The sequence below is a fragment of the Megalobrama amblycephala genome, linkage group LG7, assembly GCF_018812025.1.
Source record: "Megalobrama amblycephala isolate DHTTF-2021 linkage group LG7, ASM1881202v1, whole genome shotgun sequence".
NCBI lineage: Eukaryota > Metazoa > Chordata > Actinopteri > Cypriniformes > Xenocyprididae > Megalobrama > Megalobrama amblycephala.
The window spans coordinates 10,870,697-10,942,497 of record NC_063050.1 but is presented as its reverse complement, the minus strand read 5'-3'; the positions used below and the strand labels follow the sequence as shown (position 1 = coordinate 10,942,497).

At 39.2% G+C, this 71,801-nt stretch overlaps 6 protein-coding genes and 3 long non-coding RNA genes across 11 annotated transcripts in view; all 9 read left to right on the top strand.

The window, feature by feature from the left end:
- LOC125273110 (B-cell receptor CD22-like) overlaps positions 1-3,290 on the top strand; it is a 4,507-nt gene extending 1,217 nt beyond the window's left edge. The window contains exons 3-6 of the mRNA XM_048198378.1: positions 451-798; positions 2,192-2,449; positions 2,574-2,828; positions 2,951-3,290. Coding sequence (XP_048054335.1) covers positions 451-798; positions 2,192-2,449; positions 2,574-2,828; positions 2,951-3,231 — 1,142 coding nt within the window. The 3' untranslated portion in view covers positions 3,232-3,290. The remainder of the gene's footprint in view (positions 1-450; positions 799-2,191; positions 2,450-2,573; positions 2,829-2,950) is intronic.
- LOC125273109 (B-cell receptor CD22-like) lies at positions 3,291-11,230 on the top strand (the record flags this gene model as incomplete). The annotated part of the gene is made up of 7 exons (XM_048198377.1): positions 3,291-3,537; positions 3,621-3,717; positions 3,907-3,952; positions 6,603-6,680; positions 9,256-9,333; positions 9,992-10,069; positions 10,269-11,230. Coding segments are annotated over 7 exons (648 nt in total), but the record flags the coding sequence as incomplete, so codon positions are not given.
- A 9,914-nt stretch (positions 11,231-21,144) lies between these two features.
- On the top strand, positions 21,145-43,729 carry LOC125271300 (sialic acid-binding Ig-like lectin 7). Its single transcript, XM_048195387.1, has 4 exons — positions 21,145-21,166; positions 21,999-22,067; positions 42,957-43,645; positions 43,713-43,729. Exons 1-3 carry the CDS (start codon positions 21,145-21,147, stop codon positions 43,340-43,342), a joined length of 477 nt encoding a protein of 158 aa, XP_048051344.1. The 3' UTR covers positions 43,343-43,645; positions 43,713-43,729.
- LOC125271278 lies at positions 27,143-29,760 on the top strand. The gene is made up of 2 exons (XM_048195355.1): positions 27,143-27,526; positions 27,627-29,760. Exons 1-2 carry the CDS (start codon positions 27,220-27,222, stop codon positions 28,145-28,147), a joined length of 828 nt encoding a protein of 275 aa, XP_048051312.1. The 5' UTR covers positions 27,143-27,219; the 3' UTR covers positions 28,148-29,760.
- Positions 43,730-44,141: 412 nt separating the features above from the next.
- Positions 44,142-47,937, top strand: LOC125271302 (B-cell receptor CD22-like). The gene is made up of 5 exons (XM_048195390.1): positions 44,142-44,316; positions 44,400-44,657; positions 44,771-44,870; positions 47,026-47,068; positions 47,278-47,937. The coding sequence occupies exons 1-5, from the start codon at positions 44,313-44,315 to the stop codon at positions 47,311-47,313; spliced, it is 441 nt and encodes a 146-aa protein (XP_048051347.1). The 5' UTR covers positions 44,142-44,312; the 3' UTR covers positions 47,314-47,937.
- Positions 47,938-52,757: 4,820 nt separating this feature from the next.
- LOC125271321 lies at positions 52,758-54,302 on the top strand. Of its 2 annotated transcripts, XR_007185559.1 has the most exons (4): positions 52,758-53,202; positions 53,279-53,353; positions 53,434-53,529; positions 53,607-54,302. It is a non-coding gene; the product is annotated as an uncharacterized LOC125271321 (long non-coding RNA). The 2 variants fall into 2 exon arrangements; XR_007185560.1 differs by having other exon boundaries at positions 53,434-54,302.
- Positions 54,303-54,941: 639 nt separating this feature from the next.
- Positions 54,942-56,180, top strand: LOC125271316. The gene is made up of 2 exons (XR_007185552.1): positions 54,942-55,518; positions 55,770-56,180. It is a non-coding gene; the product is annotated as an uncharacterized LOC125271316 (long non-coding RNA).
- A 1,611-nt stretch (positions 56,181-57,791) lies between these two features.
- Positions 57,792-63,702, top strand: LOC125271315. 2 transcript variants are annotated; one of them, XR_007185551.1, is made up of 4 exons: positions 57,792-57,853; positions 60,527-60,604; positions 60,677-60,754; positions 60,901-63,702. It is a non-coding gene; the product is annotated as an uncharacterized LOC125271315 (long non-coding RNA). The 2 variants fall into 2 exon arrangements; XR_007185550.1 differs by lacking the exon at positions 57,792-57,853 and adding an exon at positions 58,566-59,225 and having other exon boundaries at positions 59,890-60,604.
- A 5,571-nt stretch (positions 63,703-69,273) lies between these two features.
- Positions 69,274-71,503, top strand: LOC125273108 (B-cell receptor CD22-like). The gene is made up of 5 exons (XM_048198376.1): positions 69,274-69,303; positions 69,553-69,622; positions 70,399-70,740; positions 70,839-71,197; positions 71,306-71,503. Exons 1-5 carry the CDS (start codon positions 69,289-69,291, stop codon positions 71,501-71,503), a joined length of 984 nt encoding a protein of 327 aa, XP_048054333.1. The 5' UTR covers positions 69,274-69,288.
- Positions 71,504-71,801: the final 298 nt, after the last annotated feature.

The following is a 71,801-nucleotide window of genomic DNA, read 5'->3' as shown; positions in this document are numbered from 1 at the left end:
GGGTCGTCTGTCTTGTCAAGCTAACATAAAGCAAGTACTTGACATTACGGCGTAATTGGGATTGCGTTCCCAATGCGTCATGACGCAGCGTCGACAGTTCCCACGAAAGGGAACGTCTCAGGTTACAGATGTAACCCTGGTTCCCTGAGTAGGGAACGAGACGCTGCGTCGCCTTGCCGTACCCCCAGCATACTTGCGAGCGCTTACTTCAGACTTATTTCAGAAGCTAGCGTTCTCTGAATCCCGGTATGCTTTATAGTTTCCTGGTCTGTGACGTCACCCGCCTCTGACGTCTCGCTACACGATTGGTTAGATACAAGAGTGCTTCAACGACGTAATCACGCAGAAGGTTCCCAATGCGTCATGACGCAGCGTCTCGTTCCCTACTCAGGGAACCAGGGTTACATCTGTAACCTGAGACGTTTCATCTTGATGAATTCTGTGTTTCAGGGGTTTCTAGTGCTGATTGGGGTGTGAGTTACAGTCCTTCACACATCTGTGCACTAAAGAACTCATCAGTGATAATGAAGTGCACTTATACATACCCTACTGGATACTGGATCATGAATGTGTTCTGGACAAAAACAATGGAAAAATATAATGGAGAGTTTCTAGATCTGTCTAAGGACCCTGAATACAGTCAGAGGCTTCAGTATCTGGGAGATAAACGGCAGAACTGCACCATCAGACTGAGTCATGTGACACTGAAGGATTCACGCAAGTACTATTTCAGATTCACCACTGATAAACCTGCTGGAAGATATACTGGTGTTCCAGGAGTGACTCTTACTGTCACAGGTGACTTTCATGAGGTTTCTCTCTTCTTCTGTGCATTATGTTGAATAATAATCAGTGTATGACAACAGCACTAGATATAATGTGTGTGTTGTGTTCAGATCTTCAGGTGGAGTCTCCTGAGAGAGTGACAGAGGGAGATTCAGTCCGTCTGACATGTAAAAGCAGCTGCACTCTGACTGACAGAGCAACATTCATCTGGTACAGAAACTCACAGCCATTAACTGAGAGAAGAGACAGAAACAATGAACTCCTGCTGCAGTCAGTCAGAAGAGAGGATGCAGGCAGATATAGCTGTGCTGTACACGGACACAATCACATCTCTCCTGCTGTTCAGCTCAATGTCACGTGTGAGTATATGTTGCCTAATTTTCTTTGATGAAATCTAAAACATTTCTGATCTCCAAAGAAAAAATCATAATTACCGCATAAAAGTTGTTAAAATAGTAAACGCGACTATGCGACTTGGTTCAACCATAATGTTATGAAGCAATGGGAATACTTTTTGTGTGCATAAACAAAACTACTGACCAAAAAAAAAAAAAATTTATTTATGCTGCAATGCATCCTGGGAGCCATGAATGTGTTTTGTATGCTGGCATGATGTCACCATTGCTGTGTTTAATATGCCGAATGTTGATGTCTGTGAGTGTATAAATGACATAAAACATGTTCTAAATAGAAAATTAACAATGAAAGTGTTATTTATACACTCACATCAACATTCAGCATCTGAAACACAACTTTGTTACAAATTATGTTTTTCACATTGGTTGAGGTTTATTATTTTCAGTAATGCTTGATTTTCTGACGTTTGATGTTTTAAGTGATTTCAAAAGTATTTTAAACCAATTTAACAGGAATGGGAAGGAATAAAGATCTCAGCGACTTTGACAAGGGCTGAATTGTTATGGAAAGGATACATTTAGGGGTCTTACAGAGTCATTGCCTCTGCTGTTGAGTGGATAAATGAATAAATACTGAATTAATAAATACTACCATATGGAACCTGGTCATATTTATTTAAAATATTAAAATATTTCTCCTGTAGATCCTCCAGTGAATCCTGCGATTTCCATCAGTCCATCTGGTGAAATAGTGGAGGGGGACTCAGTGACTCTGATCTGCAGCAGTGATTCAAACCCTCCTGCAGAAATCAGCTGGTTTAAAGGAGGAATGATTTTGCAGTCTGGCGACACCTACAGCATCACTAATATTATGTCTGAGGCCAGCGGAAACTATTATTGCACTGCTAGAAATAAACATGGATCTCGAGCCTCTTCTGTAAATGTGAATATATTATGTAAGTCTACCTTTATTTGTAATAAATTCTGGAAGATTATTTGGGCAATAATTAGTCTCACTGCATGTCATTTTACAATTTTTTTCTTTACAGATCCCCCAAAGAGTGTCTCAGTGTCCATCAGTCCATCTGGTGAAATAGTGTCAGGAGATTCAGTGACTCTGATCTGCAGCAGTGATTCAAACCCTCCTGCTCTGAACTTCAGCTGGTTTAAAGGAGGAACGTTTCTAGGATCTGGAAGAATCTACAGCATCTCAAAGATCAGCTCTGATGACAGCAAAAAATATAAGTGCAAGTCTATCAATGAACTTGGAGAGAAATACTCTGATGCTGTGACTTTAAACGTCATGTGTGAGTTTATTGTAAAGCAGAAGATATAGAATATTTCAGCATGTCTATTATGATTTTCCTCAAAAATTATTAGCACAGAAATGTCTTATGATCTTATCACAATAAGTTTGGTGATTGTTATTAGATCCTCCCAGGAGCATCTCAGTGTCCATCAGTCCATCTGGTGAAATAGTGTCAGGAGATTCAGTGACTCTGATCTGCAGCAGTGATTCAAACCCTCCTGCAGAAATCAGCTGGTTTAAAGGAGGAACGTTTGTAGGATCTGGAAGAATCTACAGCATCTCAAAGATCAGCTCTGATGACAGTGGAGAATACAAGTGCAGATCCAAAAATCAACATGGAGAGAAATACTCTGATGCTGTGATTTTAAACGTCATGTGTGAGTTTATTATAAAATCTAAGATGCTGTAGAACAGTCCATCATGTTTATTTCCATCAATAATTAGTTGCACAAAAATATTTTATATTCCTTGTAACAATAAGTTTGGTGATTGTTATTAGACCCTCCCAGGAGCATCTCAGTGTCCATCAGTCCATCTGGTGAAATAGTGTCAGGAGATTCAGTGACTCTGATCTGCAGCAGTGATTCAAACCCTCCTGCTCTGAACTTCAGCTGGTTTAAAGAAGAAATGTTTGTAGGATCTGGAAGAATCTACAGCATCTCAAAGATCAGCTCTGATGACAGTAAAAAATACAAATGCATATCCATCAATGAACATGGAGAGAAATACTCTGAACCTGTGACTTTAAACATCATGTGTGAGTTAAAAATGGTTCAGTAACTGTAGTAACCATCAAATTAATAGATTAACAATCGCAAAACATTAATTTACATTTTGTTTTAGACCCACCCAGGAATGTCTCAGTGTCCATCATTCAGTCTGGTCAGATTTGGGCAGGAGATTCAGTGACTCTGATCTGCAGCAGTGATTCAAACCCTCCTGCTCTGAACTTCAGCTGGTTTAAGGAGAATGAAAGCTCAGCTGTTGGGTCTGGACAGAGTTTCAGTGCACTACAGAGTGGACGCTTCTACTGTCAGGCTCACAATCAACATGGATCTCAGAGATCAGACGCTGTAACTGTCACAGGTGAAGCTTTTATTAACACACTCCTGTATCTTCACATCATTCATCAGTTTGGAGAGTTAATCATGATGATCTTCCTCTTTCAGTTCATCATGGTGCTGGAAGGAATGTGATTGTGATCGCAGCGACATCTGGAGGATTATTCTTCATCATCATCATCATCATCATCATCCTCTTTATAATGTGAGCACAATAATAAATTGCATTGATTGCATAAATTCACTTTTGCAGTGAATAAATTAACTTTTAGTCTAATGTAAGAAATGTCTTGGTTGTGTTTTTAATTATTAGTAATCTTAAAAAACAGTATTTATATATTCAATTATTTTAATAGACTCATGCATATGCTGGTAATGTCTGTCATTATAATAGAAAGAAGCGAAGGAGTGTTAAATCTGAAGAACTCACACTGGAAGAGGTAAATCATCCAGACACAACGCAACTTTACAGAAGCAGAAAATCAATCGATCAGCTGTTATCTGTGTTTCAGACTGTATATCTCAGATAACAATTGTTTGTTCTAAAAATGTTTTCCAAACATTCTCATTTGGTAATGGAAATGTTAAAATGTCCAATTCCCTTTGAAGGGAACTCGCGCTGCATCAATGATGCTTTGGGAACGCCTCTGCGTGATTGCGTCAGTAGCACTTGTGCACTTGAAGCACTTCCTTAATTTTGAGGAATTAAATGATAAATACTTATCTGACTTTCAGTAGTTAGATTCATGTATTAGTTCAGCCTTTCATCCAGCCCGTGTTAACTTAAATGCTTGATCTTTTGCTGCATTTAATTTTGAGAAATTAAATGGTACGCGTGAATCTTTTGGCCTGCTCTACAGGAGACCCTTGGTGGCTCAAGGCCAAGGGTCTTTGCAGCTTGATAATATGAAGGAAGCATTGGTTCTTGTCCCAAGGTCCTGTGTAAGGAGCCCATTGTCATCGATTCATGGTCATGACAGATGCTTCCCTCACAGGCTGGGGAGCGGTTATGGAATGCCACTCAGCTCATGGTCTGTGGATGATGGCTGTCTTCACAGCATTGAAGCATTTCCTCCCAAAGCTGAGAGGCCACCATGTGCTTGTTCGCACAGACAACAAATCAGTGGTCTCTTAAATAAAGCATCAAGGGATCTGTGTCTATGCCAACTATGCAAGCTGGCACACCAGATCCTCCTGTTGTCCCAAGGAAAACAACTCTCCCTGAAAGCAGTATACATTCCAGGGTACCAATATTTAGGAGCAGACATCCAGCCGAGGTAGGGGCTAAGGCCCGGGGAATAGAAACTTCACCACAAGGTGGTGAAGCTTATATGGAAGGCTTTTCAGCCCAGTAGTAGTGGATCTGTCTGCATCTCAGGATACAACGCACTGTCCACTTTGGTTCTCCCTCACACATCCAGTTCCCTTGGGGCTGGGCGTTATGGTACAGACATGGCCAAGGCTACGTCTGTACACTTTTCCCCCAATTGCTCTCCTCCCAGGAGTTCTGGAGATGGTCTGCCGGCAGCGCCGTACTGGCTGTGCCGACTATGTTTCTCGGACCTGGTGTCCCTCCTCGACGGCTCTCCCTTGGAGATTCCAGTCAGGAGGGTTCTTCTGTCTCAAGTAGGAGGCATAAATCTTCACCCCCGCCCAGAGATATGGAACTCATGGGTTCCACACTGAAGGTGTACATGGCGGCCTTTGCCACCTACCATGTCCCTTTGGGTGTGTATCTCTGGGGAGAAACCCATTGGTGACACGTTTCCTCTGTCATGCTTTTAGGCTAGGACAGAAGTATGATGACTTAGAAAGCCTTAATATATAAGGAGGTATCCCTATAGGATGTAGTATGCGGCAGGCTGGTCCTCTCCACTCACATTTGTAAGGTTTAACAACCTCAACCTGGGTGCTGCCCCAAGTTCACAGGTGCTTATGTCTTAGTTGTGCTCTCGGTATTCACATGGACAGACACTTGTAAGCATGGCATTTGGGCATTATTGTTCCCAAAGTGCCATCAACGCAGTGCGAGTTCCCTCGAAAAGGAACATCGCTGCAACGAGTCGTTGTGTCACCCTGCCATACTTCCTTCATCCCTGTGATCACTTGCTTTGGCTAAATCAAGCTAATGCTGGTCATTCTGGATGTGCTTTTAATGCTTTCCTTTTGATTTAACACCAGGGAATGTACGCTGTATGCTTAGATTAATGCTGCATTTACACTAAAGGGCTTGATGCCCAATTCCGATTTGTTGACTTTATCTATCTACCTATCTATCTATCTATCTATCTATCTATCTATCTATTTATTTATTTATTTATTTATTTATCTTTTATGACCGGCATACTTCATCTTTTAAAAAATGTACCCATATCCTATATCTGCTTTTACACTGTACACTTAGTGAAGCAACTCCAGGTAGACATACTGACCCAGAAAAGTTAAGCTGAAAAGGAAGTAAAAACTGCAATTTGCAATGGACACAGACAAAATGATAATACAAGCTTTCAAGGTCAGCAAAATATTAGTCTCTAAAGACTTAAGTGGTTTGAGCCTTTGTCCTCCATTGCGGCATTGAAAAGAATCATGCAAATGGTGTTTGGAGTCCACCTGAGTTGACGTCTTTCACAACCATCACTTTTTGAATGACGTACGCCTTACATTGACAGGGGAATATTCAATCTGTCCGCTTTCATAGCAGACCCAAATGCACATATCCAATTCATAACAGATTTATTTCCTCATATGAATAAAGCCTGAAACCGATCTGAGAATATCGGAATCCATGTGCTTTTTTCCTGCTTACACGTTCATGGGTCATATCCGATCTGTGCCACATGGGAGGAAAAATCTGAATTGGGTCACTTGAACTATGCAATGTAAAAGTAGCCTAAGAGAAAGCAATGTGAGCCAAGAAAATGCCAAGAAAAGAGCATACAGTATGACGTGAAAAAGCCATTTACTTTGAACATTGCCAGGGAACTTTCTTTCCAGTACTTTTTTCTAATCATTGCCAATTTTTTAAATATTATATATTTAGTATTGTGATTGTGTTTCTTTGTTATGTATGTCCTTCTGTCTCTTCTGTAGCTCTTTGATCTAAAAGAAGACACATGTCAAGATCTTGAGGTCAAGTCCACGACCTCAGACCTGTACGACACACTCCCAGTAAGTGAGACGTAAAAGTCTTAAGATCTATCACAGATGATCACATGACGATATCTCACTAGGCTTGTTCAACTTGAAGCAGAGCTGCACAGACCGATCAGTGCACAGCAAAATCCCCAGATTTAAATCAACTATGCTCAGAGAACATTTGGTCCCTCTCTATGTAATGTTAAAGTAACACTGAAGCAGAGTTAAAGTTAATGAGATAATTAAGCAATTAATTAAGTGATGATTGAGCATTAGTGATGAACACCTGCTGTTAACAAGCAGAATCACTGAAGAAAAGAGAACCACAAGAACTACAACTGACTTCAGCCACATCCTTAGATGAAATCAACTAAAGATAAAAGACATTAAATCTCTCAAGATCTGATTAAACAACTCCACAAACATTACCAGATTCACTTATTATTAACCAGATTCACTTTATTTCTGTCATGCATCTCAGAAGTTCTTATTTAGAATTAACAGAGGTTTAGATGTTGATGTTTTATTTGTCAAAAAAAAAAAAAAAAAAAAAATGATGCCACCATTATGGTGGTCAGTGTTTGCTTTAGTTGGGCTCTTGACCCTTGACTTTTTATGTTAGATTTTTCTTTGCAACAACTCATATAATGTTGTAAAGCAGTGAGACATTTGCTACTTTTATATGATAAGAAAATTGTTGTGAGATGGCCTGATTGAATCCAAAGCAACTAATAATATGTTTTGTCATTTAGGTTTTGCATTACCAACCCTGTGAAACTAAGGCATGAAAGGAAAGTGTTGCAAGCAAACAGTTGTCTTGAATGATTTTAAAACTGTGTAGTGCATAAAAAACATATTTAGACACACAGAGACATCAAGAATCAGCATATGAATCTCAACAATGGTGATTAAAAAAAAAGCTTCACGATGCAATGTGTTACAACCACGCTTGTCCTGGACTCCATTTCCCATGTTCCTCCTTGTTCTTCACCTGTTTGCACTTCCCTCATCAGCCTTCCCGCCATTCCTGGATTCCCTGCACCTGGTCCTCGTCATTAGCACTCCCTTTAAGTTGGACTCACTCCCTGCACTCCCTGTCCATTGTTGTTGTTCTCTATATGGTTTAGTTCATGTGTTTGCTGTTCTGATTCCTTGCCAAATAAATACTCCATTTGTAGAAGTCCGTATCTGCCTAATCCCTGCTGCAGCAACGCATCTGTGACACAGTGCATGCTGGGTATCACTATAGTACAAAACTCCCATCATGCACTGCATTATAAATAATTATTGTCACCACTGTTGAGGATTGTATGATAAGTGTTCATGTCTAAGCCTGAGTGGTAGTTGTTCATTTTCAGCAATAATTATGGTAATATTTGTTTAATGGATTTTTGTTGTTGTTGCAATTCTGCCTTAGTCGCATCTCAGTCAAGAAACCAAAAAGAAAGAGAGAGACCTTTTGGTGGTGCATATTTCAAATGGCTTTCAATCAGAAAATTCAAGCTGATCTGTTCCTTCAATCTTTTGATTCAGCAATGTGTAAGTGTTTTGCTGTAAAACAGTATTGCAATTGCTTAAAAGTAAATTATTTTAAAAACTTCAAGAGCCCAACTAAAGCAAACACTGACCACCATGTTTGTGGCATAATTTTTTTGACCATTACAACATCAATGTCTAAACCTCTGTTAGAGCTTATGTAGATATCTGACAGAAATAAAGTCAATATGGTTAGTAATAAGAGAAGCTGGTAATGCTGTTTGTGGTGTTGTTTAATCAGATCTTGAGAGATTTATTGTATTTTATCTTCAGCTGATTTCATCTAAGGCTGTGGCTGAAGTCAGTTGTAGTTCTTGTGTTTCTCTTTTCTTCAGTGATTCTGCTTGTTAACAGCAGGTGTTCATCACTAATGCTCAATCATCACTTAATTAATTGCTTAATTATCTCATTAACTTTAACTCTGCTTCAGTGTTACTTTAACACTACATAGAGAGGGACCAAATGTTCTCTGAGCATAGTTGATTTAAATCTGGGGATTTTTGTGCTGTGTGTATGACATCAAAGTACCGCAAGAGTGATTCAAAAGCATACAGAGCTGTCAGCTCTCTAGTTACTCTCACAGTACTCTGGTTTTCCTACTCTTAAAGTTTCTAGAGCAGCTGCAGACACTTCTTGCAACACTTCTGAAAGGTAACACAGTCACATTCTTAAAGGGTCAGCATATCATTTCATCACTGGATGAGAAGGGCATTAATACACACTGTATGTGCATTACACTTAAACCAGGGCTTCAATAACCAGCCTCCTGATTGAAATGTCAAACTTTTCCACCTGATTACGTATATATTTTATATAATACATTTTTCAATGGGGCTACATACAGTATATATACCCCATGTTGAGTTCTGTTCTTTGTCGGTAATTGTCAATGTTAGATGTGTTGTGTGAGTTTGCTGTTCCTGAAGAAATTCCTATGTATTTTGTTTTCATGGATAAAAGTATATTGATATCATCATCTGAGTCAACCACAAACTTGACAGAATAAACGACCCTCTATTTAGTATTGTGATTGTGTTACTTTGTGATGTATGTCCTTCTGTCTCACCTGTAGATCTCTGATCCCAATGAAGACACATATACAGCTTTTGATTCCAAGCCCACGACCTCTGACCTATACAACACTCTAACAGTAAGTGAGACATCAAAGTACCGCAAGAGTGATTCAAAAGCATATGGAGCTGTCAGCTCTCTAATCACTCTCGTGGTACTCTGATTTTCCTACTCTTTAAATGTGTTGTGTGAGTTTGCTGTTCCTGAATAATTTCCTGTGTATTTTGGTTTCATGGATAAAAGTATATTGATATTGTCATCTGATTCATTCATGTTTGGACAAACTTGACAGAATACCCAGCCCTCTAAACGAGTAGGTTTTCCTGAAGCCACTCCACGAGTTGTGCTGGTGATGATGAACGCCGTTAGGACAGTCCAGAGATGAGCCAGTTGAGGAGCACTGGCTCATCAATTTCACCACATAGCCAACTCCTACACTAATCCAAATCCCTGAATTCATTCTTACTCAACCAGATTTATTCACCCTCCTAGAGGATCTGGACCCACCATGCATTCTTCTTACCCCATTCTCTCATGTAATGTAAATGTGGCTTAAGAGAAAGCAAAGTGAGCCAAAAATGCCAAGAAAAGAGTATGGCATACTGTGAAAAAAGTCATTTACTTTGAATATTGTCAGGGATCATTTTTTTCAATATTTTTTCAAATCATTGCCAATTTTGTAATGTTATATATTTAGTATTGTGATTATGATGTAAGTCCTTCTGTCTCTCCTGTAGATCTCTGATCCCAATGAAGACACATATACAGCTCTTGAGCTCAAGTCCACGACCTCTGACCTGTACGACACACTCACAGTAAGTGAGACGTCATGTGTATCTACTTGTCAGATGGTGTATGACAAGCAGAGTGATTTAAAAGTATACAGAGGCGTCAGTTCTCAAATTGCTCTTGCGGTACTTTGAAGTCATACTCCGATCGCTCTGTGCAGCACCTCTTCAATTCGAACAAGCCTAATCTCTTTCACACAGACCATTCATCTTATTGTTTGTTCAGATCAACAGGAAAATGCTGCAATAAGAGGCAGAGCATGAAGGAACCAATCCTGAGATCTGTGGGCGGAGCCACTGCTGATTGGAAGGGATCAATTTAGTGATGAGTCACAAAGTGTTTTATTTCAGTGTAGTTATATGCCAGTTTTATTTCAGTGCTCAACATTATCTGCCTCAGTTATTCTTATATCTTGTGTTGCTGTAATTTTCCATTCAATCAAGATAATTAATTCATTAATCGTGTGACTATTGAATATTAATGATGAACACCTGCTGTTAAAAATCACCATTTTAAAGTCACCATTATGGAGATCAGGGTTTGCTTTAGTTGTGCTCTTGTCTCTTGACTTTTTAATATTAGATTTTGTTTGGCTTCTGTAACTGAGTTGTAACAGTCAGATAAGCAAAAAGGAAAGATGATCATGTGTTGTTGGTTATGTTTTCACATAATCATTATTTGATCTGAACTCATTTAGAGCCCGATCTCTGAGCTAGATTTACATTATTGATTACAGCAGCACTGTGATTCTACAGCAGAAGATCCAGCTTTTTTTTTTATATAATCCAAAGGCTTTCTTAAAAGTTGTTGCTGATCAAAAAAAAAAAAAAAAGTTAAAATTAAGTCAAAGTCAGTACACTGAATCAAATGATAATTGTGCACATTCACAATGAACAATGTATCGTTTTATAGTCTCAGAGTGCTCAATATCATCTGCCTCAGTTTATTCTCTCTTTTGTGTTGCTGTAACTTTCTCTTTAAGTGATTAGTTTTATTTTTGACCATCTCAAATGTACTTGTACAAACCCTCAAACTACCACCAGAGGTCACCATCTCCTGCTACTGCATCACCTGTAAATTACAATTATTCCTCTTCATGTGTATGTTGTTTTATCTTGTACTGGTTTAAAATACGTTTATATATCAGCATTATAATTCTGAACACATCCATTCCTAAATGTCCTCTTTTTTCTTTAGTTTCTGTCCTTTAATAGCTGCTCTTTACCTCATTATTTGCATGTGTTCTCTTGTATTTCCTGCTTCAGGGAGAAGAGTGTACAGGTGCAGCCTGGAGATCTCTAAATCGGGGTGGGAGCTTCAAAATAGGATGTGGCTTCCTCCTATTGACAAATAGATGTCATGCATGTGTGATTTAATGATTTAAACGATTTAATGGTATATTTGAAAATATACAGGATAAAATAGTGTGTTAATATAATGCATTAATATTTGCTCATTCAGTATAAACACACATATATAGAGAAATATATAATGTAATATATTTCTTATATTTTACAATTGTTTACATTTTAAATGTAAATGTAATAACATCAAAAACTCAGAAAACATTTTAAATTCCAAATTAAATTTCTAAATCAAAACACATGAAATAACATTTAATCTTAACATTTACTCTCATTTAACAGTCAGAAGCAAAGCATGCTGGGAACTAGAAATCTGCTGTAACTCATTCTGTGAATGTAATATGGTTGTCTTTACATTTGACATTGTATGCGACCACCATGATCCAATCAAGCAGAACACATCATCCCTTGCGGAACAAAAATATGGGAATATATGCAAAATATAATGTGATAAAATACGTTTCAATTTATGGGAAACTAGTGCTTATATTTTTCAATATACTGCAATATATGTATTAACCATGTATGGCCATATATTGATACATATAAAATATTTAGAAATGAAGACAAAGATAGCATTACATGTAATATCCATAAAGTTTTGTCCTTTAATGCGTACATAGTGTATATTGCACATACATGTTCCAATATAAATGTGAATGTATTGTGCACACATAAATACCATAGACAGTAAAAGAAATGGACACAGCGACCCCATTGGAACTCAATTGAGACAAGTGAAGCCCATTTTTAGCGATTTTTAGCACTTCCGTTTCTGACGCGCAGACTCAAACTAAGCTTGATGACGTCAGCAACCTGTCTGACAGATGTAAATCTTCTAGTAGCTGTGCGTGCAAACTGCCATCGTTAATCTTGCAGAGACGGCGAGCTTGAGCGGGGAGTTCTTTGGCGTGAGTGAGCAGGAGTAAGTATTCTGATTAATTATTTTGTATAGTATTTTAAAATGTAACGCCAGTACGCCATATTAAGTTAATGCATACTATTGCCTGCGAGCTTCTCCTCCTGTCTGTACGGTAATTTCTCTACAGTGCGACAGAGAGTCGAGTGGTTATGACGCAATCGTTAGCCTATTTTTACAAAAACTGTATCTACGGGGCCATAATGTAACATAGAAGGTAATGGAGCCCTTTATACATTGTCGTGTATCTTTAGAAATAAATAATGGACAAATGGAGTCTTTAAACGCCTCAGATGTAAAGTTATTCACTGTCAAAGTGACGCCAAAATGAATGGGAGTCAATGGGGATGCTAACGCAAGTGAAGTTCTGCTACAAGATGGCGGCACCCGGCCGACTTCAACTTCCGGTCGACTTCCTTGGGCACTGATAAATACACACATTCACAAAATGATTTCTAGTTCCCAGCATGCAATGCTTCTGACTGTTTTTGACAGAAATAAAGTTAAACTTGACTAGTAATAAGTGCAATAAGAAGTCAGTTGTAGTTGTTGTGTCTCTCTTTTTCTCTTCTTGTTGTTTCTCTTTCCTTCAGTGATTTTGCTTATTAACATCAGGTGTCTCCACTAATGGTCAATCATCAATTAATTAATTAATTATCTAATTAACTTCAGCACTGTTTCAGTGTTATTTTAACATCTTGTAGTGTGGGACCATATGCACACTGAGGGGTGTTAATTCAACACTGGGGATTTTGCTGTGTACATTACAACAAACATTAAGAATTATTAAAAAAAAAAAAAAAAAAAAAAAAAAATATATATATATATATATATATATATATATATATATATATATATATATATATATATAAAACGTGTTTGGAAATAACATTTGTCTTATTTTACAGACAGGATAGGCTACGTGAATTGATAAGAAGTATATATTCACAATCATATAATCTTATATAGGCCTACAAAATATATTTTAACAACATAATTTGGTGTCTTGATGCTATTGTGAGCTGACATGCATTAAATTAATAAAACAAAAAACACATTAGTTATTCTAGTTGGAGCTAAATTGGAAAAAAGAAAGTTTGGTAACACTTTATTTTAGGGTATTTTAACTAGTTGCTTATTAGCATACATATTAATAGAATATTGGCTATTTTTTAGTACTTATTAAGCACATATAAATGCCTTATTCTGCATGACCTTATTCTACATAGCTACAATAGCTAACCCCTAGGAACAAAATTGTATCTGCACAGTACCTTTTTTACTGACAGTGTACTATTTCCAGTGGTTCTCAGCTTTAGTTGGGCCCTTGACTTTTATTAACTTACTTCTCTTTCAGCAATTGCAATAATGTTTTCTGCTGACATTTGAGCATTGTTCAAGAAAGATAAAGTTGAAAAAAAAAAAAAATAGACTGACACAATGTATTTGTCCTGTAGTTTAATGATTGGTGTAAATAGTTGTTGAAGGATACATGACTAAAAAGAAAACAAATTTAGTGGTGATACAAAGATCACTTGACATCTGTGTGAGATCTTCCATAATTGTTCAAAACAGCTTCTTGTGTAAAAGTTGAGACACACTTAGACATCAACACTCACATTACAAACATCTAAAATGATGACAACCAAAAAATATTCAAATCTAAATAGTAACAATTCAGCTGCAAAATTATTCATGCCAAAATGCATGCTGGGAGCCATGAATGAGTTTTGTATGCTGGCATGGAGCATGTCACCATTGTTGCATTTCATATAATGATTGTTGATGTCTGCGAGTGTCTAACTAACACCATAGTTCTTAACTTCTTTTTTACAATATTGTTTCATAATTTTTCTGAATTTCTGATTGCCGCAGTAGTATTACATGGTCTGATGCAGTAAAAATGTCTGAACACACTGTTTAAGCAGCAGTGTTTCTCAACCCTGGTCCTGGAGGACCCCCAACACTGCACATTTTGAAAGTCTCCTCTGTCTGACACACTCATTTCAGGTAGTGGAGTTTCTTCTAATGAGCTGATGAGTTGAATCAGGTGTGTTTAATTAGGGAGAAAGACAAAACCTGCAGTGTTGGGGGTCCTTCAGGACCAGGGTTGAGAAACACTGAGCTAGAGTAAAACAAATAATACAACCAAGAATCAAGAGTCCAAATACAGAAAACACATATCACTGTAATGGTGACTTCAAATGTTTGTTCCTTATTCTTTCAGTGTCATCACTAATGGTCATTATCTGGGTTCGGGTTTGAGTCGTTCGTTCATCACATCACAGCCCCATAGACAAGGCTATGTAAGCAATCCTAAGGAACCAATCCTGAGCTCTTGTAGGCGGAGCCTCATTTGAATGACAGGGACCTTGATAAGTAACTGAAGAGTTTTATTTCTGTTATAGATTGAGAAACATGATGTAACAGTGGAATTAAAAGCAAGCTGATGAGTTGTTATTGTGTAAAAGTATATGTGAAACAACAATGGACAGTGCATAATTTTACAGTCTAAAAGTGCTCAATATGATCAGCTTCTATTATTCTGTCTTTTATGTTCCTGTAATTAAAGTGATCAGTTTTATTTGTGATGGTCTCATATGTGGTTGTTCAAACCCCCAAACTACCACCAGAGTGTGTTAACCTGCTGACTCATCATAGTAATGCATCATGACGCAGCACCAATCAGGATCGGTCTAGTTTCACATGTGCTTCAGATGCTTGCATGCTGAGGGCGTTCCCCAAAGTGTCGTCAAGACGATGCAGCGAGAGTTTCCTCGAAAGGGAACAACACATATACCATCACTTGAAATACTTCTACAGTAATAAAGTCTTTAGTGAATAAATGGTGACTATTAAAGGGTTATTCATAGAAATAAAGACAGTCTCCGTTCAGTCTCTATACACTCTCAGAAAATAAAGTACATAATTGTACCTTTAGGGGTACAATGGCTTGTCACTGGGGCTGTACCCTCAATGGTACAAATTTGTACCCTTATGATTTGTACCTTAAGACACCAGTTTTGTACCTTTATTTAACAGTACAAAAATTGACCCTTCAAAAAGGGTACAAAATTGGCTTTGACAGCGTACAATCGTTGACTATAATGATATATACATATTTTACACACACATGCTGAATTAAAATCAGAATTTATTAAATCCTTTTCATTTTCACATTTTACAACATTTCATTTGAAACACATTTTTAAACATTCCATATGAGTCCATCTTCCCGGGTGTTAAAAAGTAACACTGAAGCAGTGTTAAAGTTAATGAGATAATTGATTGATGATTGAGTGATGATTGACAATTAGTGGAGACACCTGATGTTAATAAGCAGAATCACTGAAGGAAAGAGAGAAAAAAGGTGTTAATTAATGTTTTATGGAATGTTTAATTTCAAGTCACCATGAAAGAGGTCAGCGTTTGCTTTAGTTGGGCTCTTGACTCTTTACCTTTTATTATAAATTTTTCTCTGGCTGCTCCAACTTTGTGTTTGTAAAGCACATTTGTTATGGTCAGAGAAAATAGGATCTGGTCACAATATAATTTGATATAATCATCATGTGATGGCCTGATGTCATTTAGAGTCCAAATCTCTGACTGTGTGCTTGATGTGTAGCTTTAGTATTAATGATTGTAGTCCTGTGATTTTACAGCTTGAGATCCAACAATAGTATGAGATTTTTTCTTTTTTTTCTTTTTTTTTTAAGAATAATAGATTATGCACTAAAGCTTCAGTGTTTAAACACACACAGACATCAAGAATCAGCATCTGATTCTCAAGAACGGTGATGATAAATAAATACAAAATACTGACAAACAGATCAACTCTGAACATCACAAAACAAGCTACTGTCACAACAAAACAACAGAAAAATAAAAGCAAACATGAACAATCTACGAAAATTACAGGACAATTCAGCTGCATAATTTATTCATGCAGCAATGCATGATGGGAGCCATGGATGAGTTTTGATTGGTGGCTCCCATCATGCACTGCAACATGAAGCACTTTGTTTGATTGTCACCATTGTTGACATTGTTTCATATGCTGATTCTTGATGTCTGTGTGTGTTTCAAAAAAAACCTTCAGACTATTAAAGTTCTGCTGGATCTCAAGCGGTAAAAGAGATTTACTATAAAGAAATAATATAACATCTAAATCACCAGTTAATACTGGATGTCACCAATGAATCTGTCCATTTCACAACGAGAAAACACAACCATTATGACTGTGCTTCCCAAAGCATTGTAAACCTAAATTGATCAACTTTGGCTCACAGCACTTTTTGGGAAACACAGCTCAGATCATAGTTTCTCCGGCCATAACAAATGTGCTCTACAAACACAAAGTTAGAGCAGCCAGAGATAAATTAATGTTAATAAATAGAGTCAAGAGCCCAACTAAAGGAAATGCTTTTCACCATCATGGTGACTTCAAACTAAACTTTCATTGAAACATTAACATCTAAACATCTGTTAATTCTCAATAAGAACTTTTGTTGATGTATGACAGAAATAAAATCAAACTGGTTAATAATAAGTGTAATAATGTTTAATGGCTGGAAGTCAGTTGTAGTTGTTGTGTCTCTCTCTTTTTCTCTTGTTGTTTCTTCAGTGATTCTGCTTATTATCATCAGGTGTCTCCACTAATTGTCAATCATCACTCAATCATCAATCAATTATCTCATTAACTTTAACACCGCTTCAGTTTTACTTTTTAACACCCGGCAAGATGGACTCATATGTAATGTTTCAAAATGTGTTTAAAATGAAATGCTGTAAAATGTGAAAATGAAAAGGATTTAATAAATTCTGATTTTAATTCAGTGTGTGTGTGTGTAAAATATATATATCTCATTATAGTCAACGATTGTACGCTGTCAAAGCCAATTTTGTACCCTTTTTGAAGGGTCAGTTTTTGTACTGTTAAATAAAGGTACAAAATTGTCACCAAAGGTGCAAAACTGGTTTCTTAAGGTACAAAGCACAAGGGTACAAATTTGTACCTTTGTACCATTGTACCCCTAAAGTTACAATTATGTACTTTATTTTCTGTGAGTGTATCCAGACTTCCTTTGGTGGGTCAGTAACCTGAGCCATCAAAAGTTTTAGCATAGTGAAGTCCTGAACATACACTTACACCCATGCCAGTTTCTAGTTCCTTTTTACATGTACAGGTCATTTCGACATATGCATTGCAAGCATATTATTTGATGCTTATATGAGGAAATAAGCCAAACTACTGAAAAAACTCCTTCCTGTATAAATGCGTGTGTATTTTTGTTAGATCAGAGTAGTTTAATAAAGTTTTGTGCTGTGTGCTTACAAATGACTGCCTTAAACTTTAGATTTTTGCTACCCTGCTCACAACAGTAATTATATTATTACCATTGACCATGGGATAATATTTTGTCCAGAATTGGTAAAATACCCTAATCTCAACTTTTCGCTGGACGAATAGTTGATAAAGCATTCAGACTTAATTTTGAATCAATTACAGTTTCATTACCTTTGAGTTATAATTGATCCGATTGGCCCTTACAGTAGAGATGATAAAAATTGGGGTGATATGATCATATTCTTCAATAAACTCAAAAATTAAGTTTTTCTTGCAATGTTATTCATATTTCAAATAACATTCAAACAAAGGACAATTTATAGTCTGTCTCACTTTCAAGTCCTTTTAGGTCATCCAAGAATCAGTCATTTGGTCCCAAACAAACAAATGCCCCCTTCTGACCTTCCTAGAAGATGTACAGGACATTTTGACATTTACGTTGTAAGCATATTTTTTAATGCTCAAAACATGAATTAAGCAAAATAATCATAAAAACTCCATCTTCCTCAAAACACTCTCATTACACTTTTTTAGAAAAGGCATTTGACCTCCATCAAGAAAATTTCCATCACACTCAAATGCAACAGAAATAATGACGGACAACATTTTCTTGCTGAGCATTTCCCATTTTTAAAGGGGTCATGAACTGCGTTGGTTTATTGTTTTATAATGTTTCCTGGGGTGCACTTATAATGTTAATATGATTTCTACATCAAAAATTGTCATAATTTATAAATAAAAGGCATTTTTCCCAGTCTGATTTTAGCCTCTGGTTTGAATGCTCTGTTTTAAGGGGCGTGTCTCTGTGAGACTTCAGTGTAAACGCCCACTGCTGTGATTGGCTGACATCTTTCCATTTTTTAAATAGTCAAGTTTTACTCTCTCTTTTAGCACGTTTTTACTATTACAGCTCTCAAGGTTAACTAATCATGACAAGTGCTGCATTACATTTAGATCTATGGCATTATATTTAGATTGTGGCATGAAAGGTTGCAGTGATGAACATTGTATAGCCGATCACAGACATGTTGTTGAGCGCATGAAAGCAGTGATCTCATCATTGCAACTCAATTTCTGTACACTAAATGCTTTCATCTTCACTAACAGTGCAAACGCAATATAACTAAGAGATTCGCTCAATAAAACGGGAGTTTTGCACGTCAGTCACTGATAAACTCACGCTGTTTGATTGACAGGTTCAGCACGTGCTGCTCCAACGATTGCAAAGAGAGCTTTCTTTGAGCGCTTTCTTTATATAATCACTGTTAAATAACAGATTATTTTGTAATCCTCAACAGCATGTTTATTGCTTGGTAGCTCGAACCGGTTTAGTACCACATAGGCCTATGTTACTTAGGCTACCTGTTCTATTTCATGTCATGTGCGAATCTGTGGACGGGGCTAAACGGGCAGTGATGAAGTAGGCGTTAATCTTCTTCTGCAGAGGCGGTGCTTGCTGCACTTTGACGTCATAGATCCTTACTTTGTAAATCCTGTTGTTTGCTGGGTCTCATAGTTGAGTTACACACCTGTTTCATGTTCCTTTGATAATCCTTGTGTATATAAGCCCTCTGTTCTCATTGTTCTTCGGATCTAAACTACACTGTGCCTGTGACAGAACACCATCTATGTGTGTGGCGACCAGGGCGGACGAGAGCCGTGAGGGAACGGCGCGAGGCCGGTGGCGCGAGTGTTAATGAGCTTCACCTGGGAGGCGCACCGGCCTTGATTCCCTCACGGAGGAGCTCTGGGAGCATAAAAGGAGGAGCGACTACAGTGAAGGACAAGAGAGGACCAGGCCTGGACTTTATTTTATGTTTTATTATGTTTGTGTGGCATTATTTTCGTTTTGTTCTTTGTTTATTTTGGCATTAAAGTTGTGTTGAACGTTCGCCGGTTCCCGCCACCTTCTTCCCACATCTACTAACCTCGTTACATTGGTGCCGAAACCCGGGAGGAAGGAGGGACATGCTGTCGGAGAGCCCTCGCTGCTGAGGGGGATCGCGGTGCTGCGGTGGTGCTGGAGCCTAGTGAAAGGTGGGACGGAGACCCGGATGCCGAGGTGGGGTGGCTGCCGTCCAGGAGGGAGCGGAGGAGTCGCCGCCGTCCGCCATGAAGGGGAGGAGCAGGGGACGGGGGACTTGCTGCCGGCTGCCCTCAGCCGGAGGAGCCATCGCCGGCCGCCAGGAGGTGGTCGAGGATCGGGCCGTCCACCAAGCGTCCAGTGCCATCGCATGTGGCACCGCGAGGAAAAGCCTCTCGGCAGGCTGAGGACCGAGCGGCAGTGTGTCTGGGAACCGGACCCAGAATTTTTTTTTCTCTTTTTTTCCTCTCTCCCCTGTCTCGTCCTGTCGCTCCCCTTGCTTCTGTCTCCTTTCTCTCGTCTCGTCTGTCCTTACCCCCAGGTGCTGCGGCCGCCGAGACAGGCCCCGGGGGGAGTAGAGCGCAGTCTCGGGAGTACCCCCCGGCCTGCGAGGGGCGATGGGGGTATGTGGCGACCAGGGCGGACAAGAGCCGTGAGGGAACGGCGCGAGGCCGGTGGCGCGAGTGTTAATGAGCTTCACCTGGGAGGCGCACCGGCCTTGATTCCCTCATGGAGGAGCTCCGGGAGCATAAAAGGAGGAGCGACTACAGTGAAGGACGAGAGAGGACCAGGCCTGGACTTTATTTTATGTTTTATTATGTTTGTGTGGCCAGCAGACATCCGCGAGGGTCTGCCGGCATTACTTTCGTTTTGTTCTTTGTTTATTTTGGTATTAAAGTTGTGTTGAATGTTCGCCGGTTCCCGCCTCCTTCTTCCCACATCTACTAACCTCGTTACAATGTGTTACCCACACATAATGTGACCCATGGCCTATTTAGCTGGCCAAAACACCTAAAGGGGGGAAACTGGATAGAAATCCGAAGAAAGCATAAGAAGAACTGGATATACCTGCGGGAGTAACGTAGGCCAGCTGGTAGAGAGATGTGTAGGTAAACTTCACTTCCTGACCTCAAGAGGCGCACTAGTGACACACATCAGAGATAGTGGTCTTTAGCCTGCTTGTTAGTGTGCCTGCCTCCCATGCCGGCGATCCGGGTCTGAGTCCCTCTCGGAGTGGGGCAGCTAGGACCCAGAGGGGTTACACTGATTACTGCTTCTCCTAGAGCAGGGGGATTGCTCCTAAAATCCTAATTATACTAAACTTCAAATTTTAAGACTGGTTATAGCAACCATACAACTGCATAAAATCTTGAAACCCCTGCCAAACACAGCTTAGGCATAACATTTTGTGTCATAACATTTATGTTTCTGCATTTTTGTGAAACTGAGGTTCGTTTGAGACTTATACAGACTTATATCACATTCACGTTGACTTACTGATGTTACAGCAACACAGCAAATGTCCGGCAAATCAGCAACACCCTCTACTCATGTGTCCTCTCCTACTTCCTCCGTTTGGTCTGTTTTCATCATTTCACCTCTGATGGATGAGTGACTCACTGAAACACGGTAGAACAATTTCAGATTTCTCTGTTCTAGTTCATTCTGTCACATTACTTTTGTAAGACACTGGAAAAAGTAATTATTTTTTATTGCTTTTATGTTGTTCTTGCTTGATTTATTTTAAAAATTTAGCTGTTACATGAGTGAGTATTCTGAGAGTCTATTTACGTCTGTACATTTACATTTGTTTTCTCCTCATGTATAGTTTTTCATGATACCCTGGCAATAAATAATAATAAGGTCCCACTTAATATTAGGTTGCCTTAACTAATATGTACTTACATTTAAATTAATCATTTGATACAGTGCACTTATTGTGTACAAACATGTTTTACATTGTAGTTATATTTTAAAAGTACCTGCATGTAATTACATCTGTAATTAATTTATGTAATTAAATTTATAATTACTCTGTTGATCCATCCCTTACACCTTAACCAACCCTTAACCTACCCATACCTACCCAAACCTGTTCCTAAACTTACCCGTAGCAGCAAAAGTGTTTTGCAATACAATATGAACACAATAAGTACATTGTACTTATTCTGATTTAAGTACATAGTAGTTAAGGTCACCTAATATAAAGTGGGACCAATAATAACAACAACAACAACAACAATAATCCACATGTCAATGATTCTGTGCACTGTCAGAGAGGGAATGAAAAATGGTCAAGAAATGTTGAACTGCCTTTTGGATGTAAAAATTTTTAATAGTATGAATAGTATGAAAGTGAACCTCAGAGATCAGAATTAAATAAAAAATGTATGATATGACCCTTTAAATGTAAGTTTGCATTATATTAACTAAATTCACAGTAACTAATTGGTTGTTGTAGGTGTTGCTATGATGATGCCAGTCAGAATGGCTCCTAAACTTCCCCTGATGTTTTTGCTCATGTTTTATGGTGAGTCACTGACTTTACAGCAACACTTCTTTTTTTTTTTACTTTAGTTTAGCCATTTTTTTTTTATAATTTATTATGAAATATGTTTCTGGGGTTTAGTATTGAAATGCTTTTGAATTTTGACCACGTCAATTCACCTTTATTCATGTTGTCTAAAAAGCAGCTTTACAGAAATAAACAGGAAAGTAATGATCAATGATGTAAAGTTCTCAACCGATAATTTCTGTGCAGTAAAGTCAATAATTTTGCTAAATATTAGTGTCCCCAACTAAACAACCAATGGTGACCCAAACTCCATCTGAAGGAAATGGAGAAAAAAATCTTGGCAGAAACCAGACTCAGGGAGGCAGTTCTTCTCTGGCCAGACGAACAAACATGGTGTGGTTTAATTCCAGGATGCAGAATGCATCTCAGGTCAGATTGAGGAATGATATAGTTCAGAATATTTCATCCATTTCCTTATACTTGATGATTTTGGTACAACATGTCGACATATGAAAGGAGGAGGAGTCGTAGCTGGCCATAGGGGTGTTTGGTACTCTTAACTGAAGGTCGATAGCTATGTAGTCATCAAGGTCTTCACAAGGGATCTGTCTATTCGGTTGTTAAGTCTGACGTCACGCAGCAGCGCTTCCGGGTCCAAACATTCTCATACCACAAGAAAACAACAAATGTTGCTAATATATACACACGATGTGGTGTAATACTACAATATATATATATATATATATATATATATATATATATATATATATATATATATATATATATTTATAATTATAACCGTTATCTCCATACCAATGTTCCAGATGGCCAGACAATGATTCATCTTTTATAAATTGTTAAAATATTAATGTCTGTGATGCTGTGAGCAGAGAGACTGTAGACTGTAAGTATTTAAAATGTTTAACTATTTAAAATGATTGATGGTTAATATGAATAAATAGCGCTCATAAACAGCCATTGATGGCATTCTCAAGTGAAACGAGTCGAGGCTTGGACCCAGAAACGGCGTTCCTTACGTCATGACTTAACAGGCAGCTTGTCTAGTTGTCAAGGTCTCCGCTGGCATCCAGGGCTGTTGTGGTCATATCTTGGTGCAGGTCCACCATCTAGTCTGGATACATTATGGATCTGGATGATTATGGTAACCTCAGGATAAGAATGACACAGACAGACAAATATTAGCGTAGATACTATTACTTATTACTAACTTTGTCCAGACTGTCCTCCAAAAATACATGACCCTATAGGTCATTTTTCAAGCACCTTATTAAGACCTATTTTTCCATTTTAAAGTCATGCGCCCTCTAGCTTGCATAAAAATAATGACAGTGTCGTGTTTGTTACGTATGCTGCTGAATAGATGAGGCGAATACGGAAATCCACAGGATATAGGCTTTAATAATAATCCAGGAAACGAGAGACAGCTTAACATACATGTAGCAACAATCAAGAACAGACAAGGAGTGCAGGGAAAGTGTCCAACTTAAAGGGAGTGCTGATGAGGAACAACAGGTGCAGGGAATCCAGGGAGATGGCGGGAACACTGATGAGGGAGTGAAGACAGGTGCGCAGAACAGGAGGATACTGGGAACTGGAGTTCGGGACGGACGTGGATGTAACATTACCTCCCCTTCCCCGGAAGGCGTGTCCTCACCCACGGCTCCAGACCTGCCATGAGGGCAGAGGACCTAGTACCGCCCTGGAGACCTACAGGCAGGTGCGGGGGGTGCAGAGGTCTCCAGGGCGGTACTAGGTCCTCTGCCCTCATGGCAGGTCTGGAGCCGTGGGCGGCCATGGCTGGTCATGGGCCGAGGACGACCATGGCGGGTCTGGAGCCAGGGATGGCCACGGTGGGTCTGGAGCCAGGGATGGCCACGACGGGTCTGGAGCCAGGGATGGGCACGACGGGTCTGGAGCCAGGGATGGCCACGACGGGTCTGGAGCCAGGGATGGCCACGGCGGGTCTGGAGCCAGGGATGGCCACGGCGGGTCTGGAGCCAGGGATGGCCACGACGGGTCTGGAGCCAGGGATGGCCACGGCGGGTCTGGAACCAGGGCAGGCCACGGTGGGTCTGGAGTCAGGGATGGCCATGGCGGGTCTGGAAGAAGGGATGGCCACGGCGGGTCTGGAGTCAGAGATGGCCATGGCGGGTCTCCGAGCCCACCCTCATCTTTCCCACCCACTGGTACCCTTCCCCCCCAAAAAAAAATTATTTGGGAGACACAGGGATTTGAAGGGCCCGTGGGTAACAGGAGTGGGTTCAGCGGCGGTTGGAGTGGGCTTGTGACAGGCTGGAGCAGGTTCGGGACAGGCTGGAGCAGGCTCGGAACAGGCTAGAGCAGTAGTGCTTACCCTGGGGCATGTGTCAAAAAGTGATTTATTGCTTCCGGTACCACACCCTTCCGGACCACCCATGTCGTCCCCCCTCCCCCACATGACCTTGAGTGTCCAGCTGTGTCAACACAACCTTTGACCCCGATGTCATTGACCTATGACCTCCGGATATTAGGATGAATGTAATGTTGTTTGTGTTTGTCCATCTGGCTGTTGACCTGTGACCTTCGGATATTAGGATGAATGTAATGTTGTTTGTGTTTGTCCATCTGGATGTTGACCTGTGACCTCCGGGAGTGAATGATCGTTTGACCCGGTTGTTTGAACAGATATTTCGGGGCTGTCGCATTCCGTCACAGGGGCTTTTGTATGTGGACATCCTCTTCGTCTCAATGAGAAAAAATTATATTTTACCAATAGGGTCAATGCAATATACACACTCTCTCTCTCTCTCTCTCTCTCTCTCTCTCTCGCTCTCTCACACACACACACACACACACACACACACACACACACACACACACACACACATCATGGTGTAAAAACCTTTTCACAGAACAGGATAACACATCGTTCCAATAGACCACCTCATATTCATCCCAATACAATTAGTGACTATTTAAGGATGCCCAAAATGTTTATGGCTTTTTAGAACAATAATCCCAATACAATGGTTGTCTGTTTAAGGATGCCGAAAATGTTTATGGTTTGTTACCACAAACATCCCAATACAATAGGCAACTGTTTAACACCGCTGAGATATTTACATAGCGCTGTTCTCACAAGAGACGCGTGAACCCAGGTGGTCTACCAAGAGAGTTTTGCACGGACCTCTGGCGCCATCTTTTGGACACTGATGAAAAGGCCAGTCTGAGCGAAACGTAATGTTAGGTATAATCTGATCTATTTTTTAACAATATATATATATATATATATATATATATATATATATATATATATATAGGCTCTGTGATCAATCTCCCAACGGATCTGCCATTATATAAAAACAGTAAATTATAATACTATAAGCAATCACAATTATAAGTTATTTGTAATTTTTAATTTTGAATTTGGTAATATCTATCTATCTATCTATCTATCTTATATATATATATATATATATATATATATATGCTTGTTTATAGTTATATGAAAAACTCTGTCAAATGTTTTCATTATTTGAGTAATTTCGTGACGCAACACGGGGTCGCCCACCCCTACAGCCCCAGCTGGGGTTAAAAGCGGGTCATCCGAGTCCGACTTTCACAGTCTTTTCACATCTTTATTGAAACTCTGCCAGAAGTCTTCCAGAAGCTACTTCGTTGTCCAGAAGAAAATGTCACGAGGTAAGAATATTTCTTTTAATTTTGCTGTCTTGATGTGTTGAAATTGCTATCGTTCATTTTTACTTTACGAGGTTGTTGCGATATAGGATTTTCAAAAAAGCAATGTTTTACTTTTGTCCTCAATATAGCGTGATTGTATTTTTCTACATTACAAATATATCATGATCAAATAATTAAAACATAACTGCATGCGCAGACTTTTATTTACGGTCAATGCCGTTTTCCTGTTCCGGGTTATGCCGTTATCAACTTGGTTTTAAGTAATGATTTTTGGTTCTGATCAGTTTCTGTTACGGTTTTAGTACGATTCAAACATAAATAGTGGTGTTTGATGTGATTTTACACAAATGTTTTAAACGTAATGTAAATGTTTAATGTTTTCGGGAGTGCTATTCACTTTTTGGGCACAAGATGGAGCCATTTTGCCACCTGTTTGATTCCCAGTAAATTTAATTCTGGTTTGGATGCTAAATACAGGCATTTCTGCATGTGCTGTGTTCTTGGTATTTCTACATTTTTTAAAAGTAAACATATTATATTGTATTTTGGATTACTGTACATGCTTTAACATGATATGTAAATGTTTAATGTTTTCGGGAGTGCTATTCACTTTTTGGGCACAAGATGGAGCCATTTTGCCACCTGTTTGATCCCCAGTAAATTTAATTCTGGTTTTGGATGCTAAATACAGGCATTTCTGCATGTGCTGTGTTCTTGGTATTTCTACATTTTTAAAAGTAAACATATTATATTGTATTTTGGATTACTGTACATGCTTTAACATGATATGTAAATGTTTAATGTTTTCGGGAGTGCTATTCACTTTTTGGCTACAAGATGGAGCCATTTTTGCTATTTTGCTTGTTTACCAGTAGATACAATTGTTTACATGCTATTCCCTTTTTTGACCACAAGATGGTGCCATTTTGCTATTTTGCTTGTTTACCAGTAGATGCAATTCTGGTTTGGATGCTAAATACAGGCATTTCTGCATATGTTGTGCTAGTTCTTAATAATAATAATAATATGCATAAATATGTGAAATTAGTCTGACATTGAATCAACCGTTTTAACAGGTCTATTTGCCCCGTAGGTTCAAACATCGAACTGAATGCTTTTGATTCAATTGACTTTTGTGAGTAAACATTATTATTTTTACTTTTACTTCTGTTCATGTAAATTACAAAATTACAAATGTCATCTGTCTTATTTTACAGTAACAACACCAACATTTAACATAGGCGGCGCAGACCCGGGTAAATACATGTTCTCACGTAATATGTAAATCATAAAAATTACAATTGTCATTTGTCTTATTTGCAGTATCAGACCAGGCATTTGTTGCAGAAACCTCAGACAATGGTACATATATGCTCTCATGTGATATGGTTTTAGTAATGTTTATGTCAAATCAGCATGTCAAATTTTCATATCTATTTTGAAAGTAATTGAAATATGTGATAATATGTTTTGTTTTAATTTAGAATTAATCCAGCTAGTCACACAACCAGGCTTTATAGATCTCACACAAGAGCAAGGAGGGGCCGAAAGGCAGGACCAGGGCGCCACCCCCAGTGAGATCGTATTAAGAAATGGTACCCCGCCTATAACGCCGTCATCAAGAAACAATGACGTTGTAATATCTAACGCAGACACAATAGACCTTACTTCAGATGAAGATCTTCAGGGTGATGACTACGAACCACCCGCAAAGAAAAGAATCATTGGTGTCGTCACCCCTATGAGGATACATATACCCGCGGTAAATGACGGTAAAGAACATTATTCATTATTTTAGGTTCATTGACTGAAATAATCCTGAAAATATGAAGTATAGGTGAAAATCTTGACGTTATCTGCTATTTTTTACAGAAAGACAAACGTCGGCGAGTGTACTAAGATGGTCTGATTCACAGCTAAATGCTTGGGACCAGGCGTCATGGGCAAGCGAAGATGACGCACCAACGAGAGGCGGCCAAACCCCGTATCCATCACAAGAAGAACCAGTAGAACAAGACCAAGAACCTGCACACGAACACACACATGAACAAGAACAAGACCAAGAAGATCAAGAAGAAGAAGGAGAAGACGGCAACGTGTCAGTGGCTTCGAGCAATAGTTCATCTCGAGGTCACCAGCGCAGTGAGCGCATTGAAGCAACGCTCAATCATACCCTTACCGAAGTGCTGGCAATACACACGCGTATGGATGGAATTGAAACCCGTTTGGATGATATTATCCGCCTTTTAAATGAGCAGATGACAATGAATGAGAGAGGGTTCGGGTGTGTACTATCTAACGGTAATGAAAATCTGAGAGAGAAAAGACTGATGGTGGATCTTCTATGTGCAACTCACAGAGATGTACAAGAGATCAGACATTTTCACAATTGAATGTTTGTCTGTTTTATTACACTATGATTTGTATATTCTTTCACCTGTTATGAATTTTAAAATTTCCGTCTGAATGTTTTTATATTTTGTAGCAAACCGTTTTGATACCATTACTGTTTTTGAACAAAATAAATATTAAAATGGCCGATGAGAAATGTTTTTGTGGAGACAAAATGCATTCCTGTCAACCAGACCATTCTCTCACAGAGCTGTTACAGCGTGAGCTTGACTTGCATACTGATAACTCTGACCAAAGGTGTGATAGATTACGACAGATGTTAAATATGTATCCAGAATCTGTAGAAATGTCTTTAAATGATGTTTCGTTACAACGTTCTTATAATTTGGATGATTTAGAAATGTTTGTAGCACAATCACACACCGTTGACCTGTGTGATCGATTACAGAGTTTATTAAATGACAACTCCATACCCAACGTACAAGATGGTGCTGGTCTAAATAATGGCTCAAAATGTAATGATCCTACACTCTCCACAGATAGCGGCGGCAATATCCCTCCATCATCTATCGGTGATGCTACCCCTACCGGTACCGAAAATTCTGATCAGCCAACGTCTGACAACTCAGCTCGCCCAACAGGTAATCAGGCTGTTGAACTCCCGTCCAGTAGTATTACCGATAGACCTCAGACACAACGTCCCGACATTGACGCACTGATTAGACACGGTGGTTCCGTAAACGGATATCATGTTTTACCAAGACCACGCTTCAACAGCGTACAATTGCGTAGGACGATGAATCTGAGAGAAATCAACTCTAATGATTTGGCCTCATATCATAATTTTTTACACAATACCTTCAGCGATATAGTGACGTTTGCGCGAGATATTGGTGGAGACGGGTGTGTTATCAATTTATCCATGTCCGCTCCTTCTTTGAGAACTCCCATTAATACTGTTTTAACATCAGGGAGTAATTATGACGTCGGTATGTTTCTGGATCAATTTGAAAAAGTTTTACAGAGTGACGACCAGATATTGACGGATGACTCGGTCGAGATTGATGCGAACATAGCCATTAACAGACAAGGCGGTGGTCGGGTACGTCGCAAACTCACCGATTTGGCTTGTCACGAGGTGATTAAGCGTAAAAAAATGTCGTTATTCTGCCCGTTAAACATCTCGAATAATCTATGTTTCTCCATCTGTCTCGCTCATTTTCTCAACCCCCAGTTACCCGAGAGCGAACTAGAAAGAATGGCGACCATTATCCACAACAATGCGGGGTTCTCCATCCACAATAAAATTGGACTGGACAACATAGCGTCGTTCGAAACCCTGTTAGGTATCAAAATCGTCGTTTTTTACAGACCGACCGCCGGTACGATAGAAACATTCAAAAATCAGGATGAACCTCATCCTAAAACAGTATGCCTCTATCTGCATGACGCTCATTACTACATGATACTGAATTTGACGGCATTCATAGGCGCTGATTACGTGTGTGAATTTTGTTATAAAGGTTACACAAATCGCAGAGATCATCATTGTAACTACGTATGTAACGTGTGTCATGACCCCGAATGTCACAGATTCCCTAAAAAACCGGTGCACTGTCCCGATTGCCTGCGTTTCTGTAACTCCGCTTACTGCTACGAGAATGCATAAAAAACCTACCCCAGATGGAGGTAATCCTCCGTGCGATGTTATAAAATATTGCAAACTATGCAACAGGCGATACACTGTTGCTAGAAAACCGCACGAATGCGCCCCTCATCGATGTGTACATTGTCACGAAGTTCTTCAACCTCTCGGTGTACATAACTGTTTCATACAGCCTCTTACACCCAAGCAACCCTCCACAAATTACATTTTCTACGATTTCGAAACTCGTTATGAAAATGGGAAACACGTCGCCAATTTTGTTTGCGCAATCACTTTTAACGGAAAGAGATTTGTAGCCGAAGGCGTCGACTGCATCGCGAAGCTAATCACCCGATTCAGGCAACCCAGATATAAAGGGTACTGTTTCATTGCCCATTACGCGTCTAGATTCGACTCCTTTCTAATTCTGGAGTATTTTTGCAAAGCGGGTCTTAAGCTCGACGTCATAATGCAGGGATGTAAATTAATCTTCATGTATGATGACGCTTTTGACCAGCGGTATATTGACAGCTATGCATTTATCCCAATGGCCCTCTCAAAGATGCCTTCTGCGTTAAACCTGAGCACCGTAGAAAAAGGCTACTTCCCACATCTTTTCAACAGAGTCGAAAATGAGAGTTATGTCGGCCCCTACCCTGACAAGAAGTACTACAACTACGATAACATGTCCGATAAGGATCAGGCAAAGTTTGACGCGTGGTACGGCACAACTACTGATAAAGTGTTTAACTTTAAGAACGAGTTGTACGATTACGGCGTGAATGACGTCGTTTTGCTGCGCGAAGGGTGTATGAAATACCGCGAGGCATTCATAGAGTGCACCAAGCTCGATCCATTCGGATTCACGACGTTAGCAAGCTGTAGTATGGGAGTCTTCAAAACACACTATCTCGAAAAAGATACGCTGGCTCTGACGCATAACAATGCATACGTTCAACAGAGTAAGACGTACTCGAGCGCATCGATCGAATGGTTAGAGTTTGTAAAAAAGACTCGAAACGTCGACATTCATCACGCTTTAAACCACGGCGAAGTGTCGGTCGGTCGTTATTTTTTAGACGGCTACTTTGAGCAAAATGGGACTAGGCATGGGTTGGAATACAACGGATGTTTTTACCATGGACATTCGTGTCGCTTTGAACCTCATCAGAGACACCCCCTGTCGGGTGTAACCTATGGGGTTCTCAGGAGACAGGTTTGACGACAAGGTTGAAATTCTGCAGAACGCATACGGTTTACAGATGGAAGTGATCTGGGAATGCGAATGGGACAAGATGAAAAAGACTGACCCTGCTGTGATGGAATTTATGAGCACTTATTCCGCCCCAGAGAGGTTGAAGCCGCGAGAGGCGTTGTTCGGCGGACGTACGAACGCATATAAACTCTACCACAAAACGCGCGAAACTGAGAAAATAAGTTACTTGGATTTTACCAGTTTATACCCGTTTTGTCAGGCTAGAAAAAGCTATCCGATCGGTCATCCTCAAATCATTTTCAAAGATTTTGAACCTATCGAAAATTATTACGGTTTAATAAAAGCTACCGTCTACCCTCCGCGCAAATTATTGCATCCTGTTCTCCCTTACAGATGCAACGGTAAACTGATGTTCCCGTTATGTCGCACATGCGCTTGCGATCAAAACCAAACAACAAACTGCGACCACAACGACGAGGAGAGGGCGCTCGAGGGGTGTTGGGTCAGTATCGAACTTTTAAAAGCCATCGAGAAGGGGTACGTCGTCGCGAAAATAGACGAGGTATGGCACTTTCCGCAACAATCAGACACATTGTTTAGCGAATACGTAAAGACGTTTTTGCGGTTGAAACAACAAGCATCGGGGTACCCGTCAAACGTTGTCACAGACAGTGACAAAGAGACTTACATTCAGAGTTATTTTGAAAAAGAGGGGATACAACTTGATCCTGAACATATCAATCATAACCCCGCACAGAGGTCCATCAACAAATTACTGTTAAACAGCCTTTGGGGGAGGTTCTCGATGAGGGAGGGGCTACCTCAAACCACGCTCGTGAACGATCCCGAACTTTTCACCAGAATAGTTTTTGGCGAAACCGAGACCATGACATATTTCACTTTTGTCTCGGACGACGTAGCGCTTGTCCAACATCGTCCTAAAAAGGGAGACGTTGTTGAGACTCGTGACATTAATGTATTTGTAGGTGCGTTTACAACCGCGCACGCTCGGTTGGAATTGTACCAACTCATGGACAAACTAGGCGACCGTCTCTTGTACTCCGACACAGACAGCGTCATTTTTGTGTCTAGGGACGGTGACTGGGAGCCACCTCTGGGTGATTATTTGGGGGAGCTGACAAATGAGATAGATGACGGTGATTATATCACAGAGTTTTGCTCCAGCGGCCCAAAATCTTACGGTTATCGCACGGCCAAAGGTAAAGTGTGCATGAAAGCTAAGGGTATAACGTTGAACGCTAAAAATTCCCAAGCCATCTGTCTGGATAGCCTTATCGGTCTGGTTGACGGTTATGTGACTTTGTCTGATGATACGCAATACATCCTGGCTCACACTGAAAACATTGTGAGGAATAAAAAGACGCTCACTTTGCATAACAAGTCAGTCGTTAAAAGGTTTAAGGTGGTGTATAATAAGCGCAGACTTCTGTCCGACTTCACCACCCTTCCTTATGGCTACTGAACCTACGATGCACAGAGGGTCCCGGGATGTTTCTGATTTTGATTTCAGACTTCAGTTCCCATTCAGTTGTGTGATAAGTGGACCTTCAAATTCAGGGAAGAGTTATTTTGTAAAAAAACTGTTGGAAAATGGCATGAATTTGATTTCTAAAAAAATTGAAAACATTGTTTTTTTGTATGATTGCTGGCAACCATTGTACGATGAATTACTTAAATTGTATGACATTAAATTTGTGGAAGGAATTCCCCCGTGTCTGGATGATGATGATTTACTACCTGTCAGTAAAACCAACCTACTCATTTTGGATGATTTGATGGGAGTGGCCTGCGGGAACAAGTCTGTCGAAAAGGCCTTTACGCAATTTGTGCACCACCGCAATCTCAGCGTTATATACATCACTCAAAACTTATTTGTCCAAGGTAAATCCAGCAGGACCATTAGCTTAAACACAAATTACTTAATTCTGTTTAAAAACCCGCGGGATGCCAATCAAGTGGCTGTGCTAGGACGGCAGATGTACCCCGGAAACGCCAAATACTTCATGGAGTGTTATCAAGATGCTACGAGTCAACCTTTCGGCTATCTAATGATAGACTATAAAGCAAAAACTCCTGAACAATTTCGCCTCAGAACGGGGTTGCTTTCCAACCACCAAGTGGTTTATCTCCAGAAAAAACGAAGGACGTGACAGTCGCTATGTCGGCCAGACTTTGTAAACATCTCCCGCTATTAAAACTGCTACATAAATCGACGCCTAAACAACGCCGTCTTATTTTACAATCGGCATCCGACGAACTCATTTTAACATTGTGCGAAGTCGCTCTTAACATACTCTATGGCACGATTCCTATCAACCGTCAGCAGTACGAAAAACTGAAGAGGAGGAAATCGGAAATTAAATTTGTTACCAATAAAAAAATTGGTATATCTGCCAAGAAGCGCATTTTCAACCAGACTGGCGGTTTTCTTTTACCTCTCCTGAGTGTCGCTGTGCCCTTTATTTCAAGCTTAATAGCGTCTAGACAGGGCTGACGATGGAATACGCCGAGAAGATGTATTTAGTGCCTCAACACCAACTGGAAAAGCTGAGAAATGAAAATGTTCGTGAGAATATTCAACAGACCGTTGAGAACGATCTGGATACAACCATAAGAAGTATTCTACAGAGGTCTGATTTGAATCAATACGAAAAAGCCAAACTCTATACAAACACCCTGAGCAGGTTTTTGGCACTCGTTAAACAAGGCAATCGTGAGAGTAGCGTTTTAACCCTTTCACTACCTCATTCCGAGCCCACCCATAAAGACGACCGCGGTCCTACCGACGATGGCCACAACGGCAATGTGGAAGATGTCGCGACCGAAGTTCTGAAGAATGTACCATCAAGGAGCGCGAAAAATACGCGCTACATATTAGACAAAATGTCTAAAGCTAAAGAGATCAGCGATTGGAACGAGTCGGGGGAGTTTGTGTTCAAGGGTAAAGTTATACCGGGGTCACACATGTTTGATTTGATAAAAAATATCACTGCTCCGCACAAGGTACGGGATGACCAAAGACCCGTAGGATGGACCAAGTTTCTACAAGCATTTGGGGAATTAAACATTCCATTTTCTACAGTGCCGAATCATCATGTTAGACAAACGATTAATTCTTTAAAGAGTAAACCACGCGCCGACGGCACTGAGTATGGTCCCCAAGCTAAAAAGCCAAAAAAGAAAAAATTCCCCCACTCATCGTCTCCGCGATCAGAGGATTCATCGTTTAAGTCGCATTCTTTCGATCGTGGACAGTGGTTAGAATTTTAAGGTTTCTTTATTTTGTTAATATTGGAATAACTAAATGCACTGTTCATGTACCGGATGTTTGCATGTAAAATAAAAGACAAGAGAAAGATTCCCGTTTAAGCGTTTTTATTCGTTTATATACTAAACAATCACATTGTTAATTTGATCAATCAACCACAGTCCGTAGAAGTATTACAAGATTGTACACATTGAATACACAGACTTAATTTTTCATTACAAACATTCGGCCTTAATCTTTTCACAAAGAGCCTGACCATTTTATCATTTTTAATATAATCGTCGCTGTAGAGCCTCAGCACATTGTCATAGTCGACACCTCTGGCCATGTGGTACAGAAAAAACACGCAGTGCTGTCCGCACGCATCCGATGTAAAATCTTGGACTCGTCTGGCTGAATATAGGGTGGTAGCGGAGTTGGTTGTTAGAAATGTTTTGATGGTGGGTGGAAAGAGATCACTGTCCGGAGGGTTGCCATAACTATCGAAAAAACAACTAGGTCCGTCCTCATCCAAATAAACAGCGGTCCAGTGTTCGCCCGGCATGTGGGCCGGATCCGTATTAATTATCGTCATTGCAGGTAAGTTCGTTATCGGTACCGTAGGGAGTTGATCACACGGTAGAACACCGATAAAATGTGGTTTGCACATGATTTTTTCCATGACGGCGGTGAGTTGTACCGTGTTCATTTCAATAGTAATCGACCAGAACCTGTCTGCGGTTAGAGAGCTCCACGATGCTGTCAAAAACTGCGTAAACTATTAAATTAATAGTGCGCGGCAGTGGGTTTTTGAAACGGGCTTCGAGTCTGATGTTACCCGACTTGACGAGGGAGATGTGCTGACCGCAGTCTTCATCAGGTGTGAGGTTAAAGGCGTAAAGCGCGTATCCGTTCAGAAAATCATCGCGGTCGATAGATAACGGTTGGTTTTTAAGATGTCTACCCGTTGCCATAGCCAGCTGGTAAAATTCACGTACCGCCAGCCCCGCTGCAAAATCGGGTTGCAGCGGCTTTGCAGGGAATTGCTGTCCGTCGACGTAGACTGCCAGGTACTCCAAGTCATAATGTTTAAATGCAAAGGGGTTTTTCCCATAGTTTCCAGTGAATGAATCGTTATCAACCATAGCCAGAACTAAAGATTTTGGCAGTGTTCCTAAAAACAAATTTTCTTGATTTGAAACACGGCTGCCGGCCGGTATGGAGAAATTTTTTAGGCATACCCTGTCTATAGGGTACTTGGCCGTAGCCCCGAGTAAGGCCTGCGCGTGTCCTAGTCTAACGGATGGTGATACGGACACTTTCTTGACAAACAGTGACGCAGTCATGATTTTTAATTTGTAAGCGGGGTCACCAGTTTTCATCAGACAGAATTCATCCTTGCCTCTGATCATGCGAATTTTAATGTCAACGCCGTTCAGCATTAATTTTTCTTGAAAGAAAATGTCGCTGTGAATCGGCGCAAGTAGCTCGACAGTCTTGCTTTCGCTTGTGTATCGAGCTCTTTTTGTCAAGCCGGCGTTAGCGCCCGCGGGATCCGCCACGTCCATCTGACCGGCTGTATCTTTGTAAAACAGCCCCGCGGAGAAGAGTGATTCCAGCGCATCTTTACCGTAATTAATGAGGCTCTCGATTATGGCCCGGTATGGATAGGTACTCGAACTCTGAGATATCAGCCGATCACCAAGACTGACGTCGACTTGCGAAAATATAGTTGCTCCGGGGTAATTTATTAGACCGACCTTTGCGTCGTCCGCTAGGTCGCTGCCATCAGGGGCTGTGATTTTAAGCCGTAGATACACCAAGGTGTTATTTAGGTCCAAATAATCCTCGCCGGTTCCGGCGATAAAAAACTCCAACGGAGCAGAGTCCGATATAGCCGATAATGGAGGAACTTCTAAATAGCTGTTTTTCTCAATAACAGTTTGCGTTAGCGGGACCGTGAATAGGTCCAATTCAGACTTGATGCACTCGCCTGACATGCGGTGTAGTAAGGCCATGTTAGAAAATGGTTCGCTTAACTGATACGTTACGCTTCACAGACTTCTTACGCTTTCTACTACCGACTGCTAACTTCTTGAAGGAACGGGCTGTTTTCTTCTTTTTTGTCACGGTACGACCACGCCTCCTTATACCCGGAGGTTTAGATAGACTCTTTCGTGCCATTACCATCAAGCCTGATCCGCCTTGCGGTTTAGAGTCGTCGTTATTTGATCTCGACAGAGCGTTCGAGACTACGTCTGTCACTATATTTTTGGCTGCCGATTTTAGGTGAGGTTTGGCAATGCTGAACCCTCTTTTGAGAAATGGTATGGCCATCCTAAACAAACCTCTGAACAATCCACCAAGACCGGCCCCATACATAACTCCGCCCCCTGCGTATCCTGGCAGACCTCCGCCGGCCTGATTTCGGTAATAATTGACATATTCCGCAGCGTTCGTCTCACGGGGGTTATAATAATTCATTTTAAAGAATAGAATGTTTCGACGGTTTAAAGTGAAGTTTTACAACAACTTTTCCGTAAGAAAATGGTATTTCGCAGTTATGATCGTCCTTCAATTCCACGACAATGTCCGTGATGAGCTCCTTGTTGACCGGTACGTAATGAGGTTTGTCGTATCTAACACTAACCGTTTCCTTGTTTTCACCCGATATATGTACGCATCTCAAAAGGGGGACGTGCGAATCCCCGACGGCCTGATATTGGATAATGTCTGTGTAAACGTAGATCGTATAGAGACCCGCGTTAATATCAGCCTGATAAGGGGCGTATGTATTAACACTCGTTGTAAAATCAGCTTCAGCATGGTAGTCCGCACGTCCGAGAGGATCATCCGGCTTCACCCCTAAAATAGTGGCGAGTTTTCCATAGAACCCTACCGCTATGTTACGTATTGCCACTAGATACACCTTGTTTCTCAATTCATCATAACGCAGTTCTCCGTTCTTTGCAAGAACCTTATTTACCCCAAGGATTACATCGTAAATGGTCGCGTAGTATCCACCATTTATTTTTAATTCCTTCCTTACAGTAGTCCCCGATATCTTTCTAATCTTTTTCTTTTCCCCCGGTTTATCTCCTTCCTTTTCCGTCGGGAGTGGGGCCTTGTAAAGCGTGAAACCCCCATCCTTATCACTTAAGGTGTACCAACTTTTAGGATATTCAATTTCAGCAAGCGCAACATCCCATTTTCCTTTCAAGTTGATGGTTGTAGATAGCCTCGTTCTGTAACTAGATATACGGTTTTCAGGATAGACGTCCAAAGATGCGTTGCACGGCAACGTAACATAGAAACCTTGATCTTCCATGATAGTAGCCTTTACATGAATGAACCGATCCGTAATGAGTTTACGCGTTTTAAGGCTTTTGCAAATCCACCAGAGTTTTTTTGTCAATATAGCTATTAAATTTCGACGGCCATCCTAACCATTTCACTAAAACGAGCGTAGACCTCCCCTGTTTTTTCTCCCCTAAAACCTTTTCCACCTTAAACGACTTGTTTTTGCTCACAATGATCTTTTGTAGCTCTTTTTCATAAAAAACTCCGTCGATGATCTCACCGTCGTAATCAGATAGTCTGTAGACAGGTGGTTGACGAGGAATGCATGCGGATATTGTGAAAAATTCCTCCGTGTAGTTCTGCTCATACCCTTTGGCGAATGGCCCTCTCACTTTAGAGATCCTAACAAGATCTCCGACTTTATATTTAAATAAAACCTTTTCATTCTTCTTTATATCACCGTACAAGTTTTGAAACACACTCGCCTCATTTTCTTTGTTGACGTCCAAAGGTCGCATCCTAATACTCCGGTGATAACTGCTGTTGTACCCCTCCATAATATCTTGTAAAACATCTATGTACCGGTGGGAGTTTGTGGCCGTTAAAAATCTCCACATACGACTTTTTAATGTTCGATTAAAACGCTCCACGACGCTAGCTTTCAAATCCGTAGCCGTTGCGAAATGAGTGATGTTATGCTTTTTCATTAAGTCTTGAAAACGCTTGTTAAAAAATTCCGTCCCCTGATCAGTCTGTAATTTCTGCGGTACACGTCGCTCTTTGAGTATAGACTCAAACGCCTTAGTGACCTCTGCACCGCTTTTATTCTTTAGTACACGACACCACGCATACTTGCTAAATACATCGATGCAAGTCAACAAATATTTATTATTATCATTATCCTTGGAATACGCAGTCATATCAACGAGATCCGCTTGGAACTGCGCGTCGATACCATAAACCACAACTCTATTGCGTTTGTATTTCACAGGCGCGGTTCTGTGTAATGTGTAAGCGTCCTCACCGGCAAGCCAATCTGAAACCTCTTTATCGCTTAGACGGACGCCACTATCCTTAAAGACCGCGTCTTTTAGGCGTTTTTTCCCCCCTAATGATCCGGGGTTGGAAGGTGTATAATAAGCATCTTTCATGAGCTCTGCCATGTTATCGGCTCAACCTTTTGCAAAAGAATAAGACAAAGGCTGGTATGCGTTAAACTTTTTATTAAAAATCGTTACAGGATATATGATAGGATATATATGATAATGACAACTATCTCAAAGTAATAAAACAAGAAAATATACATGATAGGATATATGATAGCTATCTCCGAGTAATAAGACAATAAAATAAGAAAGACAAGGTATTACATGCAGAGTATGAAGAGTAAAATTTTGTTAGATACACTCTAACCAGAAAAGAAATTCACGACATGTCTTTAAATCACAATCTAAGAAATGATCAACCGCTGTTTCAATAAAAGGATTTACATCGAAATCAGCATCTTTTAACACCAACTCCTCACAAACATCAGTTACAAAGGCACAGATACATGTGATGTCGGCAAAACGCAACTCTGCTTCACACACTATATCCAGAACGTTTCTTAAAACAGAAAGCGGTTCATCGTTATTGGCACATTCGGTGATCATTTTACCCCATGTACATATCACTCCTCGAGCATTTTTCATTACTTTCTTGAGATTCTTTACACGCTTATCTTCATCATCATCATCATCTTCTTCTTCTTCTTCATCATCAGAATTTGAAAATATGATCACTTCTTCCAGCAATCTCTCGAGTTCTCTTCTGTAATGTTCTTTGAACATATTTCCCATAAAATCTTTTAGGCTATATACCAGACCCATGTTGTTAGTGTCGGTGGTGCTGCTGACGGTTTCTTGGTTACTCTCCATCCGTAAGGGGTTTACCCGACCAGATATCGACCGCGTCGTAGACTGCTTTCTTGCACGATTCGTCCACAAGCTCGTCCCTGATTGCTTGCAGCCTGCTGCCGATGTACGGCTCTTCTTTTAATTCATGCAGAATAGCTCCGGTTGTTCCTTGAATCCGTTGAGGGTGCGACTTTAGTCCGCAGCGTTGTAGCGCGTGAGCGATAGCGCGGCGAAGGCTGGGTTTAAACAGCTTGCGGGTCAGTTCGTCAAAGTGAGTATCGAAGAAAAATGTAGGTGGTTCAAACAGGCAGGAGTGTTGGAGCTGGCTGGGGTGATCAATGGCACAGCCCTCACAGTCTTCCTTCAACTTGTTGCTGATGATGTGCTGCAGCAGCGCTGCGATCGTGGCTTTCACGGTCTTGAATCCGATATCGGTAAAGCAGCCGTCTGTCACGTCAAAATCCTGTTTAGTAGCGAAAGGTGTGTCGGCGCAGAGTTCCGTCAGGAAGGAGAGGTTGCGGTATCCGAGCTCTGTGCAGAATTTATCCAGCCATTCTTTCGAAGTGTCCGTTGCAGAAGTGTTTTCTGTTAGAACATGATCCGTAGCATTATCATCAGGATGATCGAGATCGCATTTGTATGAGTTGATGAAGCAGTGCATCTGCTGTGGAGACATGTCTCGAGCCATGGCTTATAAATGAGAAGTGTTGGTGGGTTAGACTTACCCGCTCTTTTGAATGGCTGTAGTGAATGGGCGGGGCCGGCAGTTCGTACATGTCGCTGCGGGGGCATCTCTCTGGGTGGAACAGGGCCACTTTAATTTTCTTGTAACCATCATGTATGTTGCACCAATTGAACATCTTGTTTATCGCCGAGAAAAAGCCACTCAGCAGATCCAGATCACGCCACGTGAACAAAAACTGCATCTCGTACAGTTTGTCGTGTTCTTCCTTTTCCACAAGGCGTCGGGGTGGGTCACGGAGCTTTGTCTTGTCTTTGCAGCAGAAAATGTAGACATATTCGTCGTCATTCTTCATAGAATGGTCTCCGACCACACGGAACCGGGTATTCGGCACCACACTGTCAAACTCAGAGATGTACAACGGCATCCCCCGGCAGTCATTCAGATCCTTCCAGACACGGCCGTAAAACAGCACCCAGTCTTTCTCATGAAACACCACACACGGATCCCCCCGGTAAAAATCACCGAGGGTATCTGCTGTGTAGAGAGTCACGACTCTGGATGCTTTATGAAAGATGTAGCCAAATACCCGCTTATTGGACATTATATTCTCCTTTTTCACGACATCCGTATTGTCATGGAGAAACTTTGTTATACTCGTATGTCTGCAATGTTTTTTTGGTGCCATTTCCAGCCCGTCATATATCGAGTCATCATCGCTATCCATATCAGGAGTTCTAGGTGAGTTTAAATGCGCCATGTCTATGTAGCTCATAGCTCCTCTTCTCATTTTTGCAGAATGTCTGAACCTCTATTTATATAACCCTGTGACGGAATGCGACACCCCCGAAATATCTGTTCAAACAACCGGGTCAAACGATCATTCACTCCCGGAGGTCACGGGTCAACATCCAGATGGACAAACACAAACAACATTACATTCATCCTAATATCCGAAGGTCACAGGTCAACAGCCAGATGGACAAACACAAACAACATTACATTCATCCTAATATCCGAAGGTCACAGGTCAACAGCCAGATGGACAAACACAAACAACATTACATTCATCCTAATATCCGGGTCAATCAACAGAGATGGACAAACACAAACAACATCATTCATCCTAATATCCGGGGTCAAAATGACATCGTCAAAGGTGTGTTGACACAGTCCGGAAACGGAAGGACATGTGGGGGAGGGGGGACACATGGGTGGTCCGGAAGTCATCAATCAAAGGAAGCAATAAATCACTTTTTGACACATGCCCCAGGGTAAGCACTACTTAGAGCCACTGGCTCGGCGGCGGTTGGAGCTACTGGCTCGGCGGAGCTGGGAGCAGGGTCTGGAAGTGGGATCCAGTTCATCCCCTCAAATTCAATCAAAAGCTCCACTGGGACTGGAGCGGGCTCAGTGTCAGGAAACTCAGGAGACTTGGACTTCACGGGGACAGAGAACTCAGAGAACTTGGGCTGCTCGGAGGCAGAAAACTCAGGAAACTCAGGCTGCGCGGAGGCAGAAAACTCAGGAAACTCAGGCTGCGCGGAGGCAGAACACTCAGAGAACTTTGGCTACACGGAGGCAGAAAACTCAGGAGACTTGGGCTGTTCAGCCTTCTTCCTCTTCCTCCTTTTTGGTCATCTGGACCCAGCAGAGGGTTGTGGGTCTGGCAGGACACAGGGGAAAAGCTCACTGGAGGGGCATGCGGAGGAAGATGGAGATGGACGAACTGGCCAGGCCGCCCGTGTTTCTGGGGGAATTGGACGAGAATTGCACACAATATCCGGAACCTCTTCGATAACAAACTTTGATCCATTTAAATACAAAATCAAATTAATGGTATCATCTAAGGAGAAATGATTGGCAGTTTCTTCAAAATGGATCGTGCTCTCGTCCAACCCCTCCAGAAACAGGGCGTTTAAACAAGCATCTGGCTAATTCGTCACATAAGCCAACTCAACAAACTCCTCCACATACCTCTCCAGTGCTCCTGCAGGAGCCCAATGAGGCGATCCGCGGCAGAAACTGGTGGGTGAGGCACGGGAGGAGCAGGAACCTCTGAAACAATGAGCAAGCCCATCTTCTTAATGGATTTCCAGCGGTTTGGTCTGTTCTTCTGTTTCGTATGCTGCTGAATAGATGAGGCGAATATGGAAATCCACAAGATATAGGCTTTAATAATAATCCAAGAAACGAGAGACAGCTTAACATACATGTAGCAACAATCAAGAACAGACAAGGAGTGCAGGGAAAGTGTCCAACTTAAAGGGAGTGCTGACGAGGAACAACAGGTGCAGGGAATCCAGGGAGATGGCGGGAAAACTGATGAGGGAGTGAAGACAGGTGCGTGGAACAGGAGGATACTGGGAACTGGAGTTCGGGACGGACGTGGATGTAACAGTGTTACTTCTGTTGTCATGAAACGATGTATGACCTTCATTACCAATCAAAATTCGTGTTCATTTAAATGCAATGTGTGGACTTTTTACACCATTTGTCCTATTTCCATTTAGCAAAACGACTTTTATAAATTACCTATATAGGTGTATTGGTTGATGTTGCGGAAGTCATAGGAACTTTTTTAGTCATCCAGTTGTGTATATCAACAATGCATTCTGTTAGTTTTGTGAATTGGTATATTTGTCAAAGAAATACAAAGCTGAATATCATCAGCACAACTAAGGGTAGCATGTACAGGGTGAAAAGCAATGGTCCTAGTACTGAACCCTCATACTGAGGAGTTGAATTTGTAGCGTTGGCTGATTTCTGCCACAGATTTCAAGAGTTTTCATGGCCCAGTGTATCTGATAAAACAACATTTTCATTATTATTTCTGTGTTTCAGTGGTATCTAGTGCTGGTTGGCGTGTGAGTTACAGTCCTTCACACATCTGTGCACTAAAGAACTCATCAGTGGTAATGAACTGCTCTTATTCATTCCCTACTAAACATCAGGTCATTAAAGTGTTCTGGTTCAAAGGGCCATTACAAGTAGGTGTAGAACCCCCAGATCTGTCTGAGGACCCTGAATACAGTCAGAGGCTTCAGTATCTGGGAGATAAACAGCAGAACTGCACCATCAAACTGAGTCATGTGACACTGAAGGATTCAGGCAAGTACTATTTCAGATTCTTCACTGATAAAGACAAAGCGATGGGCCTTACTGGAGTGACTCTTTCTGTCACAGGTGACTCTCATGAGGTTTCTCTCTTCTTCTGTGCATTATGTTGAATAATAATCAGTGTATGACAGCAGCACTAGATATAATGTGTGTGTTGTGTTCAGATCTTCGGGTGGAGTCTCCTGAGAGAGTGACAGAGGGAGATTCAGTCCGTCTGACATGTAAAAGCAGCTGCACTCTGACTGACAGAGCGACATTCATCTGGTACAGAAACTCACAGCCATTAACTGAGAGAAGAGACAGAAACAATGAACTCCTGCTGCAGTCAGTCAGAAGAGAGGATGCAGGCAGATATAGCTGTGCTGTACACGGACACAATCACATCTCTCCTGCTGTTCAGCTCAATGTCACACGTATGTATTCATTAAAAAAAATTGAAATTTTGTTTAGATGAGATGATTACATTTTTGTCCGTTTTAGATCCTCCAAAGAGCGTCTCGGTATCCATCAGTCCATCTGGTGAAATTGTGTCAGGAGATTCAGTGACTCTGATCTGCAGCAGTGATTCAAACCCTCCTGCAGAAATCAGCTGGTTTAAAGGAAGAACGTTTGTAGGATCTGGAAGAATCTACAGCATCTCAAAGATCAGCTCTGATGACAGTGGAGAATACAAGTGCAGGTCCATCAATGAACATGGAGAGAAATACTCTGATGTTGTGACTTTAAATGTCATGTGTGAGTTAATGATGATTCTGTAACTGAGATAATGAACAGATAAGTAAATAAAAATTCCAATACAAGATAATACAGTTACTTTTGTCTGTTTTAGATGAACCCAGGAGCGTCTCATTGTCCATCAGTACATCTGGTGAAATAGTGTCAGGAGATTCAGTGACTCTGATGTGCAGCAGTGATTCAAACCCTCCTGCAGAAATCAGCTGGTTTAAAGGAGGAACGTTTGTAGGATCTGGAAGAATCTACAGCATCTCAAACATCAGATCTGATGACAGTGGAGAATACAAGTGCAGATCCAGAAATAAACATGGAGAGAAATACTCTGATGCTGTGACTTTAAACGTCATGTGTGAGTTAATGATAATCTGTACATTGTTCACAAATCCAAATTCATAATCTAAAATTTATTGGGAATTTAAATGTGTGTTTTAGACCCTTCCAGGAAAGTATCTGTGTCCATATGTCAGTCTGGTCAGATTTGGGAGGGAGATTCAGTGACTCTGATCTGCAGCAGTGATTCAAACCCTCCTGCTCTGAACTTCAGCTGGTTTAAAGGAGGAACGTTTGTAGGATCTGGAAGAATCTACAGCATCTCAAAGATCAGTTCTGATGACAGTGGAGAATACAAGTGCAAGTCCAGAAATAAACATGGAGAGAAATACTCTGATAATGTGACTTTAAACGTCATGTGTGCGTTTTATGAATCATATTCTTCACATACACTTGCTCACACATTTATTTTGTCAGTATATTTTGTTGTTCAGTCCTGATAAACAGCTGATGTGTGTTTTTGTCTATTTCAGCAGAAAGATCTGTCTCGTGGTCTGCAGCGATTGGTATTGGTTTTGGTGTTGGTGTTGGACTCTGTGGAGCATCTGCTGCTCTCATTGTTTTGTATATTCGGTAAGACGTCCTTTACAAAATTGAACTGCAGTGTAAATGTAGTGTTACATTAAGCAAAGTATACCTATTTACCACATTTGTACTACAGTTTAAATATGCAGTAATTTTGCTAACCCACAATAGATTGTTTCATACATTTTTCAATGTATTCAAACCAGTTAATATATTGATCATAAATATGTGGAAATATATTTTGTTTCCATAAGGGAAGGGGTTTGTGTGAGCTAGTAAGAATTAACATTTTAAACAACATTGGGTAATGCTTTAGATTACAGCCCAGAAAGTACTGCGTAATTACAACAAATTGACAGCGTAACTTTCAATAATTATAGTGTAACTATACAGTAAGTATGTGTAAGTATAGGGGAACAATATATAAAGTATTGGGAATAAAGGGGTAACAACCAGGAAAATAGCAAATTATTTATACTATAAATATTTTATAACTAAGGGGTACGTATGACATTACGGGCCGTAAATTAAAGTGGAGCTTGTTACCCTCTTATTTCATGTAGTTACAGGGTAAGTAATTAAAAATAAATAAATAAATAAATAAACGCAAACAGTCATATCACTTGGAAAACTTTATTTGAAAAACAACTTATTTCAAAACAGATTTAAAGTTGCAACACTTCTTATTTGTTTCTCTTTCTTGGCTTCCTCCTCCTCTTGTTCCTCTTTTTCTTTCTTTCCACTGATGAATCTTAAGAAGGAATCCCATTTGCTATTCTGTATTATAAGAAAATACAGTACACCCGGAAATGTGCTCACCATTTACTCATCTTTTACCCTCATGCCATCTGAGATGTATACGACTTTCCTTCTTAAGATGAACACAAAAAGGATTTTAGGAAAAAAAAAAAAATCATCTGGGAACGCTGTATAATGCAAGCTCACGTTCCTAAAAGTCGAAGCATCAAACAGCACGTACAGCAATAACTACAGTAATCCATACGACCCTAATGGATGAATTGATGTCTTCTGAAGTGAAACGATACGTATTTGTAAGAAAAATACCAAATATTTGAATAGTTTTAAAACTTTCGACCAACTGTCTCCTGCGCGTGCATGCGAGGGTTGAGAGTTCAGGCTTGACGTAACTTGAAGCGTGACGTAAGCGTGCCGAGAAACTCACGCAGATGTTGGATGCCGTCAGTTTTTTTTTTTTATTATTTTTTTAGTAATGCTCACAACAAAATACACAGAATAACAGATAATGAGAATGAGAAACAAACAAGACAGAATAACAGAGACGGCAGTTCTCGCGCGAGTTTCACACGAATCTCCCGCGAGAACGTCATGAAAGCTTCACGTTGCTCATTAATATGCTTCGTCAAACACAAAGTCGACTCTCATGCAGGCGCTGGTGACAGTTGGTCAGAAGCGAAAAGATGAATAGCCTAAACAATGAGAAAATTTCGGGGTGTGCTGTATTTTCTTATAATACAGAACAGCAATGAGATTCCTTCTTAAGATTCATCAGCTGAGAAACAAGAGCAGGAGGACGCCAAGCGAGAAACAACAACAACCAAAAAACGGACAAAACTTGTTACTTTCTGTCAGGAAAGTAACTCTTTAGAGTTTGAAATGAGAAGTTGATTTAAAAAAAATGAATAACAAGTGTTGTAGACCTGTTTTTAATAAAGTTGTTTTTCAAATAAAGGTTTCAGAGTCAGTGATATCAGATTGTTTGCATTTTATTAATTACTTACCCTGTAACTACATGAAATAAGGGGTAACAAGCTCCACTTTAATTTACGGCCCGTAATGTCATACTTACCCCTTAGTTATATGTCATACATACCCCTTAGTTATAAAATATTTACAGTATAAATAATTTTTTATTTTCCTGGTTGTTACCCCTTTATTCCCAATACTTTACATATTGTTCCCCTATACTTACACATACTTACTGTATAGTTACACTGTAATTATTAAAAGTTATGCTGTAAATTCGTTGTAATTATGCAGTACTTTCCGGGCTGTAATCTAAAGCGTTACCCAACATTGTTGTAAACACACATGGTAAAGTGTCTTTAAAATTCCTGAATGTCTTCATCTATGTGAATCATGGTTCCATCCAGTTAAAAAGCTAAGTTAATATAAGCATATGAAACTCTTTAAATGTGCTGTTTATTCATCTTTCTTTTGACAGTCATACAAAAAGGATGAAAAGATCTGCTGTAAGATTTTCTCAGGTGAGATGATCACAATTATATATTGAGCTGCAGATATTTTAAGAGTGTAAGACACATATGTCTCATGTCCAGACATCTGATTCTTCAGTTTTAGATTCAGGAGTTTCTATAATCCAGTAAAAACTGATTTACATGATGATCCTGTGAACATTAAAGGCAGTACTGTTAGACTGTCAAATGTTTAAACCCTTCTGTATTTGTCCTTGTAGATTGTGGATCCCAGTGCTGATGTATATATAGAGTAAGGCTGGCTTGATTTCCTGACAGATCTGAATTCATCAACTTTTACAGGAATAGACACCATGCATTAAAACTATACATCTGCAAACATGTATGCATAATCTACTCTGCTCACCCATTCCTGAGCCCCTCTTTCCCTTCTCTTTCTCCACCAGGCTCAGGTCACTAAAAGTTTACTAATCGTGACTGCCACAAATAATGTATCTCGTGAATTCATTGCTTTTCCTTTAGTGTTTGGTATCATTTAACTCTCTTAAAGTCTGTTCGTCTGTTACACTTGTCCTTTTTATTGTTCAGTTTTTATATCTAAAAAGTCACGTTTGAACCAACCACTCATTTCTATTAAATAAAAAAATATGAAAGCAGCCAAAAATGACCAGCAGCCAATAGTTTTAAATGTCTCAGTACGATTGGTCAAATGGTCTCAATTTCACAGCATATATATTACCATATATTATGTGATCCTACCCAGCCAAAAATACCAAGTTCTGTCATGAAACTCTAGATGTCGTAGGCTGATGTGTCCTTAACACAACCTGATGATATTTATACATTAAAGGTGCTAAAGAGGATGTTTTCGTCGACTGAGAAACCAAAGACTGTTAGTGAGTTTTTTAAATGAGCGCATGCGTAAGAACAGCCCCCCTCCTTCACAGCTCATTTCGAGGGAACGCCTCCCAAAACTCGTGCACGATGATCGCGTAAACGATTGGCTGATGTTTTTAAGGCCCTACCTCATGCACAGATGATGTATGCATCTTATTATTTAGACATATAGTAATAGTTACTCAGTGTGTTAATAATTGCTTTATTAACACATGTTCCTACTGTAATTCATGATTAATTCACACTGTTAGCCCGGATAAGTTGAATTTACTTAAAAAATTTGAGGAAACTGGTTGCCCTAAAAAAATTAAGTAATGATTAAGTAATGTGAACTTAATAATTCGAGTTCATTTAACTTAAAATGTTTTGTAATATTAATTACTTTGTAGTTATTACAACTAGTATATTTAAGTTCAATGTACTAAGCAAGTTAACTTGCCACCAATCAAAATTCATCCATGCCTCCCATCATGCATTGCTGCATGAATAAATTATGAGCTGAATTGTCTTAGTAATTTTCTTTATTCTCACTATTAAAATTTTGCTGTTTTTCTGTGACTTTTTAGTAGCTTGTTTTCTAATGTTCAGAGTTGATCTGTTTATCAGAACATGCTGCTTGTCACCGTCGTTGAGATTCACAGGCTGATTCTTGATGTCTGTGTGTGCCTAATATATATATATACATATATATATATATATTTTTTTTTTTGTGATAAGGACAACTTTAAAAAAAAAAATTGTATTGTAGAAGTTGATCCTCCGCTGTAGAATCACAGTGCTGCTGTAATCAATAATGTAAATCTAACTCAGAGATTTGGCTTTAAATGAGTTTAGTGATTCAGATGAAATAATGATTATGTGAAAACATAACCAACATCACCTGATCATCTTTTAACTTTGCTTGTCTGGTTGGTTTTAATACAGTTAAAACTGCCCAAACAAAATCTAATATTAAAAAGTCAAGGGTCAAGAGCTCAACTAAAACAAACACTGACCCTCGATGATGGTAACTTAAAAATTGTGATTTTCTCCTTTGGTGAAAAACTATAAGGTAAATGTTAGGAAAAAATGTCTGTAGAACAGCCAAAACAAATGTTTCAATTGCTCATCAACAGCTCCTTGAATTCATACACACCACGACAAAATGGCGTCATTACCTGCCGCAAACCAGTGTGAAGGAGGCGTGGCCAGGAGAAAAACTTCATAATTTAAGTGCATTTAACTTACATTTATTAACACATTCAAATACACCCACAAATTAGTAGAATATACTTATATTTTATAAGTAATGCAACCAAACTTAAATATTTTAAGTATATTGTAATTATATTTTTTAAGTAAATATAAAATCCGGGCTAAGAGTGCAGTTAGATATATAGCATTTAGTAGTTGTCAGTTAACTATTTTTGTGAGTTCATCTAAAGTGACGACTATTTATGCCTCGTAAAGCTTTTATAAAGGAAAGCAAGGTAAACTTATATTATTCATTTTACAATAAAGTTCATGTTCATTTACAGTTTTTTACAATTGCCTTTACCAATACTTAAAGTACTTTGTGTGCATTCTTGGCAACATATATCTATATGTGAATGAGTCATTACTTTATAGAATGTACAGTAGAAAAAAGAAGAAGAAGAAATTAACAGAGTTGCTCAGGACAGCTATTAGTCAAATGAGTCCCCTATGCAGAACTTCAGAACTTATTCCACTCCTCTCTCTCTTCTTCTCCCTTGTCCTGATCCAACTCTGCTCCTCCTTCATCTATTCCTCTCCCTCACCCAGACATTATTTCTTATCTATTGTGTTAATGCCCACAACAGAAGGATTTTGTGCTAAATGTGTTTAGAGTCTTGAAAATGTGACAATGTGATATACAGACATACAATGCAGTGGATAAAATATGATGCTATGCAATTCAATTGTCACAGTCATCATCTGTCTATGAACTCCATTTCCCATCATCCTCCCTGGCTCTCACCTGCACCTGAAATAAATGTCATTCTACGTCTTCCTCTGTGTTCCCAGAGTATCTGTCTGTAACATCAATATGTAAGGCTCTAAACTTCTTAATGTGTTGCTGTTCATTTCCTATCAAATATGTTAAGTATAACATTAACAGCATTGTAAATTGAAGAATATTATATACATATATAATGTGTGTGTGTGTGAGTACAGTGAAACAAGAAAAATTACGCCTGTAATTGCAAAGTGAAGGTTTATAATAGATCCCTCCTTACTAATATGGGAGTTTTTGTGTTTTTCTCACTCAGAGTTGCTCTCAGATTGGTCATGAATTGCTCTGAAGCTAAGACTCCTACGTAGAAATTTAAGCTAAATTAGGAGCTTTCTGAGTGGATTTTTGGAAGCTTTACGAATGCGGGCCCAGATCACCTCAAACAAACATTTTATTTATGTAACTGGAAGAATGTTTGTTCATAAATTTGAGAGAAATTTGCCAAAATCTTATAGGAATGTTCCCTGTTAGCTGGGGTAACAGATTTTAGAAAGAAGAAACTTTTAGTTGCTCTTCGCCTCTTATTTTGAGTGTGTTTTTTTCTTTCTGCTTCAGGCTGCATTTTGAACAGAAGCCAGTGATATTGCATCATTTGAATATCAATATTTTGATTGGTTAGTTTCGTAATGAGATGAGTTTATGTTGTCAGCCTTAACTGGAGCTTTCATGAATAAAAGAAAATTCAAATAATATTTATGTTTGTCAGTAAGTAAATCAGTCAACTATTTGCCTCTTCTGACGGACTGTTAGGCCTGCTGCTGTTTAGAAGCACTTGTGTAAGTGAGTCAAGTGACACAGTAACTATGCAGATATCCAGCAGGGGGCGACAGACATTTACAATAACACTAATGAGCATTAATTGATTAGTTTAATTTCTTCATCATTCTTATTTGAAATGAACATCTTATAACACACCCATATGCCACAAGGTTCTTTTTGTGATTTTTTAAAGTAAATGCATTTTGTGGAACCATTGAAATTTCAAAACACTTATGATGTAACGAAGCCTCGTTTACTGAAATCACATGACTTTGGCAGTTTGATACGCTTTCTAAACCACTGATTTGAAACAAAAGATTCGTAAAGCTTCGAAGCTTCATGAAGCAGTGTTTTGAAATCACCCATCACTAGAAATTATTGAATAAAAGTCGTTATTTAGTTTTTTTGGTGCACAAAAACTATTCTTGTCGCTTCATAACATTAAGGTTGAACCAGTGTAGTCACATAAGCTGTTTTAAATATGTCCTTTTTGGGCATTTGAAAGTGTTATCTTACTGTCAATGGAGGCCTCACTGAGCCATCAGATTTTATCAAAAACATCTTAATTTGTGTTCTGAAGATTAATGAAGGTCTTACGGGTGTGGAACGAAATGAGGGTGAGTAATTAATGACAGAATTTTCATTTTTGAGCAAGCTAACCCTTTTACCTAATCGTTCATCTGAACAGTGCACATGCATTTTAGACACTCATGTTGTGTTGTGTTCTGCACTACATCTATAAAATAAATGCACATCCTTGAACGACCACCTTGTTTTGATATCCTATATGTAACAGGATTAGGTGATTGACAGCAGTGTTTGCCTATCAGTGAATAGCAGTGGCGTAGCCATTCTCATTACTCTCCATTCGTTTTAACCAATAAAAAGTCGTTAGAGAATCAAGAACCTCTGACTGCAGCGCACACAGCTTTCTTCTCGTCATTATAGTTAATTTGAGGCAGTTTCCGTGGCGTTATTTGCTCTCGCCCAGATTTTGCGTGCGCGGCTGTGCGCGCTCAAACTTTGTTATGTAAATCAAACATGCTTTTTCTCTAGAATTGTCTTCTCTCCTGGATTTAATGTTGCTAGAAGCTATTAACCATCAAATGTACATAACTGACTGTTAAAACAACACCTATAAATTGTAAAAAATTAAGTATATAAAAATATAATAACTAAATGTACAAATGATATCATTTTCAAATTTAGCCTACTTTAGTCAGCCAGCTATCAAGATATTTTTATTAGGCTATCTATTTAATATATATTTTTAAAGTTATATATTAAAAGTTAAGTGCTTATTGTAGCCTAAATGCTTATTGAATAATTATATTTAGCGAACCACGACTGATCATCAAATGGTACAATATCAGCATGAGTGTAATCAAAATGGTTTTTATCCCTGGTGGGGATAAAAAAAGATATCCCTCCCGGGTGATACTACTCCACAAACCACCAACAGAGCACATAAAATACCAAGAAATAAAAATCGTTTTTTTTTAAACATTGCCAAGTAAAACGCTTCGTTTATATAGAACTGTCTCTTTACGACCACAACAAACGGGACACTTTTCAGAGGCGCATTCCGACTTCGCCTCAGCGCGAGGCGCAAGTCAAACGAGCGCGGAAAAGGTGCAGGTGACAACGAGAGAGCTTCAGTTGAACACCAGTGAACTGCGGTCAGATGAGATGATGTCAGGCTATGTCGGTAAAACTCAGAAAAAATAACACGACTGTCCAATCAGTTATTATACTGTGCTCGTGGCGCGCACTCAAGAATTGCATGCGCAAATGCGCCGGCGCGCGCTGCATAATTACTTTATTATAGCTTAAATAAAGCGCAATAGATACTACGAGCAATGACCGTCGCTTGAAAATGAAATTGCCAAACATGTGATTAAAGCTGCCTCAAAACTGTGCATGCATGCATGTATTTGTTGACATGGTTTTAAAGCTATTGTTATCCAATTTGTTGGTCTTATAACGTCTTAAAAATGCACATATGTACACCAGGGAAATCTAAATTTTCTCGGGGGAGCATGCCCCCGTACGTACCCCCCTAGAAAACTACATTTTATGACCTCGGTAATTATGAAACCCTGTGTACATGTTCTATAAATTCTATCTAATGAAATCTGAGGTAAATGTGTATTTCTACAAATGTGCGCACTTTGAGAGTAAACGTTTGTATGTAGTATGCACTGTGATCAAAAATAAATGGGACCAAACGCGATTGAACGTAAAGGTTTGTGTCTCGTTATTCTATTAATAACTACCGATTGATTTTGCATTTCTTTTATAAAATAAGAATTATTAGTGTCATTGTAGTCATTATTAGTGTCATATATATATAATATATCGGCCCCCTCATTTTTAGATGGGCCCCCGCAAAAATAAAATTCTGGCTACGCCACTGGTGAATAGTACCTCCTATTTAAAGGTCGATTGGCTGTTACCTGGGATGCGTCACGTCCGTTTTCCCCCTTTGTTTTGGCTGTGTTGATGGTGTCTGTGGGTAAGTGTGCTGTGTTTTAATATGGTGACTTAGACATTGTTGGCGTGCATAATCTGAAAACTGTTTATTTAATTAGAGTGCAGTTTCTATATTCTGGTGCTGCTGCCCTTTTTGTGCTGCTTAGTGGGTTTGATGACTGTTTGCCTCTCAGGTATGCAATGTTAATAGCTCGTTGCGTGGCTAGTATAAAGTGAGTATAGTATATTTAACATTTTTTCTTGCCTAATTTAGTATACATGACTTCCTGTACCCCATGGTGGTAGCGGTGGGTATGACTGCGACAAGCCCGTGCCTATGAAGCATTTTATTCGGCGTGATATCCTGATGGTAAGTGTTTTAAAGGCAATTTATATCTGGGTGAGCATAATATTATTCTTTTTAACATCTCCTTTTGTTCGATGTAGGATTCTCCCTCTCGTTCTATGTTGTGACTGTTTGCTGCCGTGATCGTTTATGCCGTGATTGTTTGCTGCCGTGATCACTTGCTGCTGTCTTCGCGCTGTTAACAGAGCGGCGGTCCATACAGCCGCGCCGACGAAGTCATCAACGTTGATTAAAGGGGACTGCTGGTTTGATTCTGTTACGTGCCTTTCTAGAGCCCTGCTTCACGTTTTGGTTTATTTTATTATTAGTTATCACGGTTAAATCATTTAACCTTTTTCTTTAAGTTTGTGGACATTTTCTCTTTAAGTTTGTTCTTTTTTTTTTTTTTTTTGTGAAACTACAATCTGTCGATATGTGCATGTTTAATCTATGAATGCAATTCAAATCGTGTGGTGATCTACTGTATAGAAGTTGGTGTTGGTAACAATTTCAGGTGATTAACTATCTGATTTTCTGGTTGCATTGTTGCTTCTCCTCACTTCTGTTTGTTGATACCACTTAGGAGTTGCTGCATTGTTCATATTGCCATTTCTGCCCAGTTTATTTTCATAGTTATTTTCTTTTTGATTTATTGCAGGAGCTGGGGTCCCACGGGTGGTTTGATCTTCCTCCTTGTGGTGGTGGTGGTTCTCCTTCATCGTGTGCGGTGTACACCTTGAGTGTTTGATAGTGTGATTAGAGTGCACGGGTGTGTGTGCACGTGGAAGTGTGCTCTTGTGAAACCAAACTCTCTACATTGATCCCAGCCTTTGGGAGCCTCAGCCCCTGCTGGTATTACTCTGTCTTTGTTTTACATATACATACACAAATACATACTACCTCAAGTTGGTTTTGTTATCGTTCTCTTTTTGTAATGTGTTCTTGTGTTTGAAGTGGGGTTTTGTGTATTTTTCTGTGATTCATTGTTTTGTATTTTAATTAACTTTTGTATTAATAAACTTTTTTTTTTTTTTAATATACTCATGTCTCTGGCCTCATTTTGAGGGAACCAAACCTGTGTGCTATATTCCCCAATTTGGGTGGTTTGAGTATTTTCCCTGGGGTTAATCCTTAGGGTGGCGTAGTCGGACTTCAATATTAGTGAACAAAACCTTGGGCTTGTGTCTCAAAATTACACCGCCCCGCCACATATAGGCTGGATCAAACAATTTTAGAGAACTCCAAATAGTGATTTTTTTTTTTTTTTTTTTTTTTTTATTATTTTTATTTTATTTTTTTATGCTTTTACTTCTGTCAACAGAGATAAACCACAATGACATATCAGAATATGTCAAATTCCTGCACCACAACTCTGAAGAGAAAATATGTCACAGGCTGAGTCATTTACAGTAGCTGAGGTTGAAACAGTGTGTGTGTGCTCGTGCATATATAAAAAAAAATATGCAAATTGCAGTCCTGTGAGCTCAGTCAATTGGCTGGTAACATATGCATCACATGATCAGTGTGCTCTTGAAAGACCATAAATACAAACTGCATTCAAATCGACACCAGCTTTAGGAGCTCACCGATTCAAACTGATCACTTACGCCTTCCAGACAGGCAATGGGTTCAAAGAGCAGCAAAGCAAAAAGCAAAAATTACAATTACAATTACAACTACAATTATAAAGGCAGAAACCGCTATAAAAATCCCCAACGCGTCAATGTTTACAGATTTAATAACAACTGGGGTGGTATTGGAAACACCGATGGTGGTGTTGGAGGCATGGTTTTACCTGACCTAGGTCTGGGAGGCTTTAATAATTGTGGAGGCTGTGATTTTACTGGAGGCCTAAATGGTCTGGGAGGCTTTGAATTGCCGGGAGGCTTCGACATGGGAGGCTTTGATTATTCTGGAGGCTTCGATATGGGAAATTTTGATTTCTCTGGAGGGTTCGATATGGGAGGCTTTGATTATGGAGTCTGTGGTTTTTGAGTTAATTGGTTCAGACAGGTGAGTAACATTTGCTTAATGATCACTCTATGCACTTTTGTTTGGTCATTGAGTCGCTCTGTCTGGCATCTCATTACTAATTTAAAACTGATGAAGAAAAAATAAACAAGATTCTTAGAAAAAATACTAAGATTATTTTAAATTTAGGTAATGTATTTATAATTGCAAATATTTATACTTAAGAAAAAGACCAGTGCATTTTAATGACAATAATATATTTTTTTTTCTCTCAAATTTAATAACCTGCACAGCGTAACTGGATTTGTGGAAATGACATGGGTTTCAGCTCCAGTGAAAAACATAATCAACAACAAGGACAACAGCAATGTGATCTACAATAAACATCAGGACATCTTCAGTGCCATAAACATCATAAAGACAATGTTATCTGAATGCACAAATATAGCTCCAGCCTTTAAAAGATCAAAATAACAATTTAATTAGAAGACAAATATATTTAATCAATGTCTGATTTATAGATTGTGTGTGAGAGAACTATTATAGGGGACTAATAATGCATTGAGGTGAATTGGTTACTTGTTTTTTAGGTTTATAAGATAAGCATTTCCCAAAAATGATAACATGGAAACATGTCTGACAACATTCCTGAACTTCAATCTGATGATTTGACATTAAACAAAAGTCTTTTGCTTTGACCCATATAGTGTAGTGTATATCATTTGTCATATATTTTGTAATAAGTGTGTTGAAAACTAGTCACAGATTGTAAAGGTTTAGTCGCATCAGACTTTACACTCTATGCACTTGCCTAACCTCTCGGCAAAGAAAAACACAAGCTGCCGGGAAGGTGAAGCCTGTCATGACAGATGGAAATTCTTATCATTCTTTTTCGTGTATCATTAATTTTCTTGTCTTCTTAAAAGTTGTATGTTGCAATCCAAATTGTTGAAATGTATACTGTGCATGTTCTAACAGCCAAAGAAGGAGAACAATATAGGGAACGGGCATTTGATTTATGATTTAAGAGTCTGGACTGATTAAAAATGTGGAATTTTATCTGCTTAATAACAGAGCGATGTGCTTAGTAGTTGAAAGACTAAAAAAGAAATTAACATGTAACCTTGTGTTTTTTAATGCATAATTGTTTGGTTGTTAATTGAATTGATTATGTATGCTAAAGTGACTCCTACTTATGAAAAAAAACATGTCGTGAGCAACTTTGAGTCATGTCTGCTAATTGCTGAAGTAAATGATAGTGCCTTTTGGGATGGTACATCATCCTATAATCATTTCTATTACATTATTAAACTAAAAGTAAATAGAATTCACTAGACTCTGAGAATTTTTTTTAAAAAATTGTACCTTTAAGGGTACAACAGCCTGTCACCGGGGCAGTACCCTTGAAAGGACAATTTCACCCTTAATAGATACATATTCACTCCTAAAAAGAAAGGGTCTTTATTGCCATCGATGATTCCAGGAAGAATCTTTAACATCCATAGATCCTCTTCATTGGTCAAAAGGTTTTTTATAGTGTAAAAAGGTTCTTTAGATTATAAAAATGTTCTACACACTGGTTCTTTAAACAACTGTTAACTAAAAGGTTATTTGGGGAACCAAAAATGGTTCTTCTATGGCATCACTTCAAAATCCCTCTTTTGGAACCTTTATTTCCTAGAATATAGAGTAGCAATTAAAGTACTACTGTGAAACTTTCAGGGGTAAACAAGTACAAAGACGTCTGTTCAAGGTACATTTTTTTCACTTTTTTTTTTTTTTTTTTTTTTTTTCTGAGAGTGTATATGAGAGTATTGTTTGTGAAACAGAATCAGAGCAGTCAGACACAATGAGTTTCTCCGGGGCTAGAATGATAAAGCCGGAGGGGAAAGTCTGTCAAGGGAGATGTCGAAATGAACATTCCTGAAATACACTGGATATTTTTTAGGCTCCTGTTTCTCAAAATCACGGGAGTTTGCAGAAACCAACATTTTTTTAATATTTTTGTCAGGACAGGTTGTTTTTTGTATAGTATGTTTCACAATCAATGTTTTTCCAAAGCAGATTTACAGAAACAAGTCAAAATGAAACCAATGTATAGTGTAGTGCATACAATGTTAGTGAATGGTGATCAAAACAACAACTCACATCAGAGTCCCGGATACCCTAGCTACAGCACTGCCAAGGGCACATCCTCTGTGACTTGCAAAAACATATTTAGTGGCATATGTTTTCACAGATTTTAATTATTAGTAATCTTTAAAAACAACATTTATATTTTCTCTTAATTTAATAGAGTCCATATGCTGTTAATGTCTGTCATTATAACAGGAGGAAACGAAGGGATGGTCAAACTGAAGATCTCACAGTGAAACAGGTAAATCATCTCAACATGATTCACATCAGCTGTTGTCTGTTTCAGACTGTAACTGTACAGACCGACGGGATTCAAACCTTCTCAGTCACAATCCAGTCAGTAACCAGTTTGTACTATAATATAAAAATCAAAAAACAAACCTGATTTTATTGGACAGTTGTGAGTGGGAGTTTTTAGTCAATTTATCCATGTCACGGTACTCACGAAGACGAAGACAAGATCCAATAGCAGCAATTTATTAGGGTAATCCAGAAACGTAATCCAAACAGGCAAGGGTCAAAATCCATAAAGACAGTCCATACAAACAGGCACGAGAATAACACAAAGAAAACCAAACCAGAAAACCAGAAAACCAGAGAACGAGAGGTACACGTAACATTAAACAACGAACCACAACCAAAGACAGAAACAACTCAGTATAAATAGACAGACACTAATAACATAATACAATCCAGCTGGGTGCAATGAAGTGATGACGAGTCCAGGCAGTGTTTTATGGGATATGTAGTGTATGTAACGGGTGGAAATAAGAGTCCAGGATGGAGTGCCCTCTAGTGGCTGATAGGGCACTCTCACTGGTGATCATGACATTACCCCCCCCTCAAAGGAGCGGCTACCAGACGCTCCACCAGACAAAACAAAAACAAAAACTCAGGAGGGAGGTGGACAGGAGGAGGATCAGGGGGAGGGATGGCGGGCCAGATCCAGGGTGCCCAACTGATAGCCAGGGCGGTGCTGGAGGAACTGACCAGGCTGGTTCCAGCGGTTCTAGAGTCCTGGCTGAGTGCCAGGGTGGCGCTGGAGGAACAGACCAGGCGGGTCTCAACGGTTCAGGTAGCCTGGGCGGCGGCGGCAGGGCAGACGGCCTGGGCGGCGGCGGCAGGGCCGACCAAGGGTGCTCCGTGGCCTTATCGGGGAGAGCGGGCAGCTCTGGGACGGCAGCGGGCTCGGGCTGCTCTGGGGGCGGCGGCAGGGCAAGGCGCTCAGGAAACCAGAGAACAACCGCTGGAGCGGACTCACTGGCTGGAGCGGCCTCTGGAGCGGACTCACGGGCTGGAGCGGCCTCTGGCTGAGCAGGTGTTGCCCAATGGATTCTACAGGAGAGATATCTAACAAAGTCCCAAAAATCCAGGTTTTGAAGCCCTTCCATCTCCTATTGAGGCAGTGGGTCCCTTAGGGACACGCTCCCTGCTCGTGGCTGGCCGACGAACCCTGAAGCTCATGATGCTGGATCTGTTAGTGGTGGTTCGTTCTGTCCCGGTACTCACGAAGACGAAGACAAGATCCAATAGCAGCAATTTATTAGGGTAATCCAGAAACGTAATCCAAACAGGCAAGGGTCAAAATCCATAAAGACAGTCCATACAAACAGGTAGTGATGGGACAGTTGATACCGGGGCTCCGATGCTCCGACGCAGTTTTCAAAGCACTATTGTATCACACACTGTACCGATGCTTGTATCGAAATGACAATACCACGTGATTGATGACGTTTGAAGCTTCAAATGTCATGCAGTATCGGAAAATCGGGACAGCTGGTTTGAAAAATTTGGCGCTTCACCTGATACATAAAAGGAAAATGCATTTAATCATGTTTTATTGCTGGGGTCTCAGAGACCCTGAACAGAATATAAGGGTTAAACTGCTCATCCCAAATGATCAATTATGATCACATCATTGTGTATTTTATATTATTGATCAATATGTGAATCCGTTGAATAGGCTACACATGACAGGAGTTGTGGTCTCATTGTCACAAATTAATTTAGATGAGATTAGTTTAGATCAGATAGAACTGTATTGATCCAAGACAAGAGTGATTCCGTGTGTCACGGACTTCTGAAGCTTTGTCTGGTCATGTGCTTTTTCAAATCTGCTCCCCATTTGTTAGATATGGTGGAGAAAACAAGTCTGACCACCAGATGTCGCTAATGTGCACTGTGTTAAAAGCTTCGAATAATGAACCTTTTTTCGGCACAATTTGATGAAAGCCTCAAACGCTTCAGAAAGCCTCGGTTTCCCATCACTACAAACAGGCACGAGAATAACACAAAGAAAACCAAACCAGAAAACCAGAAAACCAGAGAACCAGAGGTACACATAACATTAAACAACGAACCACAACCAAAGACAGAAACAACTCAGTATAAATAGACAGACACTAATAACATAATACAATCCAGCTGGGTGCAATGAAGTGATGACGAGTCCAGGCAGTGTGTTATGGGATATGTAGTGTATGTAACGGGTGGAAATAAGAGTCCGGGATGGAGTGCCCTCTAGTGGCTGATAGGGCACTCTCACTGGTGATCATGACAATCCAATCTGGTTAAGTGTTTAATGATAATTAAGGGTTTTGTACAAGATACATGTCTGCCATGACACTGACCAATCAGAGATGACTTCATTCATGTACAATCATTTATCATTGATTTGTTTTATGTGGTGGTCAAAAACATGGTCTAATCTGTCATGTGGCTTGAATTTGAAGCCATTAAAAGCGTACGGCGTCCCATTTATTTTGAACATTGTCAGGGATCTTTTTTCCTGTATTTTTTACAGTGTTTCTATAAAATCATGTATATTCCTAAATTCATCATTGACCATATTTGTAATATTATATATTTATTGTTGTGATATTTTGTGATGTGTGTCCTTCTGTCTCTCCTGTAGATCTCTGATCCCAATGAAGACACATATACAGCTCTTGAGCTCAAGTCCACGACCTCTGACCTGTACGACACACTCACAGTAAGTGAGACGTCACAGTCAGATGATCCATCACAGATGATCACATGACCGATCTCTCTCTCTTCCACACAGACGGTTCATCCCAGAGCTCCTGAAGACTCCTGCAGGACTCTTGATCCTCAGAGCTTTTCTAAACATGAGAATCCATCAGTGAGTGTCTGAACCTGCAGCTCTTCTCAATATCATCAATCAAACTCTCTTCAGCTCTAGTGTGATTGATTTGTGGATCTTGTGAAAGGTTTATAATGTTGTTGATGAACTTCAGTCAGTCTTTCTTCATCTTATTGTTTGTTCAGATGCAGGAAGATGCTGCAGTAAGAGGCGGAGCATGAAGGAACCATTCCTGCGCTCTGTGGGCGGAGCCATATATGATTGACAGGGATCATCAGTGATGAGTCATTAGTTTTATTTCTGTATAATTAAAAAAAAAAAAACATGATGTAACAGGGGAATTAAATGCAAGTAAAAAGCTGGTGAATTGTCTGTGTGAAAAAATGTATAAACATAAATGCTAAAATTAAGGAGCCGTTTATATGACACGACTAAAAACTGAAAACTTTTTATGAGATTTGGCCGGTCATTTACACAACAGTGACGTTTTAGGGTACTGAAAATGCAAACTTTTGAAAACGGGTTTCAAAGTGCAAGTTTTTGAAAACTATATTTTTATCATCTCCGTGTAAACTACAAAAAACATGAATTTGTTAAAAATGTGACGTCATGCATGTGTGTTACATGTTCAGTCTAAAGGAGCGTAATGTTTCTTTACAAAGTGACATCGCCAACTACTGGCCAGGCATGAGTAATACACTGTTTTTAACAAAAGAAAAGTACATCGTTGTCGTGTAAACGTACCCTGAGTCAGAGTGATGTTCAGTGGTGGATACTAGATGTCTTCATGGGTCGACTTGAAATTATTAACATAAATATTAATTTCCTTGTCATTTGAGGAGAAACATAACACTTATGAGCGGTTTATCTACTTGGAAGTAATCGCCAGATCGATTACAGAATAAACCATCTAAATGCTGATCAACTAATTCAAATTGACAAAAATTAAACCACAACTGTATATTTTCATGTTTTTCCTCAAAACAATTTGTTGAAACCCACAAAAATCATATTAGCCTACATCTTATACAAAGTCTGCTATAGGCTACAGTATCTGGGTTAAAATCGTAGATAATGTAAATGTTACGAAGAAGAATCTGAAAAGGAATTTCATCTACAAACACTTGCTTTTAAATCATAATCGATCATTTTACCCTGAAACACTGAACAAAATCATAATTGTGCACACTGACAAACGACAATGTTTCATTGATGGTCTCAAAGTGCTCAATCAGCTTCTGTTATTCTGTCTTTTGTGTTTCTGTAACTTGATCAGTTTGTTTTTCTCATTTGTTCAAACCCTCAAACTACCACCAGAGGTCACCATTTCCTGCTCCTGCTAGCCTCACCTGTAAATCACAATCATTCATCTTATCTTGTACTGTGTTCAAACTCCTTCATATGTTCGTATTATAATTCTGAACCCATCTATTCCTGTGTCTCTAGTTTCTTCAGTCAGTTCGCTTTAATAGCGGCTCTTTACACCATTTTTGAATGTTTCATCTTGTATTTCTCGCTTCAGGCCACATTACTAATGGTGTTCTGAAATATTCGGTGTCTGAGATTTTCGGTGACATAATGAACAGAAATAAATCGTATAAGCCTATCTTGACAGCGCTATAGCTAGCCTATATAAAATATTTTAGGCTAGGCTAAAAACGAGAGCTAAAATCTAACAATTTTTTTAAATGATGCTCAGTTTTTTTATATATTTTCGCTTGGTAGTATTTTTATCTTTCATATAGGCCTATTGACGTGAAGGATCTTGGCAAGCCTGCCCTGTCCCACTGAAAATGAACTGGGATCTCGTGGTTCTGTAGTCTACCAAGTAAAATGCACCCCCTGACCAAGGCCATAATGTATATTAATAAAATAAAGTAATAACGAACAGATAAATACAAACAAGCTGTGCCAAATCAGCTAAGCCACCGGGATTGAGATAATATAAACGGAGGTCGGAGCCAGCTGCAAGTGGGCAGTACAAAGTAATAGAAGATTTTAATTGGTTTGTTTAATGTAATGTAATATCGTTCACGCTCCTAGTGGCGGTAGCGCGCGCACACACACACACACACACACAATCGCATGCACACATTGTTTTTGTGATTTGTTGGCACATTCCATAGACGTAATGGTTTTTATACTGCACAAAACGTATTTTCTATTGCCCTACACCAACCCCTACACCTAAACCTAACCCTTACAGGAAACTGTGCACATTCTTAATTAAAAACACCAACCCCTACACCTAAACCTAACCCTTACAGGAAATTTTTAATTAAAAAAAAAAAAATCCTTCTGTATGATTTATAAGCCTTTTGAAAAAATAGTGTAAAAACGTGAGTCAGTGTTGACAATGAATGGTATTTGGATACAAACAATAATTACAAAAATGTAAGAATTTCAAACTATGAAAATGCGTTATATATACATTTTTTAAGATACTATGAACTCCAGCCTACTTGCGGCATAAGCTCCACCCACTTGCTGTTGTTGGCGTAAGCTCCTCCCACTTGCGGGTCTCCGGGCTGCAGCGATATCTACTTGGACCCCCGCGCTAATGGTACAGCGGCGCAAATTACAAAACAGAAAAATTGGAAAAATAGAAATTCGGTTAGTTTCATTTATTCAAATGATTGTTTCTTAAGTCATCATTTTGCAAAAGTGAAATTGAGAAAAGGGGGAAAAAATGGCAAATATCCATTTATGATGTAACCGAAAAACAAGAAAAATGAACGTCTGGTTTCAGTTTTTCATTTTTGCATTTGCATTGTATGGTCTGAAAACTGAATTGTGAAGCGTTACATGGACCTTTTGAGCCCGTAAGTCACACTTGGGTAAAATTGGTTTTATATTTGCACATTCGGACTTCTGATGAATTCAGACTTTCCAATAAATGTGCAATAAATTAATGTTTGCGAATTTTAAGCAGCGACATGATATTGACAACCAACGATTGTCAACTTACAACATTTTTCACAGTCGATCAAAATAGGCAAGTATTGTTTTAATGGCATATTTACTTGTGAATGTCGACTGAATGTCCAATGTAGTGTGATTAACAAGGCCATTGAATACGGATGTCCGAATGTGCGAATATAAAACCAACTTTACCCAAGTGTAAGTCACGACTTCAAACCACGACTCACGAATTTGTAGCGTTCCAGTATGGAGTCAATATTCCAGGCAAAGTCACGCCAAACTGCCTGAGCGCAAGGAATTTACCTTAACGTTAGCTCGCCCAACATTTCCATGTGGCGATATACTTACACGACATACTTATCGTTTCAGACACATAACATTGTAATACTTAATCGTGTGTGTATTACTTATCATTATATTGTTATTAATTTGATTGCAACGTTATATTGTCCAAAAGTCTTTATAAGTCGTTATATTTGTCATCGTGTACCACTTGCATTTACCGTATCCGTGAGGGCTGACATTGTTTTTTCTAGTGATGGGACAGTTGATACCGGAGCTCCGATGCTCCGACGCAGTTTTCAAAGCACTACTGTATCACACACTGTACCGATGCTTGTATCGAAATGACAATACCACGTGATTGATGACGTTTGAAGCTTCAAACGTCATGCAGTATCGGAAAATCGGGACAGCTGGTTTGAAAAATTTGGCGCTTCACCTGATACATAAAAGGAAAATGCATTTAATCATGTTTTATTGCTGGGGTCTCAGAGACCCTGAACAGAATATAAGGGTTAAACTGCTCATCCCAAATGATCAATTATGATCACATCATTGTGTATTTTATATTATTGATCAATATGTGAATCCGTTGAATAGTTGTGGTCTCATTGTCACAAATTAATTTAGATGAGATTAGTTTAGATCAGATAGAACTGTATTGATCCAAGACAAGAGTGATCTTCTGAAGCTTTGTCTGGTCATGTGCTTTTTCAAATCTGCTCCCCATTTGTTAGATATGGTGGAGAAAACAAGTCTGACCACCAGATGTCGCTAATGTGCACTGTGTTAAAAGCTTCGAGTAATGAACCTTTTTTCGGCACAATTTGATGAAAGCCTCAAACGCTTCAGAAAGCCTCGGTTTCCCATCACTAGTTTTTTCACGGGCTATGTGACGCCAGAGCGCGGAACTGGGAGTGCATCGATCTAGTGCGAGTTCACGGGTGGGAAGTCACGGGTTTGACTGCCGTTCCAGTGCACTTTCACGGGTAGAAGTTTGGAAAAACACGGGTTACGGGTTGCCTGGAACGCGGCATCAATATCCATGGATTAGGTTTATTTAAGTTGTAAGAAACACTTTTGGGCCCTACCTTTAGTGTAATCGTTTGTTTTACTCATGTTTTCGCAGTTTCCCCTATTAAATCCAGTCACGCAGCAGGTTCTTTTGCCACTCAGTCCAGCTGAGGGAGCGCGTTCCAGCGGGAAAGTGACGTCGATGCATATATTCACGAGTTTCCTGTTTTGTATTAAAGCGACTCTGAAAATGTTAGTGCACACTCTTCAGCTTACATTAAAGGTAATTAGCCTATGTTTCAGCGTTAAACGAAGTCAAGCTTATATTCTGACTGTTATTGATGCACAATATTTTATAAGCTATATTGTGTTATGTCGTGTCATGTGTTAGCTCTGTTTGATATAAACAGGTGTCGTTTGGATTCGCTAAACAAGCCAATAGCGTTTTAAGTAGCCTCATTTTGTTGTTTCTGTTTTACCTTAAGTCTTTAAAGCATATAGTTTTAAAAGTTTGCTGAAATGATAGCATAATAATATAAATTGCAAACTCCTGTGGTGAAGGCAGTAGTAAACTTTCCTAGTTTGCAGAAGCACTTCTAATCTGGCTTGAATTTCTACTGTTATATGTTATGTTTCCAAAATTGCACACATGCATGAAAACATGTTAATGTACTTTAAATATAGTTTAATGATTATCCAAATAGGCCCTAATGAATTATGCATGTAATAACTAATGTCTATAGCAGGGGTGTCCAAACTACGGCCCGCGGATGAATTTTAAGCGGCCCGCAGCTTGTTTATTAAAATATATTATGTGTGGCCCGCCATGCATTATTTACAAATCATGCAGTTTTACAATGTCAACACAAGGCGGCAGTACTAGATTTTAGGCAAGTGAAACATTAACGCACCAAAAGCAGAATGAAACAGCGCTACTTGTGCGCTGCGTGACTCACGAGCTCACAAATGTGTTTACTTGCTGAGCGTCTCGAGACCACCAAACAGCTGGTGAAAAGTGTTCAAGTTCGGCGTAGAGGTCTCAGGTACAAGCTGCAAATCTCTCTGTGATTTAATTCAGTTTAAAGCCAGTTGAAACAGCGCTGACGATCAACAACACTGCAAATCAGGAGAAACATTGAGCCGATCCAGTTAGACTACTTTTAAACCAACAATTCAACAATTCAATTTATCATGGATTTACTGTGGTAACACTAACTGTAACCGTGGTATATTGTCAGAAATGTAGGTTCATATTTTATTTTATTTTATTTTATTTTTAATGTAGACTTGTATTAAATGCCAATAAGGCCATATTACAGACTATTTCTGTCATAAACTTGCAGTTTTGTGCATGCGTATTTATATTAAATGTGTTTATAGACTAAACAACTTAAAGCCTTTCTATATATAGAAACAATATTTTTTACTTTTTACCAAGTAGTGAAGTGACGTGTGGTTTAACCTACGGTGATCTAATTAGAGTACTTTTAATTTAAATAAGAATAGAGTTCTAACTCAGTAATAATATTTAAATGTCACCCTTTAAAAGGAGGTTAAGTTTTATAGATATAGTTTGTGTATTAAATTTGCATCTGTGTCCTATCTCAAACTACTCTGTCAGCTCAAGCTTTTGTCAAATCTGCTGTTTTCAAGAAACAAAACCTGTAGGCCTAAAATAAATAAATAAATATATATATATATTGTACACCAGACTTTATTTTTTTCACAATGTATTACAAATGTTAATAATACAGGTTTGTTGTAATGTAATTTTATTATATATTTTAGACTGAATGTGTCAGTAGCAAAGGCTGGTATCACTGGGTTCACATGAGCAGACCAAACTTCCCACAACGGCACAACCCTGTGTAAAGTGTGTTAATGTGTGTTTAAATGCAAGTGTTTTTAATTATATATGTCATATATGTCATGACTTCTCCTCATTTGTGAATAAAATTTCAACACAGAATCAGTTGCTCTTTTTTATTTAAAATGAAACTACTCTCATTATTTACTTTCTTTGATATTACACATATGCAAATTACTACATGGCCTATTATTTTAGCTGCTATAAACATAATTAAAATTTAGACATTTTAATTGTTATGGAAAGCTTGAGTAATAGAACATTTCATATTGAATATAGTGCAGGTTTGATCATTTCACAACTTAGTTCCATATAGTTCCATATCAAGACTGTTAAACTGAACCCTGATTCACAGCGCATCATGTTTTTTCCACATTATGTTTTGTCAATGAAATGCATCATTTTGTGGGAAAAAAAATGTTGAGAATGTTTCCTAATAATTTGAAAAAAATAAAAAAATAAATAACACTTCACTTTAGGATTTATTAAAGTCTCTTTGAAATTATTTATCAGCTGAGCAAGCAGTTAAGAGATGACCAATCACAGCAGTGTGTATGTCTGATTATCCACATAACAATAATATTCCTCATACTTTTGACAAATATGTCTTCTTCATATAAATATTTGTAAATAAAACCCACATTAGTAACTTTAGTTTTGTAGTTGATCAATTAACCACTTGTAATTCAATTTTAACATTTTAATTGTTGTGAAGCTTGTAGAATTAAACTAAAACCTTGTGAAAGTGCTGCAGAGAAGCTAATATCACTGTCTCATCATGTTTCTATTCATAGAGAGCATTGTGTGTTTTGCAGAAAAAGGTTTACATGCATTAAAGGTACAATATGTAATATTTTAGCAGTAAAATATCCAAAAACCACTAGGCCAGTGATATATATTTTGTTCACTTGAGTACTTACAGTATCCCAAATGTTTCCAACTATTTGTAAATCGTGCAATTTTAACCAAGGCTTCGGGACGTGTGAGGAGTCGCCTGTCAATGGCGTCATACCCGCGTTACCCTCGGTTTCCGGTTTATTTTGTAGAAACCATGGAAACACCAAAGACGCTAAAATAGACAAGGGAACAACTGTTTTGATATATTCATAGACAAAAAACTAATTATTGTTATATAGCTCAACACGTTTAGTCTTAATGTTTAAATCAAATTTTCTTGATTTACAGCGAGTACCATGCTTTACCACGCCTCAGAGAAAAACAACATATTCTAAAATCGATTGATCTTACTGCAGTGTGTAACAGTGTCTCGCAGCAGCCGCCGAGCGAACGCATAACATCATTTTCAACACACTCAAATGTATCTAATATGATAAACAGAGCTGTGTTACCTCATACTCATGACCGGAAAAGCGGAAGCAGCGCCGGCGACTGTGTCATAATAAAAGTCCCGCTGCTTGTGAGGCGTGTGTTGATCAATCGCTCCAGCTCCTCGTTCAGCTCCACAACACTCACTCCTGCTCTGCTTCATACTACAGTAACGTTAATAATCGCATCCATGAACATGATTTCTTCCCGAGTCCTATCCCTATGCTTTTGCACCGTCCGTTGAGGTGGAGACCACATGTCCCAAGATGTTTTGAATAGGCTTCTAGTGACCTCTAGCGGACAGAATTATTACATACTGCACCTTTAATTCATGCATGTCAAAAACATAAAGGGAACAGAAACTCTCAATGTGTTTTAAAAATAATAATGTCTGGTTAAAGTTATGCAGGCTATCAACTGAGAAAGCAATTGGGAATAACAAAATAATCACAACTGAAACTTTTAATATGCCACCACAGATACATTTATACAAGTTATCTTATCAAACGAACTAAAAGAAAATCAAAACAGTTGTACTAAAACAAACAAACTCAATGGCTGTTGGCTCATTTCTTAACGATACACCACCAGTGGCTGTAATCACTACTAAATTATATCTCACGACACAAAGTAACCTGCAAACTATTGAGCATACATAAAGAGTTATTAATAAAAAAGAATCTTAACTTCATTTGACGCAGAAACACAATCACGTTAACGAAGACAGGGACAGTGCACTAAAATTTTCAGTGGCGCTTTAACCTGCTTGCCTCTAATGAACGTCACTGCTGTGCAGAAGCATTAATCACGTGACACAATAATGAAAGATGTCCAGTAGGGGGCGACAGACAAAAGAGGACAAAGAGTTTCTCTTTCTGAGTGCAAAAACATCAACTAACCTTCACAATAGGTGTGAAATATTCAGCAGAACATCTGGTTACTCAATCCTGTTCTCTAAACGTCTTCATGGTGAGAAAAAGAAAAAGATCATCATTTTCCTTTAAGTAGGTTTAGTTCGGTGATGATGTTCTCTTGTAGATGGAGGGACACTGATATTTCCAGCACTGGTCATTAATAAACAGTGTTAGCCACAGAAAGTCCTTCACTGTGAAGCTAAAGTGCTTGAGTTAAAACAGTCAGTCATTTGGTTGCTGTTGATCTGATGAGCTTCAACACGGTAAGACAAACACATTCATACTTCAATAAAAACTGATGATTATTTCTATAGATGAAGCTCATATAACACATGATTCCTGACATGAGAAATATCTTCTGAACATCTAATGATCAGTTCATTTACACACACTGATGTTGAGCATTAATAATCTTCAGATGAGCAAAGATCTTACTAACACTAAGAGCTGTTTAGAGTGATGAACAGACACTGTTTATGAGTATATGAGTGATGATTTATGCTGTATTATAGATATATTTGATGCTGATGTTGGTCAGAATGGCTCCTGCTCTTCCTCTGATCTTTCTGCTCATGATTCACAGTGAGTCTCTGTTTCATTCACATTAGAAACACTGTTTTTATTTAATTTGATTTCAAAGACGCCATAATGAGTGATTAATGAGCAGTTTTCTGTTTTGTTGATGTATTTCCTTTTGAAACAGGAAGTTAGGCTGTGTAGCAGCAGATCATCAATAGTTTTTGGGCCATAAATGAATTAATATGAACTAAAAGCTGTAAAACTCACATTTATTTGTCATTTGTTGCATTATTTGATAGAGCAGCATGTTGTTCGTCGCTGATTTCTTTACTCTGTTTTCACACGTCTGTCTCTTTTCATTTCTGCTTTTCTGCAACACCTTCCTTCAAAGCTGATGAAGTCTTTCACACTGAGATCCTTTATTAGATTTTAAGAATATTATCTTGTATTTTTTCTGTTACGAGGCATCGTTTTCATTTAATAAAAGTATTCATATGCTTTCCTATGTTTTCAGGGTCTGATGTAACTGATATTGTCTTAATATTAATTTTCATATATATATATATTTTTTTTCAGAGTGCATCATGTTGTTTTTGGCTGATTTCTTTTTTCTCTCTTCTCTCCTCTGTCTCTGTACATTTATTTCTGCTTTTCTGAAACACTTTCCGTAAAAGATGATGAAGTAAATCACACTGAGATCATTTAGCACTCAATAGATTCTGAGAAGCTTATATTTCCTGTAATGAGTCACTGTTTTCAAATATTAATAAAATATTGTCATGTTTTCATAGTCCAACTGATAAAACAACATTTTCATCTTGATGAATTCTGTGTTTCAGGGGTTTCTAGTGCAGGTTGGGGTGTGAGTTACAGTCCTTCACACATCTGTGCACTAAAGGACTCATCAGTGATAATGAGCTGCACTTATACATACCCTACTGGATATAAGATCGAGAAAGTGTTCTGGTTCAAAGGCCCATTACAAGAGTGTGTAGAGCTTCCAGATCTGTCTAATGACACTGAATATAGTCAGAGGCTTCAGTATCTGGGAGATAAACAGCAGAACTGCACCATCAGACTGAGTCATGTGACACTGAAGGATTCACACATGTACTATTTCAGATTCATCACTGATAAAGACAAATGGATTGGTAAACCAGGAGTGTCTCTTAATGTCACAGGTGACTTTCATGAGGTTTCTCTCTTCTTCTGTGCATTATGTTGAATAATAATCAGTGTATGACAGCAGCACTAGATATAATGTGTGTGTTGTGTTCAGATCTTCAGGTGGAGTCTCCTGAGAGAGTGACAGAGGGAGATTCAGTCCGTCTGACATGTAAAAGCAGCTGCACTCTGACTGACAGAGCAACATTCATCTGGTACAGAAACTCACAGCCATTAACTGAGAGAAGAGACAGAAACAATGAACTCCTGCTGCAGTCAGTCAGAAGAGAGGATGCAGGCAGATATAGCTGTGCTGTACACGGACACAATCACATCTCTCCTGCTGTTCAGCTCAATGTCACATGTGAGTACAGATTCAGTTGTTCTTTTTATGTATTGAGTTTATGTTTGGAAATACACTTTCATTTGTCTATTTTAGATGTCTCAGTGTTGATAACTGGATCTGGTGAAATAGTGTCAGGAGATTCAGTGACTCTGATCTGCAGCAGTGATTCAAACCCTCCTGCTCTGAACTTCAGCTGGTTTAAGGAGAATGAAAGCTCAGCTGTTGGATCTGGACAGAGTTTCAGTGCACTACAGAGTGGACGCTTCTACTGTCAGGCTCACAATCAACATGGATCTCAGAGATCAGACGCTGTAACTGTCACAGGTGAAGCTTTTATTAACACACTCCTGTATCTTCACATCATTCATCAGTTTGGAGAGTTAATCATGATGATCTTCCTCTTTCAGTTCATCATGGTGCTGGTAGGAATGTGATTGTGATCGCAGCGACATCTGGAGGATTATTCTTCATCATCATCATCATCTTGTTTATAATGTGAGCTCAATAAAAAAAATCTGCAGTGATTGTATAAGTTCACTTTTGGTCTAATGTATCTAATGGCTCAGTTGTGTTTTTAGTTATTAGTAATCATGAAAATCAACATTCATATTTTCTCTTAATGTAATAGAGTCCATATGCTGTTAATGTCTGTCATTATAACAGGAGGAAACGAAGGGATGGTCAAACTGAAGATCTCACAGTGAAACAGGTAAATCATCTCAACATGATTCA

Excerpts from the sequence above, each read along its gene's own strand:
- LOC125271300 (XM_048195387.1), top strand. The coding sequence starts at position 21,145 with ATGAGTGACTCACTGAAACACG. Across the intron at positions 21,167-21,998 it reads GAGTGACTCACTGAAACACG|GTGTTGCTATGATGATGCCA; the intron begins GTAGAACAATTT and ends TGGTTGTTGTAG. Across the intron at positions 22,068-42,956 it reads GTTTTTGCTCATGTTTTATG|TGGTATCTAGTGCTGGTTGG; the intron begins GTGAGTCACTGA and ends TCTGTGTTTCAG.
- LOC125271278 (XM_048195355.1), top strand. The coding sequence starts at position 27,220 with ATGTTTTGTTTTAATTTAGAATTAATCCAGCTAGTCACACAACCAGGC. Across the intron at positions 27,527-27,626 it reads TATACCCGCGGTAAATGACG|AAAGACAAACGTCGGCGAGT; the intron begins GTAAAGAACATT and ends TATTTTTTACAG.
- LOC125271302 (XM_048195390.1), top strand. Across the intron at positions 44,658-44,770 it reads TGTGACTTTAAACGTCATGT|CAGAAAGATCTGTCTCGTGG; the intron begins GTGCGTTTTATG and ends TGTCTATTTCAG. Across the intron at positions 47,069-47,277 it reads CTGCTGTAAGATTTTCTCAG|ATTGTGGATCCCAGTGCTGA; the intron begins GTGAGATGATCA and ends TTGTCCTTGTAG.
- LOC125273108 (XM_048198376.1), top strand. Across the intron at positions 70,741-70,838 it reads AGTGTCTCTTAATGTCACAG|ATCTTCAGGTGGAGTCTCCT; the intron begins GTGACTTTCATG and ends TGTTGTGTTCAG. Across the intron at positions 71,198-71,305 it reads TAACTGGATCTGGTGAAATA|AGTTTCAGTGCACTACAGAG; the intron begins GTGTCAGGAGAT and ends GGATCTGGACAG.